General features: G+C 31.6%; 5 protein-coding genes across 14 annotated transcripts; 3 read left to right on the top strand and 2 right to left on the bottom strand.

The window, feature by feature from the left end:
- The first annotated feature begins 5163 nt into the window (after window positions 1-5163).
- Window positions 5164-10674, top strand: LOC102622342 (uncharacterized). Of its 2 annotated transcripts, none has more exons than XM_006493990.4 (6): window positions 5164-5367; window positions 6631-7057; window positions 7962-8272; window positions 8405-8461; window positions 9389-9867; window positions 10043-10674. In XM_006493990.4, exons 2-6 carry the CDS (start codon window positions 6663-6665, stop codon window positions 10361-10363), a joined length of 1563 nt encoding a protein of 520 aa, XP_006494053.2. In that variant the 5' UTR covers window positions 5164-5367; window positions 6631-6662; the 3' UTR covers window positions 10364-10674. The 2 variants fall into 2 exon arrangements, with proteins under 2 accessions (XP_006494053.2, XP_006494052.2); XM_006493989.4 differs by having other exon boundaries at window positions 5165-5367; window positions 6565-7057.
- Window positions 10675-13806: 3132 nt separating this feature from the next.
- Window positions 13807-17861, top strand: LOC102621650 (uncharacterized). 2 transcript variants are annotated; one of them, XM_006493987.4, is made up of 3 exons: window positions 13807-14061; window positions 15825-16429; window positions 17621-17861. In XM_006493987.4, the coding sequence occupies exons 1-2, from the start codon at window positions 14033-14035 to the stop codon at window positions 16414-16416; spliced, it is 621 nt and encodes a 206-aa protein (XP_006494050.2). In that variant the 5' UTR covers window positions 13807-14032; the 3' UTR covers window positions 16417-16429; window positions 17621-17861. The 2 variants fall into 2 exon arrangements, with proteins under 2 accessions (XP_006494050.2, XP_006494049.2); XM_006493986.4 differs by lacking the exon at window positions 17621-17861 and having other exon boundaries at window positions 13808-14061; window positions 15825-16536.
- A 6358-nt stretch (window positions 17862-24219) lies between these two features.
- Window positions 24220-29571, top strand: LOC102621364 (protein IQ-DOMAIN 13). Its single transcript, XM_006493985.4, has 6 exons — window positions 24220-24655; window positions 25630-25727; window positions 26325-26759; window positions 27196-27429; window positions 27910-28041; window positions 28632-29571. Exons 2-6 carry the CDS (start codon window positions 25653-25655, stop codon window positions 29367-29369), a joined length of 1614 nt encoding a protein of 537 aa, XP_006494048.2. The 5' UTR covers window positions 24220-24655; window positions 25630-25652; the 3' UTR covers window positions 29370-29571.
- Window positions 29572-33660: 4089 nt separating this feature from the next.
- Window positions 33661-35979, bottom strand: LOC102620538 (transcription elongation factor TFIIS-like). Of its 8 annotated transcripts, none has more exons than XM_006493981.4 (3): window positions 35772-35979; window positions 35150-35316; window positions 33661-34731 (listed from the first exon to the last, which is right to left on the bottom strand). In XM_006493981.4, the coding sequence occupies exons 2-3, from the start codon at window positions 35303-35305 to the stop codon at window positions 34327-34329; spliced, it is 561 nt and encodes a 186-aa protein (XP_006494044.2). In that variant the 5' UTR covers window positions 35306-35316; window positions 35772-35979; the 3' UTR covers window positions 33661-34326. The 8 variants fall into 8 exon arrangements, with proteins under 8 accessions (XP_006494044.2, XP_006494046.2, XP_024949553.2 ...); XM_006493983.4 differs by having other exon boundaries at window positions 35809-35979; XM_025093785.2 differs by having other exon boundaries at window positions 35150-35307; window positions 35809-35979.
- A 20034-nt stretch (window positions 35980-56013) lies between these two features.
- Window positions 56014-57345, bottom strand: LOC127900790 (uncharacterized). The gene is made up of 4 exons (XM_052436024.1): window positions 57154-57345; window positions 56668-56937; window positions 56430-56576; window positions 56014-56328 (listed from the first exon to the last, which is right to left on the bottom strand). The coding sequence occupies exons 1-4, from the start codon at window positions 57343-57345 to the stop codon at window positions 56014-56016; spliced, it is 924 nt and encodes a 307-aa protein (XP_052291984.1).
- Between the last annotated feature and the right edge of the window lie 3603 nt (window positions 57346-60948).

The raw sequence follows: 60948 nt of genomic DNA, 5'->3' as shown, positions 1-60948 counted from the left end.
ACCTTTTACAAAGGCCTCCTAGACATCATTTGGATTTAATTGTATATTGAAGGCTAGTTTAGTAATGTTATAATTTTTAAAATAATTTTTGTTAGTCATTTTGTATAAATAATCAACTATAAAGAGAATCAGTTAAATATTTAGTAATATTTATTTTTGAAAGTACTATGAGTTATAAAAACAATCGCATGTATTTGGTAAATTTTACTGCTAAACTACTATAAGAATATAAATGACTGAAATTAATATGATAATGAATAAAATTTATTTATATGTTTATAAACTTGTATATATACTATTTTTTATTATGTATATATAACAATTGATAATTAAAATAACCATTTTTAAGATGATTTTGAAAAGCCAAAAGCAAATTTTTAAAAAAATGCACTAACTACTAAAATTAATTTTTAATTTTTTAAAATCACTTTTAGGTCTTCTAAAATAATTCATTTTTCACAAATATGCTTACAGAGTCCTAAAATGTTGTTTTATCCTTACTCCCATATTTATTTGCATTTTTCTTTTAAAGCCTTAGACATCATTTCATTTTTAAATCATTTCAACAAGTTAAAGAGTAATTCTTACAATAGGTTGGCCGCCATATAGTTTTTATTTAATGCACATTTATCCACATCTGTTCGATTTTTGAATCAAAATCCAACACTCATTTTTATGTCATTTTTTTAAGAAGAAAAGATTCATTAACTAACAAAATTGAGAATACAAGCAATGTCAGTTGGGAAGGACTCCACCCAGACATTAGATACTCCACTCCTAGTGGCATATTTAGCAAGCTTATGAGTTGCCTCATTACTAGGTCTATGGACATGCTAGAAAATAGAATTCTGGGAAATCAACACTCATATTTTATTGTTAACAGGTCTGCTGCCTCATGAGAATCTGTCTCAATAATAACCGACGCCAAATTTGCCTATTTGACCACCTGAAGCCCCCATTCTAAAGATGACCAATGGGCTGGATGACACGTGGCACGATACGAGCACGTTTCGGTAGGGCACGCGGTACAGCACGACACGCATGTGGGCCGGACCGGGCTTAAAATTTTTCACACGCGAGCCTTAAAAGCACGGCATGATTAGAGATGGACTAAATACGACACGATAAAAAAACTCGTAATAAGCACGTTTTATTTTTTAATGAAAGTAAACTTAAAATTTTATGATTTTACAAATAACTTGAAATCGAATTTTTTAAATTCATTTAATTCTTAGTTTAAAAAAATAGTATAATTGATTTATATTTATAATTTATTAAATAAATAACTGATATCATGATTTTAATGAATAAAATTATAAATATCATGATTTTATAAATATGTATTAATATTATTGTGAAATATGATTTATAACTCTATATAAGTTCAAGTTAACAATTAAGTTAACCCTTAAAAAAAATTATTATTATTGTTGTTGTTAAGTATTAAAAAAATTCTAATATTATAAGGTCAAACTTAGTAATTAATATTATATTTTCTTACTATTATTAGTTTATTATTATTAAATATAGACTTGAGTTTTGAATTTTCGATTCTATTAAATTTGAATAAAGGTATAGACCTAAGAAAAGTACATAAACTTGAAACACGTACGTCAATAGTTTAATATGCGCTCTTAAAAAATTAAAAAAAAAAGAAGAAAAAAGCTTATTGAGTTTTTTTTTCTTAGGCACGGCACGGCACGGCACGACACAAATAGGCACGGCACGTGTGTTGGGCCGAGCCTAAGCAAAAAAATTTAGGCACGACACGGCACGGCACAGCACAGCACAGCACACATAGTGGGCATGACACGACACGGGCATGAGCATGCATGAGCCTTACTTTGGTGCCGGCCCGGCCCATTGGCCATCTCTACCCCCATTCTGCAGCCTTTGCTTCTGCAAATGACACACCACATCTAAACCTTGAGGGCTTAGTTGCAGCTGTCACAATTCTTCCTTCATCATCTCTGATAACAACTCCTAAACCTACTGCCTTAGCTTCAGCATCCACATTCATTTTAAAGCTTCCATTGGGGGGAGGGGTCCACTGATGTTTCCTCTTATCTTTGGGCATTTCAGCTTGAGTTTTCTCCATTTGCTTTACCCCTTGAAAGGCTTCCACTACTGCTTGGGCTTTTGTAGCTGAGATACTTGGGTTAAATTTCTTCCCTTCAAATATGAGTTAGTTCCTAGCATTCCAAGTAACCCACCAGATGGCCCCCAACAACTCCAGGTCTGTTTTGCAAAGTTTCTTGGACATCTCATACCACACTTCAAGCATATCATTGCCTTCAAGCATCTCAATGCCTTTGTCAGCCAATATTGATTGTTTCCAGATCTTGCAAGCTCCTTTGCACTCCACCAGACATAGGGATGGCAAACAGTGGGCTTGGGCCGGGCTTTTTCAAGCCCAAGTCCAAGCCCACATCAAGTTTTGTGTGAGGGTTTGGGCCATGCCGGGCCCATTGCGGGCCTGGACTGGGCTCGAGCCGAATTTGGGTTTTATTTATTTATTTTTAAATTTTTTAAATTATTATAAATTTAAAATAAATTAATGATCAACAAGTTATTATAATCATAGATGCATAAAAGAAAATGAATATTTCAAAGTAAAATAATAAATAAAGCAAATAAAAGCTCATAATTTTAATTTTCTTTAATACTAGATTCTCTAATTTAAACGCTCTTTTAATTAATTAACACAAAAGAGAGAGTTTAGTATTATAATTTTAGCTTTTTTGAATCATCATTAATTTATAAGTGAAGAATTTAAGTTTTCTTTTTGTATTTTTAAGTTACTTTTCAATTTTAATTATATTATTCTAATTTATAAATTTATTTTTTTAACAAATAGTGGGCTTGGGCTTGGCCCGGGCTTTTTTTCTTGGACCCTTGTCCAGGCCCTCATCTGTGAGGGCTGGACCGAAGCCCCCGGGCCTGACTGGGCTTGGGCCGGCCCGAACTTTTTTGCCCACCCTAATGGGAGATGCTTTCCATACTCCTCCAACAAATTTGACATACAACGGATGCAACCACTTTCTTTTCCACAGGAGTAACTTAGCCATGGCCACAACAGTAATATGATATCTTATAATAGGACCCAAAAAAAAAGAGTATTTTGTTGATGACATAGTTTTATAAACGCTACCCGAAATACTCATTAATAACATACAAAATTGTATTAGCAACGTTTAATTTTATAGTAGTAACATTAAAAATAAGTATTATATAATGCATTGATATTAATGTTCAATCGTTTTTCGTTACAAATGACATGTTATAAATTACAAAGGAAAAAAATAAAAACATTAACACTGGTAAGCTATCTTTGATAAAGTTAATGAAAACATTAAAACACTAGTAAGCTATCTTTGATAAGGTTAAGATTTAGCTCTAGTAATAAAGAGCGAGAAAAATAATATTTGACCCAAAATTTCATTAAACTGAATATATCGAAACTTTTCTTTGTTTTTTGTTTGGACGATGGCCCATCTCACAATCCAACGATGAGCCCATCGCCCAAAAAGAGTGAGCCAACGATGGGCCATCTCTTGATTTTAATTTGATTTTTAATACGAAAAATGTTAATTTTGGTAGTTTTAGTAGAAGAATTTTGAGCCAAATATTAATGTTGAACGAGTAGTCTTTTTAAGATTCAAGTCCTTAATGGGTGCATGAGTTAATGATGATAAATATTAAGGATATTAATATTTGAGTTATAACTAATGTGGCATTTATCTGTTGGATGTTATAATAAAATAATTAATAATTTTATATTCATTATTCAATAAATAAGTGATACATAATATTAACACTTAAGTTAAAACTCAAGTATTAGAATCCCAAACATGATTCATATGTGTAACGTTTAAAATGTATATAAGGTGGATTTGGTTGAGGGATAAAAAATTTAAGATACTTTTATAAATTTTCATACTTGGTGCAAATAAAATGTATTATGATGGTTTATCTTGGGCCTAGACTTAAGAGACAAAAGTTTTATCGATTGAGTAATATTTAAATGAAAATTTAGATATTTAGTTATTTTTTTTATTTAACAAATAATTTTAAGTAGTAAATAATAAAGATTATATTCAATTGGTAATACATAAATTTGTAATTTATTAATTTGTTAATTTTTATTAATTATGCGATGAAGCAAGTTATAAGTTTTTTTACTTCAATATAAGAATCTTATGTTATGTCATTTACGTTTTGAAAACGTAAATATAATGTCATAAACATTATAAGCCTATTACGACATGTCATCTATATAAACAACATACAAATTTTACTCCGGAGTAAAATTTATTTTCAATATATAAATGTCTGGCGGAAAAAAAATTACGAAATATTATTTATGAGATGATTTTATAAATGACCTACCATATGTAAAATTTAAATCAAATTTTTAGATATTAATTTAATATTACAAATAAAATACATTTATATGTCTAATAATTAATATAATTATATTTTTAATTTTCTCCTGAGTTAATTCAATTATCAAAGGAATGATGATGTTTGTATCGAAAAGTATAAAAATTAGCAGAAAATTATAAGAGATAAAAATGTTTGGAGTGATGTTGTGCAATTTTTTTTTTTTTTTTTGTATATCACTACTTAAATAAAGAGTCCATTCATGTACTCCACAAAATTAAAACAATATCGAACATAATTCAATGGAATCTTATCTTATATTATCTTATCTAATTTATTTCAAATTGGGATGCAAAATGTGCCCATGTAGTAAAATTTAGTATGATTTTTCTCCGAACTCAAGAGCAGTTTAAATAATCCATACTTAGAAAAAGCTATATCAATAGACCCTTATAGCAATTGGTTGTGAATACATTTTATAACCAACGGTATGTTAGAATAACAATAAAAGATAATAAGAATTAATGTTTAGTTGGAGATATTTCTTATCCTAATCTAAAGCTTAAAAAGGAAAAAAAAAACTTTAAAAAGTAAAAGAAAAAGGTAAAAAAATGATGTGTAAAAAACTCCTCTAATCGAATGAAATTGGGGTTTTAAATTATCCATATAAATAATCCAAGTTAAATAGTAAAACCCTAAAAAAAAAAAGAATAAAAATCTACCCACAACCAATAAATCCATCCACGTCTCAAGAAAAAAATAATAAAATCAATCAAATGTCAGTTTATTTGTCCTAGGTTGGGATTTCTTCTATTTCTCTCTTTATAACAAAAGCATATTTGCAAAACCCAGCTTTAGGTTTATATTTATTATTATATATATATGCAAGCAACGTTAAACATAACTCAGTTACATTTTTAACTTGTGTCTTCCTCCTCAGCCGCCTGCCTCTTCTTCACTCTCTCTTCACACTCTGACACTCTGGTACTTCACTTCACCTTTCCCACATTTCCTTTTCATCTCTTCGCATTTCTCCAGCTATCTTTATCTCAAGTTTGATTCTTATTGTTTTTTTAATTTTATTTTGCAGCTGCCTTTGTTTGTTCTGTTTGTTACTTTTGTTATTTGTTAAAGTCATTCTTTCATTTTCATGATAGTAATGTCTGTTAATGCTTTCCAAGTATCTAGCTTTAGCATCATTACGTCATTAGTACTGTCTTTATGTTAATGTTATTATCTGTGTTACTTGTTTTTGATATTCATGTCTGTGACTGTATGTATGTATGCATATTCCAGTGCATGCATGGAGGTGTATGAAGTTTTTAGTGAATTGGGTTTTTTTGTTTTCTGCTATTTTGGTGTGTTATGGAGTGAATTCGGATTGTTCATGCAATGTTATTATTGTGTCATCTCTGGTTTTTGCTACGAGAAACCTTTTTGAAATGTCTCATAGTTTAATTTAGTAGAGTGAAGAATTGGGTTTGATTGAATAACAATTCTGCTCCAGTTCAGCTGGTGTGCTCGCATTATATGAGGATAGTTGTTGGCGGGTTTTGTTTCTTGTAAATTGTTGGGCAATGCATTTTGCATTTCAGAATTTGCTAGTCAAACTCTGTTGTCTATAATACAAAAGGGATGTGCAACTGATTTATTGGGGAAATATTGAATTAAGTACATCTTGTTGCAATTATGTAAGTGCTGTACATCTAAGGCTGGGGTGAAACTTGGTGGTTAATTAGCTTAAAGTTGATTTTTATCTTTGAAGTAAAAGATTTATGTAAAGGGATCACAAGAAAGGTTCCTGCTCATTTCTATTCAAGCTGATGAAAGTAACCAGCATGTAGTTTTGAACTGTAAGTCTTTATTGGTTTTCTTTTTGTTACTTATCTAACATTGGCAATTGAAAATTATCATAATGACTAATTGAAGATCGACCCTTTGGTGGTAAATGCAGAATGTATGTTAGGATTAGTTTTTCCTTGTCAACTGGCAACAGAAGGACTTCATTTTTACTGAATTGTTTTGGTCACTTCTGATTTTGTTTATTGATGGTAATACTGATATGTTCCCGGTCGTATTTATTTTGGGACTGAACTTGGAGAGCATTTATTGGATAAATTATCTGACCAAGATAACTAGTTACTTTCTTCACCAATTTAAGTAGGTTCATTTTCTTTTCAGGCCAACTACAAAGGAGTTTCTTTTTGAGTGTTACTGACTAATAAAAGTGAATTTTGCTTGCATAAGATTGCGGTGCATGGTGCCTGCTCATTCATAAGATGGATGTCATTCCAGGCGGTGAACCACGTAAAACCATAAAAGTTGAACCTGATGAAGAAGTCAAATGTGTTTTGGCAAAATCAGAGGAAACAAGTGTGAAATGCTTGAATGACCATAAAGAAAGTAAGGATGTTTTGTCAAATGGACAGACCATGTCTCCTAAAGGCCCTGAGAACGTGGAAGTTGATATAGTCAAATTTACAACTGATGGTGAAATCAGATTGACAGAAGCTGAAGATCCTGATGCAACTGAATATTCAAGCTCATTTGGGAACACTGAACCCGATACTGAGAGGTGCTCTGGATTGAGTGAAGTTGAAGTGGAATCCCAGTATTTTGATGTCAATGGTTTGAGAACCAACTGTGATTCATTTGGTCGCTTGTTTCAAATGAGGTTTGTTGTGGTTCCTTATTCTAACCTATTGTGTAGCATGGTTCATTGTCAAAAATCGTAAGTCGAACAGAACTGTATAATTGTTAGCATTTCTATTTACATTGTTTTCATAAATTAATATGTTTTGTAGATATTACCAAAAATATAATATTTATTGGCAAATCTTGTGGTTGATGTCACAAAAAAGAGGGGGAAAAAATTCTAGCAGTACTATCTACTCTCTTTGGATTATATGTGAGGTTACCATGCATTAAGTAGGAAAGCAACAAGATAAACTGTAGACTGGAAAATAACATATTCAGCATTGCAATTGTAGGAGAATTATCTTTTTCTTTGTCTTAATTAAAAAATATTCTGAGCATTTATGTGAATAATGTGCAACTATAGCCTATATTTTTTTGTTTTCTAGAAATGAATGCTCTTGTTTGCCTATGCTCAGCTTGTAATGTTGACCGGGTAACTGACTATTATTTAGGAAATAGGAAGATACTAAGAAATTACTTTTGGAGGTCATGAAAATTGTTTATTTGAATAAGGGGAGTCTGTCAAATTTCCATTACAAAGTTTTCACTTAGAAACCTCAAATTTAAACATAGATTTGGCTTAGGAGCTTCGTCATTGATTAAAAATCAGTTTATCTGAAGCTCATGCATTGTCAGCAGCACCATCTAAAGAAAATCCAATTTTTAATCGGTTAACCTTATGTTTAGTTTCATTGGTTTATGTTATGTTGAATGTTTCTTTATGCTTACAAACTTTGTTAGTCCCCACTGCCGATAAATCTTCTCAGTCATAATCTAAATATTGCTAGATGGGATCTATACATGCACAGACAATTTTATCCATTAATTCCAACCCGCATTTAGGTGATTTATTTATTGAAACTGCTTGGCTTCCATTATAGGAAGAAGAAGTTGACCAATCACTGGAGGAGCTTTATACGTCCTCTTATGTGGCGTTGCAAATGGGCAGAGCTGAGAATTAATGAGATACAATCTCAAGCACTAAAATATGCCAGAGAACTGGCAGCATATGACCAGAATAAACTATCAAGAGTCAATCAATCTACAGTAGAAGAGTTTGGATCGAAGTCTTTGGCATTTTCTAGTCAGTGGTATAGAAAGAAGGCCATGAAGAGAAGGAAACGGAAAAGAGCTGAAGACACGACTGATTTAGCATCATACATGTCACATCATAGTCTTTTTTCCTATCTCGGTATAAAGCTTGTTCTTTGTAGTTGTACATCATGGTGTGAGTGCTTTGCTTTTATTCCTCCCCCTTTTCCATTCTTATTCATTATCTCCGACTCCTTCCTTCTGATGTCGATGTTGACGTGTGGTTTTGCAGAAAACAAGCGGTCTAATCCAGATGGAAATTCAACAGCTGATGATTTTGGTAATACAGGTAACTATTTATTCTGCATGTTTTCTGCAGCCCTAAAATGTTAACATTACAGAAAAATTCGAAAAACTGTCCTGGATCTGAAAGGTTTCTTCTATATTTAAAACTTTGACCTGGTAATCGGAAATTACTATTATTTGACATATCATTAAGTTTTGTGACTCTTTTAATTTATTTTTTCACTAAGGGAGATAACAGGTCTTATCCAATGGGGTCAGTGCCTGTAGGCCCTTGGTATTTTATATGTAAATAAAATCAACAAGATGTGAAGCTGGATAATTCTTTTAACTATCAATGAAACAGAGCAGCCTTTGGAGGGCATACACTTTATCTCATACCGGCTCTAATTTTTCTCTCCTTTTGCTTTTATTTTACTCCCTTCTATCTTTAATTTTTCCTTTCCATGTTAAAACTATTTGGTCATCCATATAAAGTAATATTTTAAAATGAGCTACTGGCAATGGGTATAGTCAGCCAATTAAATTTTGGTTTCAATCTTCGTTTTTTTGTCAACTTCATAACATCCGTATGTTGGCCTAGCTGGGATTCTGATATGTGTTTCTGATGAATGTATCTGAATTTCCCTGGAAGATGATGGGCTGTTAGTAGTTATAATAATTCACTGACTCAGTTAGTTCGGACAAGCTAAGCTGTATATATCATTCTTAATTTGTATGCATCCTTGGAAAATGCTCTAACTTTGACACCTAGTACTTACAGAAGTGGCGCATCTAGAGTACAAAGAATCTGAATCATGTCTATCCTACCTGTCTTCCCCCGCTAGATTCATTTGAATTTTTTCATTACTTCTGTGTCTGTTGCTCTGACGACGTTGCAATGCTTATTCTGTACTTTTGCGCATTATACATATTTAAAGTTCACAGTGTTTTATATTGCTAAATCTGTCCTCTGTTCTTGTGTTGGGGGCAGTAATCATGGACCAACCAGCTGATTGCAATGACAAATTTGGAAGTAATGAAGATGCATTATTTTTTGAGCTCAAAGATGATGATAGTTCCTTGGAGCAGGTCCTTTTGAAAATTGAAACTGTTCACTCTCGGGTTCACCAGCTGAAAAGTCAACTTGACATTGTCATGGCTAAAAATGCATCAAGGTTCTCTTCCTCAGAGAACTTGAGCCTTCTTGCACCCTGTGATGGACAAACCAGTTCTGCTCCTAGCCCTACATTCTCCGCAGGCAATGCGGACACAACTTCTATCGGAGCCATATATAATCCGACTCAGCACATTTCAGAATATGATATTGGAGATCTTGTTCTGCCCGAAAGTGCTATTTCAAGTTATGCAGAGACCATTCACGTTCCCGATATAATAGAAAGCACAGTGGGATTGCTATCTGCTGCTGATGTTACTTTCCATCAGCCACAAATAGGAGACTCGTGTGAAGATGTGAGCCTTTTAAACATAATTAAATTTGATTTATCTAAGTAATTTGGTTATGTTGACTAGATGTAAAGCCTTTTAAGCATATGTTATTAATTTTACAGTCACAGAATTTCTTAAAATATGTCAAGGATATATAATTCAATAATTATTTGATGCTATAGTTATTTGATATCTGTAGATTTTGGATAACATCCTCATTCAAAATGATGGAGCCGAAGGAGAGCAGCACACTTTCTTAGGAACAAGTAATCAATCCATAGAGAAGCATAATGATCCAGAGAAGGGGGAAGAAGGAGAAAGCACCAACCCTTCTCCAATCCCCGCTTCGGAACCTGATCCTGTGGCAAAATCAGAGGTAGCTCAGGATCAATCGACACTGAAATCGTGTTTAGCATCGGATATCAATTTTCCTAGGAATAAAAGAAAGCGAGGGGAGCGCAAAGCTGGTCCTGGCAGCAGTTGGAGCAAGAAAGGCTCCGGTGAGCCTGATAGCCAGTGAGTTGTGAAATTGCTCTATCTTTACCATTCACTTGATGAAAATGATGATGATGATGAAAGCTTTTAGTAAGTTGATAGACTCTGCCAGTCTGACAAGTAGATTGAGTACATTGAGGGAAGATTGAGAGTTAGCATTTTAATGTCATTGGACATTGAGGATTGCTGTAAGCACAAGTAAAATCATGTTGCTTTAATTGCAGAGAATTGATGTTAGAGCTTGCAGTCTAAGGTACTCTATTCTCATTCCAAATTTTCCATGTAGTGTTTGAACACCATATAACCGTCTCTATACCACGTGCATTTTCCGCTCAACCCAAATGCTTAAACTATTAGATAATAGCTTGAACAGTACTATTAAGATTAAAAAACTGGCCACAGCTTTGAACTAATTGGGGATTGAAATAGAGGTCAGTATATATGAGATTAAGATCATATGTTGGATCATTTCTATGCACAGATCTTATCGATTCTGGATTTAGTAGGATCTGAACTCCAGACCTCTTATTGGCTTAACCTACTTTATACATCTAAAGAGCTTGTTAAATGATTATCTTCTGTCAGTTATCACCTGAAAAACAATAAAAGGGGACCATTTAAACAATTATCTACTGTCTATTTGCAAAGAAAAAAGTTTCATAATCTGAAAGAAAGCAATGTGTATGGCAAAAAAGAAGTAGAAAAAAGCTGAAAATGGAAACAAAGCTGGGAATTTGATTTGTATGAAGTAATAAATTGGTCAATGCAAGCGTTGGCATTGATTGAAATGGGACCAAATGGGCTGTACTAATTGATGATTTTCAGAAGTTGCACGTGTTGATAGCACAATGCCCCTGCCATTGCATTCCTATTTTCACATGATGTGCAAGCAAGCAATGGAAATGTTTTATTTCCTTCTTTTCTTCTCTTTTTTTTTTTTTTTCGGAAGCAAATAAATCAGAAGAGTTTGGCCTTTAAGCAAAACTTTTAGGCAATTTTGACGTTAAAACTCGAAGCCAAAGCCAAAGAAAATTGATCACAAAAGCCCAAAAATTACCAATTTATTGAATTTCAAGTGAAGTCATTATTTTTGCTTTGATTCAATATGAATCCTTTTTCACTTGACCTTAAATTCAGGACTAAAGTTTCAAAGTCTGGCAACTTACTACAACTTTATTTTTCTATAACAGTCTTTTTCTTCTGTTTGTGGGAGCTTTTAATTTCAGTCCAAAGTTGGACAAAATCATTTCTGTGGTCTACGATGTACAAAAAGCTTCAGATGACTCCATAAGCTTGAAAGCACTTTTGACTCAAAAACCCACTTGTCTGTCTATGCATGCCAATACTGATAAGCAATTGCTGTTTTTTAAGTCTTAATGTGAATTTACACACTCTTTTACAGTCAATTGGCACTCAAAAGTGATTAATTCGCAAAATTTGCATCTAAACTCGGGGCCTTGCAGCAACATAAGTTGCCAATGAAGCTATCTGATGCAAAAGTTGTTTATGTAAGAATTCAATTTTAGTATTGGAAGTTGAGTTTGATTAATATTTGACATTAGTTGTTAATGACATTAATTGATCCAAAAGTTAGGTAACAACTCAATACCAAACGAGACTAGGTAGATGTGAATGTATTGATAAAAAAAAAAAGTGTAACATTATTTAAATTTTAATAATTAAATCTAAAAATCTTTTGAAATAACTTGGTTGGTTGACTGTAAATATACTTTACACCCACGATCATCCTAATTCGAATAATAATAGGAAGCAATGTGTTTTGTGGATGACGTTTAAGCCTCTAATCTGAATTCACAATAATCTTCATACCTCATGACAAATTTTGTACCACAGCTGACAGCTTTAATCCTTTTTTTCTTTTTCTTTTTTTTTTCTCCTTTACCTGGCAAAAGTAAATTATAAAGAATACAAGTTGTGTACTGGGGGTAATCTTCAATCCAAGCATCACCAATCATCACATCTTTTTTCCTCTTTTGCGGCAGCTTTTAGGGTTTATGGACATAACATACACATCGCGCACAGATGAAGAATCATGATGCCATCCATTGGCAAATTATTTATAACCAGACTGGATCTCAATACATGCCCACACCCAGAATAATTTTACTCTCCTTTTAAGGCAAATTAAAGAATATGGTTTCTTTCCTTCTAGGTCCAACCTTTCACAATTACATGCATATAAATCTATGTATATTTGCTTAAAAGATCAATGTTTTTATTAGGTTAATGATCAGAACCAAATTCAGCACTTGGTTAATTATTTTATTGGCCTTAAAGTATCCTTTAATAATTAAAAAAAAAGTTAATCCTAGCCCTATCTACTAATTAGCTAGGTATAAGATTCTAAATATATTTAATATCATTTTATATATATAAAGTACTTTCATGCATAAGAAATTTTTTAATATTTGTGAGTGTGATGTAGTATCTCTCTAGTAAAATGTTATCTATGTAGGACATGCTTTTTTGAAACAACCAATCAAGAAAATATAAATACATACATCAAATGACAGTAATTTATTGAATGAATGGATTGATACAAGTAAACTGTCATCCCAAACAACAAAATCATTCAAATTTCTTTACAATAAATGGCAACAAAATCATGCAAGCTTAATCTTACATTCCAGAATTGGCAGCAGAACTGCACTGAAGGATAGCTGTTTTATGTTGACAATTCTAATATCTACAAATTTGGACTACATCCTATGCATGTAATGATTTTGGTTGGAAAGAATGTACATAATTAAGACCAAAAAGCATGACACAAGTCAAAAGTTTTTGCAGTTAGTGTTGTGCTTAATTACTTTGATCGTCTCATGATGATTTCTTCTAACACAAAGGCAGGCCAAGCACGTCTCAAAAATATCAAGAAAGAAAGACATTTTAGTGTTTATATCTCTCTTCGAAATTGTTTTTATCAGTGGAGTGCTGAAAGTTTTTAGTTTTTAATGTATTAAAATAATAATTGAACAACATCTTGTTAAATGGTACATGTGACATTTAGCAAATGAATTAACTAGTGATAATTTGTAAAAGTCTCAAATAATCAATTTGTATGGTAAAATATCAGATAATTTTAACATTAGGGTCGAAATGAAATATTATAAGTTATTAAAAATGTAAGTGATAAAAATAATTTTAAAAAAAGATCAAACTGTCGTTCTTCTAAATGTCACTACCTTAAGCAGAAGAAATTAGGTACCATGTTATTCGTATAACAAGTACATAACATGCATCGTAAGTAGACCTAAATTGCATGCATGGTTGCTCATGATGGTGTTTTACGGTAGCTAATTAAACATGATTGCAAGAGTCCAAATACTTTCCACATTTATTAAAAAAATTACAAAAGTTGAGAGGAGATGGATGGGTACTTTTGTCAATTGCATGAAAAGTAACAATGTTTGCTTTGGCTTTGAAATTTGAAATTCTTTTCAGTTTTCTCTCTCAATAAAAACCAATGGGAATCATGCCTGCCAAAGCAAAAGAGAAGAGGGCTTGTAATAAAGAATGTGAGGTAAAAGAAAAGGAGCTTGCTCATTCACAAATTTGAAGCCTAAATCCTAGCTAGCTCTCTTCCTTCGTCTCCTCCTCCTTCTCCTCCTTTGTCTATAACCCAGATGAAAATTCATTGCTCTTACCATAATTCAGTTAGTTTATTAATTTATTCATGCAAGATCCAAAGAACTCACACTCAAGGTATGCCCAATTTTTTTTTTTTTTTTAAACTTTAATGTTAAGACCTAAGTTTGCTTCGTGCTTTCGTCTAGTTTATACAATTGAAACAACAATGTCATTTTTTCTCCATAGCATTTAGTTTATTTTGTTCAGTTTTTCGGATTTCTTTTTCTTGTTTTAATTTACATGTGCCATCATTATTTCTTTAATTTGCTTTGCTACAATACGAGTACTGTTCATGAATGTTAGCAACATTTTCTCAGTCCAATTCTTACACATCTTTCATAACAATCATTAAAGGGTGTAGTTAGAAATTTGATTATGTAAAATGACTCAAGTACTAAATTGGATTATTATGTGCCATTTCCTGGTTTTCTTAAAGAATTTTTTAAGGATTTGAATACACAGATAAACAATATTAAATGGAATTAATTCTTAATTTTGTCATTGAATGTATTTGTATTGTCAATTGGAAAACGTCGTTGCGAAAATTTGGGGAAAAAAATTCCAATTGATCATGTTGGAGAATCATACTTGCTAGAATTAAAAAAACAAAAAAATTGTAAAGGATGACATTGATATGTTTTATTAATTCTGAATGATTAAGATGATTAGTACAACCCAAAAATTTAAAAGTTTTTATTATATCTCTGAGCATTAGCATTGTTGCCAAGTTTTTGTGTGGGGCCTCCTACAAAATCGGCCACTAGGTAGTGGGCCTAGAGGATTACATAAAATGGGCGAATAGACATTATCTAAGTGGCCCATTAGCTTATCAAATGATGATGCTTCGTAAGTGGCAGGCAAATGTGTTTTTAGATTATTTTAACATATAAATTAAATTTTTAGCTCTCACTCGGTTTCTAGTTTAATAGAATTTGTACATTTTCAAAGAAAATGTAGCTAAGAATCCATACGTATTAGATTAAACTGAATTATTTATTTAATGAGTTTCATAAAATTATATTTAAAGCTTTTGAATGTTCGTGATACACTATATGATTCACTATATATATATATATATATAATTGAATTGCTTAGGTCAATAGTCAATCTGTTGATATTCAATCAAATATTCAAAATTAGTCAGTCAATATGTCTAGAATAATTCTAATTATATGGCCCGTGAATTTTTTAGAAAAACGGACTAGAACTGAAATTTTTGCTAATAATAGGTCATTTATTGAATACTACTACACAAAAATTTCGGATTGTAGGTCATTTATTGAATACTACACAACAATTTCGGATTATTAGTATTGAATGATGTAGAGAAATAGCATAAGAATATTAATCATTCAAAATTCTGATATATTTAGAAATTGACTGAGTAGTCAATATTTGACATCAGATTACGGACTACTAGTTTTTGACCTAGTCCAAAAAATGTTGTAAAATTCACAAAAATTAAGTCATATTCCGTACCACTTGGGTTCATAAATATAATTAATTACATATATTTTCGCAAATTAAACTCAAATTGTTCTTAAAGTTGTCAAAAATATACGGTGTGATCAATTTTTAACCTGTCTAAACTTGGAAGCTAGCTGTAGCACTGTTAACAATTATAGACAAATTTAGTATTTGAATTAATATAAGAAACTCAAAAGTGCTTCTTTTGTTTAATTTGCAAAATAAAATAAAATGACTCTAAACAATTACCAGCGACATTCTTTCTCTGGGATGATTTTTGCCCTAATTTCTTTTATCAATGTAAGGAAGCAATTTCCAAATGTTTCAAATCAAGAAATGATACATGAGATGCAATTTTTGGGAGATTACAGGAAACGTTGGTATCAAAGAGCAATGGAGATGGCAACAACTCAGTGGAAAACACTTTCGAATAGTAATGCAACAACAGCAGCAGCAGCAACAAAAAATTCGAAGCTATGGAAAAATAACATTCCCAAGCCTTCAACAAATAATGGGAAGCTAAGGAAATGTAGCTCCTTGAGCATGGCAAGCTCATTCACTAGGGTTTGTTTATGTGCACCAATTTCTTCATACAATGAAGTATTTAGAGGTGATCATCACCAATATGTTCCACCAAGAAGAAGCAATAGTTACCCGAGATCGAAGCCGTTTCCGGCAACTACTCATCATCAAAGGATGATAAACCCTAATACTATCAACAATATTCCTGCTAGGGTTAGCACTGAAGGGAGAGGGAGAAGGGTGTTTAGAGGAAAATCGTTGACTGATGATGTGTTGATGAGAAGATTTGTTGTGGAAGAAGAAGCAATGATGCAAATGAGGAGGAGGAATCAAATGGAAGTTATAAGAAGGAGAAGTGTAATGAGAAGGAAGAAGCTTGGCCCTAGTCCTTTGAGCAGAATGGCTGTGGCTGAGGAACATGAGATGCTACACTTTTCTTGATTGGGACAAAAAGGTTTTTGATTAAGAACTGTTTTAGTTTCCCTTTTTCTACTATCAATTTCATTTTGTGATCATTTAATATTGGGGTTAATTAATTAATGGTTTGTACTTTTTGCCCAATTTTCTTTCATTTTCGATGAAAACACACCCAAAATCTAACCTGCAGGTAGATTGAGCCAGCTGATCATTAGATGAGCATGCATGGTTTCTATGAAAACAAACCCAAAATCTAACTTGCAGTAGATTGAATCAGCTGATCATTCGATGAGCATGCATGGTTTCTAACATCTGGTTTTTGATTGAGGAGAATGTCTCTTTTCTCTAAAGTTATATCTCCAGCTACAATTTCTATAATAATCAGTGATTCCTTGATGTCAAACTTTTAACATGAAAAAAGTTTCACTTCATGACCAGGATGAGTTTATTCTATGAAAATTTTGACATTAGATGTCTTAGTATATTATAAAAACCGTACAAAATAAGTGGTAAAAGAAAAACTGAAAATTCTAAAAGCACTAATAATATTTTAGTTAAATATTATTTTTCATAGTATCAAAAACACTTTCAGTCACTAAGAGTATATTAGGACAAAATTGCTAGTTGATATCTGGTTGAGAAATCACCAACATGACCAAACTTATTCTTTACACCATTCCAACAATTTTTTAAAACCACCAACAACACCACTCTCTCTTTTTTGGCTTTCTATTTTCTTTGAAATTTCTATATACGTTCCAAAAGCATAATGGAGTTTTGGTTAGCAACCTTTGCTCACTTAACCCTAAATGTAGCTTGAATCAATGGGTTTGCTTATACTCCACTCTAATTAAAAAAAAAATTGACTTGAGGATCAAGCTTGTTAGTAGTTACTTAATCCATATCATGATTTTCCTAGTTAGGTCATTATTTTTCTGGATATTTATTTCAGCTCACTCCAAAATTTTATTTTTTCCATTCCTTCTTTGCTTTCACACCAAAACAGCTTTATTCTTTTTGTTGGCTTAATTAAGTCATTTATCCAATGTTAGGCATATGAATTTTCATTTAAGTTTCTTCTGTTAGGCATATGATTTTTCAATTAAGTTTCTTCTATTGTAGAAAGTATTTTAATTTCAATGCTAATGGAATTACAACTTTTTTTTCTTATTTTTGTTAATTGTGCAATTTTTATTTATTTATTTAGTTTTTTTTTTTTTTTTGACAGGGCAGAGATAAAATATTATTGACCAAGACCCAAAAATGGGACTCCCAATGAGAGAGCGGGGCCAGAATAAATGAGATGATGATCAATGAAGTGACCAAAATTAATCCTACATCACATGGTTACAAAAGATCACCGAGCCAAAACATAAACAATTACAAAACCTTTGGAGTGGAACTTGAAGAACAAAATCACACAAGCTCGATATGTTGCATTTTTCAAATTCTTTTATTCTTTTTATTTATTTACTTTTTTCAGTTTGAATTTCTTTGTTTCATATTAATTGTACTCATGAATTTTTCTGTGTTGATAAATAATAATTCATTCTTTGAATTTGAATTGCTCGCAATCTATTGATAGCAATTCTCGACTTGTCATTGTGGTGGCTTTCATTTCTTTTTTAAAAAGGTCACTTTTGAAGCTTATTATGGCATATAAGGCTTTATAGTTTTTTTTTTCAACTTAAAAAAGGATTATTTTATGTATTTTATCACATCTAATATTAATATTTTTAAATGAAGGGTAAAACTGATAAGATAATTTTCCCATCAAAACCTGTAAGTGATAATGGATTTGCGATTGAATATGATTTTTTATAAGGGAAAAAGCTCTTTTCATCCATAGAGTTTAATGCAATAGCCAATTTCACCCATACTTTTCAAACAATAGCTTAAAATATACTTTTGTTAACTCACCATTAGTGTAAAACCGTTAACTAGTAATTCATTAAGGGCAAAATATAATTTTTCATTAAAATGATACAAACTGTATTAAAATAATTTTTTTACACAATTAAATAACACTACAGGGTATGCAAAATTCATTAACTTTTTCTTTAATGAAATCAATGATGATATAGTTTGATATAGCCATTGAATAGTTGTCATAAGTAACAAACTGTAATTAATACAATATCTTTAAATCATTAGAAGAAAAACTCAAAAATACTACCAATTTTTACGTGCTTGCATGTGTTGAATATTTTTTTTTATCTTCAACTCAATTCAAGTCATTTTACAGTGCAATTAGAGAGTATACTTATACGAATAAAAAATTATGATATTTTTGGTACTTAGATCTAGAGTTTATAGGGCTTTCATGCCGCAAAAAAAAAAAAAAAAAGATGTGAAAAAAGAATTGCTTGAAATAGAAAATTTTCGTCTTTTTCGGTATTTTCTATTTAGTGGGATTAGATAAAATTATTTTTAGTTATATGTTAACTTTTATTTATTTTTCTAATTTTCTCTTTGATGGAAAATCATTTTTTACCCTTAATGAATTAATACAAATGATATTCAACTAATGGTGAGTTAATGAATGGATGTTTTGGGCTATTGTTTAAAAAATAAAGATGAAATGGACTATTATATGAAACTCTAGGAATAAGAAGATTTTTTTCCCTTTTTATAATGATCATAAATAATAATAAAAGTTTTTAAAATAAATGTTAGTAAGTCTTTGTCAAAAAATACGCTATCAGTTTCGTATGGCAAAATTGGATTCTACCAAAACAAGTTTTTGCAACATCCACGTTTGTTCCACTAATGATATCACCATTAATGATGAAAAATTGACTACTACTAACCAAAGTTCTATCTAATTCACAGATTTCGTGTGTTAATTAATTAATAAATTGGTTAAAAGACAGCGCAACCCAATTCATATTTGACAAAATAGTTACGGAGACTTCTTCATTTTCAGAAATGATCATGTACATTTCTTTTAGGACATAAACTCATTTTATTATACAGATATTAGGGTTTATATGACTATTTCTGAACGTAAAAATAAAGCTTTTGTATTTTAAAAAAAAAAAATACTATCATTTCTGAAAATAAGTGGACCTCTCTGATTATTTCACCAAATCACGAAATATCCTTTATATTATTTTTTTTTTCTTCTAATTAATTTTAAACATTATAGATGCTTCAAGAACCACTTTGGTAAGCCATGGATTATTCAACGCATGCATAACATTTTTAATATTTAGTGGCCTGATCAAGTTTATCCTTTTGACCTGTACATTTTTATATGTGGCAAAACGTTTAAACCACTCAAAAAGGATGTTTCTCATTCTATTCTCATTCCGAAAACAACTAAATTAGAATAGCGATTATGACCCACGATCCAAATCCATTTATTATTATTATTTTTTTAATTTTACTTAAAACACGACAATATTTTTGTGAATTAGATTAATACATATAAAATTTTAACAATTAAAATTAAATTATTTCAGAAGGGAATGACTGGAAGCTGGGAGATTTTTCTTCAGATAATTCAAATTTAAATACTTTCAAATTGATAATAATATAAGCATGACTTATAATTTGCAGGAAATGTAATTAAAATGTTAGGCGTATAGGATAAAACATAAAATTTTGCAACATCAATCGGGTGTAAAATTATTAACTCCAAATTATTCTATGTTATGAGAAAATATTAAATAATTTTTGACAGATTCACATTGTACAATAGCTATTGATACACACTCGATACAATAATTTGATTCACGAATGTACAATCTACAAATTAGACATAATTTTTGTTCTTTTAAAAAAGTTTTTAAAAAAATTAAAAACTAGTTCTATCAACCTCAGTTTCAGCGATCGATTTTAGAACTTTCAAAGAAACTTTATCATAGGGTACCAAACTTTATCTCAATGTCTATTTTCTTGATTGCATCTACCAAATCTTGCTGAACAAATTTTTTGTTGACCAAAAACCTGAGATAAGAATTGACAAAAAAAAAAAAGAAAAAAGAAAAAAAGATAATTGACCAACCCAAAACTTTCTAAAGGTAGAATTATTTGTTCCCTTGCGACAATATTAATGTAAAGTTTGGCTAAATTGATTTAAAACATATTCAAGTAAATTACTCGGAAATGTATTGTAATTCCCTTACAACTTTCATTATTAAATTAAACTTGTAACTAGAGACGTTAACTTTTGTAATATTTTATATATCTCCATATGTTTAATAGTCTGCATACGTAATGACATTCTATTTTTAATTAATAACATAAACTATTTTGATAACTCTAAATATATATTCTCAAACATAGTTTAGGTCATGTTATGATAAATTAATAAGCTCATTTAGTAACTATAGTTTAATATCTTGTTGTCATTTGGTTGGACATGTTACATTTAGGGCGCATGCCCTAAATTAGAGGATTAATTAGACCCTTTCATCTTTTAGAAAGGAACTTTATCATATTTTTTTTTTCTTAATTGATGAATTGGTGCCCACAATTTGTTGAACAACAATTTTCTGGTGATGTAAAAGGAATCTATCTTCGTCAATACAAGCTAGTGGAGATTCCAGTTTCGTCAAAATCATGATGAAATTAACGCACTTTACCATAATGCTTTATTTTATTAATTGCTTAATTATAATATATATGCTCCATTGTAAGATTGAAAAATGTAAAGACAGAAAATAAAACTAACTCAAGTTGATACATAATAATTATAAATATGATTTCTTTTGTTAGATTCAAAAATCTTGCAAAAGTTTTTAGGGAATGATTGAGTCTTATTTTATAAATCAACTTAGTTATGATAACTAGGATGCATGATGATATATATACTTTACTATCTCGGCAAGCTTCAAGTACTAATGGAATTTTTACGTTTTTAGCATATACCCACTAATTAGTGGTGAAGTGAATAAAGAATTAACATGCAAATTATTTTTTATGGAATAATTAAATTCACCAGCACGTTGGTTGATAATCTGCCAAATCTAATGGTTTCGATTTGGGAGATTAATTTTTTATGCAAATTATATATGTATTAATCCATTCTACTGTTTGATAAATAAATGTCATTATTTTAATTCAGTATCATAACTGTATACGTTTTTAGTGATGTTAAGGTTCGGCCACGTGGATTTTTTCGAGTCTGGACTTGAACCAGAAAAATATCTGTACGCGTTTTCTTCATTCCATTTATCCAAAACGAGCGCTACACGTGGACAAACAAGGGCCGTGGATGACGTCATGTTTACTTTGAAACATTTGGTGTCAAAGTCTCACGTGCGTAGACAGAGGAGTGATAATGCTACATCAACGACTACGAATTTATTTGGAGAACAGCGGAAACACAATCATGAATCATGCTTCGGCTTCCTCAATCCTGCAAACTTTTCAGAGCCTTTGTGCAGATCCAATGGCTCAGATCACATGCATCCACTTGATTGCCCCTGGCCGACATTTCCATCTGATGAGGACCACCTCAGATTATCAATTTTTTTTTTTAAAACTCAAATGGATTATTTGGTTGGCAGCCAGCCAATATTTCTCGAATGTCTTTATACAGTGATTATCCGCCACTTGCAATTGCAAGCAAGTGTCCTACACGCTCCAAACTTGAAATCAACCGGAGGCAAAAACAACCCCGACCATTGTTAACAGTTTTTTTTTTTTCAGTTAATTCTAATTATTTTTCAAATATAATTTTTTTTAACTGTCCTCTAGTATATGTAGTTTGTTTGTTTTAATTTTTATTTTCTAAACCCCGTATGTCTAAAAATAAAAAAAGAAAGGAACTTTATATTAGCAATGATTCTTTTATATAAACATGGTTATATTTTTGGCTTAAGAACTCAATTGAATAAATTTTTTTAATAATTTTATAGGACTGGCCACTCGAATTTAAATCATGAGACAGGTAGGGGTTAAAAAATTAATTTGAAATTAGTCCACCCCTCTACCACCATTTCTTTTAATATGAATAAAAGTATATTCTAAATTTTTATTTTTATTCTTTTAAATCCTTTTGAAAAAAAAATCAATCTCATAAGACAAATAATTTGATGACGTCAAAATAATTAGGGTCGTATTAAACTTGGGAACACACAATCCTTCTTAAGTTGAAAGTGAGATTGATAGTCATATGTGAGTTGATAATTGATAATTATATATATGTACTTGCAAGTAACTCAATCATCAATTATGTTTGATATAGAGCATTAATTTTTTTTTTTCATAAAACAAATAAAATGATCAAATGTATCTAAACCAATGAAATCTATGACTTTCCATATAGTACAACACTAGCTTGACCTGCAAATTGATATGATTGTACCCTTTTGTTTTTAATTTACATATTTATATATTTTTTATTTTCAAGATTAGGACTTGGACTTAGACCTAAGCTTGAAATCTGGTTAAGAAATTTTCAGATAATAGTTCAAGAACTTGTGTTGAGGTTCAAGAATAATACTTTGCCTAAACTTCAAATTTGGTGGGTTGTATTTTAGTATTTTATAATACTTGGTCAAATAGCAATGAAAGTTTCAACTCAAGTCCTCTCATATAGGGTCAAAAAGAGAGAAACAAAATTCAATTTTTTGTTGGCTAGCTATAGCCATTTTTAGACCACAAAGGACAATTGATTGATTTTTGAAACAAAAATAACATTCTTTTTTCCAACCAAAATTTTTCGGTGTTGGCCAGACCAATCAGATACGAACAAATAAACCAGATGCAATAGATAGTTACTTATCAAACACATGGACTGTTCCTATTAGTTTCTACTTTCTACTCTTCTATCATATTGTTTTCTCCTTTAGAATACACATTGCAAACTAAATCTTTGATGTGAAAAAGATTCAAAGTCCTATACATTTTGTACACCTGAAACAGTTTATTAATTAGGCCCATTAGCACTCAAGATTATTAGCAAATGAATTTGATTTTAAATTAGAAAACTAAATAATTTAGGTTATCGCTATAAAACGTTATTTTAAATTTAATTTATATTTTATTCTTTTAAATATTGAAGGAAACTTTCTATGATGTGCAGTACGAGTAATCCTGAGGGTGCTTCGTAATCTGACCCAAATTTTTAATAATCTTTCTTAACATAGATTGATCATAGATCCCTGTAGTTTTGAATTTTATTTCCAAATTTTTGTTAATTTTGTCTATTTTAAGAAAAGTTCATAAATCTGATTTAAAATTGCCGGAGAGCTCTCCTAAAGCAGCATTATAAATTGATTAAAAACCCTTTTTTTTTGGAATAAAATATATTTTTAGAAATCAAGAGAAATCACCAGATTAAGCCAAATGTTTTTCTAGATGAATATCAGGTGATGGTCTCCCAAATACAAAAGAAGGGAAATAATAACACAAACAAATTGAAAGTGCCTGCTCATGAAACACATTGGAAGTTTCCATTGGAGCGTGCAATACACTCGCCAATGAGAAAAGGTGAACATAGAACTAGCATCTACCTTAAATTATAAACCATTGAAAAAAAACCTCAAGAGTCAAGATTACCATCTGACTAATGCAATGCAATAATGGTGATGGTCTACATCACAATAATAATAATAATAATAATAATAATAATGAAAATAAATAATTTAAAAATAAAAAAAATAAAAATTGAAACAAGAGTACCAAACCTAACCGTTTTAACCAGTAGACAGACATAGTTGCTGTCCAAATTGTCTTTCCATTGAAGTAAAGTTAGTTGAAGTTGGCTACATTGAGTGACAAAGTGGCCATCCCCCCCTCTCTCTCTCTTAATGATTATGATTAAATTTTTTCTTTAATTTTTTAATTAAAATATCACATAAACAAAATTATAAATCCAAAAAGGTGGCAAGCGGAATGAAAAGAAAGTATTTCACAACTCAATTCATACAAGCAACAGCGGAATCCCATATTCAAAGAGTGAGAATGAGAGAGATATAAAAAAAAAAGAAAAAAAGTAAATGTAATAAAATAAGCAAAAACAAAAACTATTTATGTGGTAAAAGGTGCTCATCAAATCAAAGGGTGAAAAGAAGAAAGAAAAATAAAAAAAAGAAGAAGAAGAAGAAGAAGAAGAATTGGGAGCTATGTTGTATTACGAAGTAGAGGATGCCTAAAGAAACAGAGAAAGCAAAATAAAGAAACAGTCTTCTTTGGCAGGCTGGTTTGCTGGCTTGCTCTTTCTGCTTTTTGCTTATTAACAGCTTTTTGAAAGCTTTGATTTTCTTTTTTTTTTCTTTTTTTTCCTGAAGAACTGGGAGCTTCCCATGAGGTAACTCATTTCTGGCTTTGTTTTGGTTGGTTTCCTTGTTTATGATGATGATTCATATTATTATCGTTATTATTGTTATTATTTTTTGGGGTGGTGTCAGGAGAATTAGTATTAAATTGTTCTGTGGCATTGGTTGCTTTTTGTCTTGTCAGATGATATTTCCTTGGAGAATTTGTCTTTTAAACTCTTGATTCTGAGAATAATTAACTCTTTTTGGACCAAAACATGGAGAATACCGAGATAGTACATGCTTTGTCTCTAATCTTGATGATAACTGATAAACTATTTTGTTTGATATTTTTTTTTCCTTTTTCCTAGTACCGAGGAGGTGTATAAAGCTTGTGCAGGATTTGCTTAATTTATATTTTAATTATTAAAAATTTTGGAATTTCTCTATCAATGGTGTTTAACTAGAATAATTTTGCTTTGGCTGTATTTGTTTGCGTAGATTATATAAGCAAGTTGAAAATTTAGCCCCACAGAGTAAATTTCATCTTGTCGAACCACGGCTGATTCTGTTGGTTCTTAATACAAACTCTGGATCCAATTAGAAGATTCCTCTGTGTTCGTCTTGTCTTTCTTTATTTTATTCTCTTTGGTGGAGTTTTGCTTTCCATTCAGTTGCAATTCATCGTCCTTGCTGATTTGTTTCTTAAAAATATTTCAAAGAGTTGCTCGTGGGAATCAATTGTTGGGTGTTTCATATTTCTGTGATTTTTTATTGAGTAAGACGATGTGGATCATAAGTGCTTAAAAAACAATAAGAAGCTGGATCATAAGAGCTTAAAAAACAATAAGAAGCATGTGCGTACTTTTTCATCTCTCCGCTTACAACATGTTAAGGCTCGAGATCCTTTGGGCAATAACTCGCTTTAATTACTGTTGACAGTTTCATTGCACTGGCCGGTACTTCCACTCATTTGTGTTTCTTGGAGCTGCATATGCTCAACTGTTGTGTTTAATTTCTTATGCAGGCCGAGACAGTAATGCTCAAAATATGGGAAAGAAAGGGAGTTGGTTTTCGGCAATTAAGAGGGTTTTTACACCCCATTCCAAAGAAAAACTAGCCAATGTAAGTGATCTTGTGGCTATGGTGTTTGTCGGAAGCTATTGAAAGGAAAAATGAAACTTCTTTGCTGTTGAATAATATATTTGCTTTTTCAGATTTTCCTTTCTGCTAGTTTCTTTAAAACAAAGGAAGAAGAAAGAAACAGTTGTAGTTGGCCTTATGTGTAACTGAAATTGAGTACTGAAAACCTGATGATTCCTGATGGATTGGTAGTGCTTCTGGTTTCAAAACACATAAATGATCAAACTTACTAATATGCTATTTGGAAAAGCTGTAAAATTGTCAGATAGAATAAGTTCTGAATATATATGATGGGCACGTAAATCGCTTGGGATGCACAATTTTGAATTCTTTTGCAGAATAAAGGCTACAAAGTCTCGATTTCGGTTTTGAAGTTGTGTCCCTGCTCTTGTCAACTGTTGAAATTCGTATGTCTCTGTTCTCTAGACAAAGACAACGAAATTGTCTAGGGAAAAATAGTTCATGAATTTTACATATTTTCACTTCACGATTACTTTGCCTTGATGGAAAAGCATTGTATACTGTGCTTATATATGAGCAGCAATGATTTCTCTTAGCTAATTCTTGATCATATTGCAGGAATCAGATAAGAAAAGCACCAAAGAAAAGAAAAAGAAAGGGCTAGGGAAACTAAGGCATGGAGAGACTAATTCATTCATTCCCCTCTTTAGAGGGCCGAGCAGTATTGAGAAAATTTTGGGGGAAGCTGAAAGAGAGCAGAAATTAGTATTCAGGCCTCCAACTCCTCCCGAGCAACCCACAACACCACCTTTTGTTGCTCAGAGAGTTGCTTCTCCAAGGGTTCCTTCTCAAAGGATTACCTCTCCAAGGGTTGCTTCTCCAAGGGTTGCCTCTCCAAGGCCAGTGTCTCCAAGGGCAGCTTCTCCAAGGGCTGCTTCTCCAAGAGCTGCTTCTCCTCGAATTGTTCAACATCGTAGGGAAAGACCAGAACCAACTCTAAGATATCGTCATGCTTCAGCTACTAAGATCCAAGCAGCCTACCGAGGCTATATGGTAAGCTTGCGTTTTGAATTATCTTGTGATGATTTTAAAGGTAATCATTTTAGGGCTGCCCGTATTCATGATACATGCTATGAGAGAACTTGAAAGCAGCATGTTAGAACTAATGTAAGAACTGTTAGCCATGAATTATTTTTTCCTCCAAAATTGTTGTTCATATTGGATAGATTTTGGAGAAAAGCTCATCCATAAATTATTTGCTGCATTCACATGGCCATTATTTAACTTACTTGTAAGGTTCTATCCAGAATATGCTCAATAAATTTGGATTTTAGTTGAGCCATATAAAATTCTTTTGTAGATACATTGAGATCAGGTTCTTAATCCACTCAGATCTTTTTGCTGCTACATCCATTGTATGACAGCAGCATGCTCTGTTTCAATTCCGGAATTTAACTCAAATTCGGTAACGGTGAACTTTGTTTTATAGGCAAGGAGGAGCTTCAGAGCTCTGAAGGGACTGGTGAGGCTTCAAGGAGTGGTGAGGGGACAGAATGTAAAGCGCCAAACAACAAATGCCATGAAATACATGCAGCTCTTGGTACGTGTCCAATCTCAGATTCAGTCTAGGAGGATCCAGATGTTAGAGAACCAAGCACGGCGTCAGGCACAACACAAGAATGATAAGGAAGCAGAAAGTACCTTAGGCAAATGGACATTTGGAGTAAGTTCTGATTTTCTCTGTTCCCAATTTTTTTTATTGATAGTTTTTGGGTTGAGAGCTCAAAACACTTTTAAACACAGACTTGTGTTCCAAAAACATGTCTCACATGGACCACTAAAGATTTGCTTGCTCAATCAAAAGCACAACAATTGAATGCCTTTAATTGGAGTTGCAGATTTGAGGGACCAATGTATACCTTGATATTAATTTGATAGTTTGATGAAATTCAAATCATCTGATGCTTACTTCATGCTTCTAATCAAACATTAACCTCTTCCTATCAGAATTGTATCTACTAAGTGAGTTGGAACTTCCAACCCTAAGCTAAAAAATTATCCTCTTCTGTAAGTATTCAGAGAGTATAAGTATTTTATAAACTCTATTCCATTGTTGTTGTTGTTTTTTTTTGGTTATTTTTATATTGTTTTCAATCTTTTATGTAAGATAAATCAAACTTAATTGTTTAAAATCCTGGTATAGTCTGAGGCAGGAAATCATGAAGACTGGGATGCCAGCTTGCTTACAAAAGAAGAGATGGAGGCAAGAATGCAGAGAAAGGTAGAGGCAATGATCAAGAGAGAAAGAGCCATGGCCTATGCATACTCCCACCAGGTACTTTATTTTAACTTTTGATGAGCCAGCTTCTGCATCAAGATTCTCCTTAGAGAGCCGGTTTCCTTTACATTTGGTTAATCTGGGACGAAAAATGTTCCCGATTATATGGGCCTGACCTTCATCTTTGTCTTAAACATTTCAACTTACCTTTTTCAAGTCTCCAATACTATATATTACTGCATTCTCATAATGATTGTTCACTGTTTCATAATAATTATGTCTAAGGTTTAGAGTCACATAAACGTTCTTATCCCAAATGACAATCCAACACTGTTGCACATTATGATTACATCAATCAATTCACTGTCCATGGAATCTGTAACATTGCATAATTTTATTTCTTAATGTCCAAAATCAATCAGTTTGAGTCTCATAACTAGCTGTTTAAATCCATACGCTTATTCTCATAATTGATATCACTTGATGCATGTGCATCGGCACATATTCTCCAGGCACAAGCCATAAACACACAAAGGAATTATTTTTAAACCTAGGTCTTACATCTTGGCAGGCTATCCCTATGCAGTGTTTAACATCTGTTTTTATCATTGTTTCTTTTCTGCTCTTTTTTGTTTTTGGGCCAACAGTTGTGGAAATCCACTCCAAAATCAGCTCAGACATCTCTTGCGGATATCAGATCAGGAGGATTCCCGTGGTGGTGGAACTGGTTAGAACGTCAACTGCCTGGGGCTAATACTCCTGAAACTTCAGCCATGAAGAATTTCCAACTTACCCCACCAAGGCCAAATTCTGAGATCAAGCCTAGCCCACGCGTACAAGCTAGCACTCACAAGCAACATAATTTCGAGTTCAGTAACATGGATACTCCCACACCAAAATCTGCAAAATCAACCATACTCACAGCAACACGACCTGTTCGAAGTCCATCCTCAAGTAAGATCCCACAAGGCAGTCCAAGCCTGTCAAAATACTCGAGAGCAAGAGTTAGTGGAGCTGCTTCTCCTTTTGACGTACCATTGAGGGACGATGACAGCCTCATGAGCTGCCCGCCATTTTCTGTTCCAAACTATATGACACCGACCGTTTCGGCAAAAGCAAAAGTGAGACCTAATAGTAATCCTAAGGAGAGGTTCCCAGGAACTCCAAGCAGTGAATCACAAAGAAGGCTTTCTTTCCCTTTAACACAAGGCATTGGCTCTTTCAAGTGGAAAAAAGGTTCATTGCTCTCTACTAGCAAGGATTCCAGCTCTCAAAGGGTTTTAGACAAGAATCAATCTCTACAATCTATAGGAAATTTGAGTGTGGATTCAACTGTTTCCATGCCGGCTACTGTCGGTCGGAAGCCGTTTAACCGATTCGTGTGATTTTTTTTTCCCATAATTTTTTAACTTTTTTCTTTGATTTCTTGGTGTTATTTGATTGAGTGTATGATTATATATATTTGGGTTTTTTTTCCCCTTATAAAAGATACTGATGTAAGACAATAAACATAGGAAATGATGTATTGGGTGTAACGGGATTGGTGTTTCTTTTGAAGATATCATAATACTTAATTTTTTTCTTTTATTTTTATTGGCTTGGTTATGTAGATCTCAGTTGGGCTAACCTCAGCCCAAAACAATTCACAGAAACTTTTGGATTTGGGTTAGTACTGAAATTGATTGAAAAGAGGAACTCTTTGATTATAGAGAAATTTACGATCGTTCATTTGTTTGTTTTATTTTTTATTTTTTAAATACAAACACTTTTTTTATTTCAGCACGCGAAGTTTGTTTTTCGTTGCATTCATCTACTTCCGTTTAATTTTCGTTAGTGGATTTAATGGAAACGAAATGATCTTTTTACTCTTTAAAATTATAATTTAACCCAAAATAAATGGAAATTAGAGATAAATTAGATGGATTTAATTTTTTTCAAAGGTGGATGCTAGAAATTAGAGGAAAATAGTATTTGTTGCTTGTTAAATTTAGAAAATTTGTATTTATTTTTTTGAAAGAGAAAAAATAAATACAAAATTTCTAAATCTAGCAAGCAACAAACACTATTTTACTCCAAAAAAATAAATACAAATTTTTTAAATTTAGTAACAAACACTATTTTCCTCCAATTTTTAGCATCCACCTTTGAAAAAAATTAAATCCATCCAATTTATCTCCAATTTCTATTTATTTTGGGTTAAATTATAATTTTGAGGGGTAAAAAGGTCATTCCGTTAAATTCGCTAATGGAAATTAGACGGAAGTGGAAGAATGCAATAAAAGGCAAACTTCAAGCGGTGCACTGAAAAAAAAAGTGTTTGTGTATTTTTGAAAAAGACAAAACAAACAGGTGGACGGTTGTAAATTTCCCTTGATTATGATTGTCAAGATAAATAATAATAATAATAATAATAATTCATCACATTCTTCAGTTTAGCAACATCATAGCTTCAGCTACCAAAAGCCAAGCAGCCTATAGAGGCTATATGGTAAGCTTTGTTGTATTCTTCATTCTCTTTGGGTCAAAAATGAGCTTTAGAGCTCTTAAAGATTTGAGGGACCAAATGTCACTCTTGATGTAATATTAGAGCACAATCATATATGAAATTATCTGATACTTCCTTGCTTTAATAGTACATCAAACATTAACCTATTCCTATTAGCAGTGCAGTATACTAATTAAGTGAATTTAAGGGTACACTTGGTATTATTTTTTTTAAATGGTGTTTTCAAATTTCGTTTAGAAAATAAAAATGATTAATTTTTAGTGAAAATAAAAATGTACTCGATAATTTATATTGAAACTAACATTTGAAAATAAAAAAAAGTAAAATATGCTTACTGGTTTGTCTTAAAAAATGCAAAGAGTAAAAATATATTTGGTAAAATTTTATATAAAATTATTTTGCAATGGTTACATTATATATATAACATTTTAAAATCATCTTTCTGTCTTTTTAGAAATTTTTCAAAAATTAAGTAAACAAGTAAAATAAATGGTGATAAATTTTACAGTGCTGATGTTTGTCCCGGGTCAAACCCCGAAACTGACTAACACGACGCCGTTTCGTCATTAATTTTTTTTTTTGTTTTTATTTGCTATGAAACGATGACGTTTGGCTTTAGATAAATCGCAAAAGCATCAACAGAAGTTACAGAACCAAGTTGCTTCTTCGTCTTCGTTCTCCTCATTTCAGATTAAAAGCAAACAAACAGATTAAAGGGAAGTAGCTCAAGCATAAAAAGCGGCCAAATTAAAGTAGAAAGAAAATTCCAGATTCTTTTTTCAATTGTTCTTTATTCTGTGTGGCTACTGTAAAATAGTGAAAATGAATCTTTGCATGCATTTTTTAAATTATTGGCATAAAAAGAATGGAATGAAAAGTATATAGAGCTTGAATGATAATTGTAAGCCACTGAAGAATCAAATCACAAACGCCCACAAATTAGGAAGTACAATCAACCCATCATAAGAATCCAAAACTTTAAACCACCACAATTTCCTCACCTTATCTGCTACAAGCATAGCATGAAGATGAACAAAACAGATTCTGCAGCTACTCATATCAGTCAGATATACATGCACAAGTGCGTGGGTGCGTAATCTTTATGAATGAGAGGGAGGGAGGAGGGTTTTTTGCAGAGTGTTGCACCAGTTTGTGCAGTAATCTTTGAAGGTAAGTGTTTGCGATTTCTTGCGGGAGAAAAGAGAAGCAAAGGATCTTGGCATCTTTGAAGAAGATGATGATTTGAACTTGATGTGAGCAAATTTGTTGTTTCTTCATAAGCAGCCAGAGAAAAGGATACAGGAAAGAGTTAAGTGAAAGATGGGAAACGAAGAAGTAAAGGGGAAATAGGCAAGTGAAACGCGCCGTTTCTTGGCTTTAGTGAAACCGAGCGTTTTGAGTTTTCGGGATTTGGGCAAACATCATTTTCTTAAATTTTAATATAAAATTATTAGTAGTTATTTGTTTTATCTTAATATTTTGTATTTTACAAAGTCTTATTAAATAAAAAATTATATTATAATTTACTAAACATGTACAACTATTTTCAAATAAAAAATAATAATTATTTTATTTCAACATTTATTAGCAAAAAGTTAAGGCGTTGGTATGACAAAATCTACCGTGTATAATTTATTTATTATGTAAATTTATGTTTATATTGTATTTGAGATCCTCCTATCTTACATTTAATGTAATATACATCTTCATACATAAATAATATGTAAGACACACACATACACTGTTAATATGTGACGGTGCATCTTACATTTCATATAATATATGTATTTCCTGATATTTGATATCTTTTTCGGGCCCACTATTTTCTTAATGATAAAAGTGACAAAAGTCACAAAAGTATGGCCCCCATACAATGTCTGCGGGACGAGAAACAAAACTTAGTACAATTATTAAGAAAAGTTAGAGAGTGGAAAAATCCATAGTTTCCCATTATAGGCTTTATAGCTGGGAGAAGTCCATACCAAATGTATTTTTCATTTTCTTGTTTTTATAAAACAAAAAATGCCCAGTAAAATATTACACCAAACGCACCCTAAAACTTTCACCATTTGCTAAATTTTTTTGTTTTTCACTGATTTGTGTACATAAGAGAAAGAAAAATAGAGATGAAGAAATGAGGAAATAGACGAGAATTAGGGTATAAAATTAGAAGGATAAACCTCTAATAAATTTGGTCGCAATTTTGTAATAACTTAAGGAGAGGCTGGGTTGGCGATGGGCACTGCTTGTGTGGGTTTGCCCTTATTAAACCTACACCCGAAAAAATTTAAATTATCAAATCCGCATGCAACCCGTAACGTGTTTTTATTTTTTTAAAAAAAGTTAACTGGGAATTTTAACAATTACCAAACCCAACTTAATATTTATAAGATGACATTTTATTTAATATTTATTTGATCATTTATGTTTGCTGCAAATACTATTTTTTAATGGCTATTGTATATCTAAGTAGATGATTTACAGACATAACCGAAGTCGGGTATACTCAACTTTTTACCCAACTTAATTAAAAAGGAAATTTTCATTTCAATTTAAGTCGATACTAGTTACTAGATTTTCATGAAAGTCGAGAATTTTTGCTGAATGAATACTTGGACAAGGTTAAATTGAGGTCAAGTATTCTCAACTCTTTACCCGACTTAATTAAAGGAAATTTTAATTTCAATTAAATCGAGTATTCTCGACTAGTTACCAGACTTTCATGAAAAGTCAAGAATTTTTGTTAAATGAATACTCTGGCAAGGTTAAATTGAGATTGAGTATCCTAGATTCTTTCACCTGACTTAATTAAAAGAGAATTTTTCATTTCAATTTAAGTTAAGTATTTTCAACTAGTTATTAGACTTTCATGAAAAATCAAAAATTTTTGCTTAATGAATACCCGAGTAAGGTTAAATTACGGTTGAGTATCCTTAATAGGTAATTTTTTTTTAAAATTATGTTATGAGAGAATGAAATAAGATTGTCAAATAAATAAAGAAATTTGAGAAATTTTAATAATTTTTTAAAAAAATCAACCTCTACTCTAAAAAAAAAATTGTAGTAAAGGAAAAATAACTTATTTAATCTTCAAAAATTTTATTAAAAAAACAGTAACAAAAAATTTAAAAAGAACTTATAAACTTAAATAAGCATTTATGACCATTAGATAAGTTATACCAAATATACATTAAATAGATTTCCATTCTATTCCAAATCTTTTAAGTGTGCTTGCCCTTTTGTGGCAGTATGTGGATATTCTTCAACTGAAATTCTGAAAAACTAAATTAAAATTACATATTTGAAGCCGAAAGTATATTGTGAAGTATAAACCGAATAAATTAGAGAAAACAGGATACTAATTGCTCTGCCATTAAGCTCAGTCACCACATTAAGGATAACTGCTTCATAGCTGGCCTTCGAATGCTTTTTACAAACTAAATCGGAAGCACTCCAAAACTAAGATTGGTTGACACCCAATATTGATTGCAGTTCAAGCATGTTACATGTCTTGTCAAATTGTAATCATCCAATATTGACGAGTGTTGGTAGCTGATCTTATTATGTCCACATCGACCGCATTCATAAATGTCAGACACTATTATTTCCCTTGATAAACCTACAGGAAAAATATGACCTGTGACTAGAGCTCCATCTTTGTCCAGATGATGATTCCAGAGTTGGATTTTGTCACTAGCCATTTCTTTTGCAGACATATTGATGATTGTCTCTGGCTTAACATGCCCAAGCAGAACGTTTCTTCGGAAATCTTGATTTTCTGGATCGCTGATGTTAAATAGTAGGCACCTGTACTTAAACTTATACATGCCATTAGATCAGCCCCACTTTTCATACATTGCAGACTCCATCAATATAGCGACTTGAATTGGATCGCATGCCTTCACTAGATCAATTGTTACTTTGTCGGCAGCCTCGTCAGAAACCTTGGACAATGCATCGTAAAGTTTTTCCCTTACGATCTCCCTAATACAGTCATTGCATTTAATCATACAACTGATCAACTTCTTGGGCACATTGCCAGAATCATGCCGTCTCTCTTCTCCATTAGTTACTTCTTCAACTTTGACATTCTCCACCAACTTGGCTTTCTTTGTCACAGCAACATACTCAACATCTTCAACATCCCAGCACATGTCTCTCCACGAAGAAATCAGATCATATGCTAACTTCTGGATTTTCTGACTGGGATGTTTTAGCATAGGTAGAAGATGTCTTATAACCTAAGTGATTATGAAATTTCATTAATTACCAGAATCAAATGCATTCAGTCTATGCAGATGGATACGGTTTGAACTTCGAAGAGATGGTTAAAGTAACACACTGATCTTAGAGCATGATATAAAGAAAGAAACAGCAAATTTTAAATAACAGAAATTACAAATTTGAAAGATTTCATACCCGAAATACATGAAAAGTAAAAGTTAAAACTCTTAATAGTTACTACACATCACATGTAGCAGTTCTCAATGGCAGTCGCCCCATATTTTAAAATGCCGAATTGAGGTTATATAAGGTTGCCTAGCTACAATTTCGAACGTAATCGTAATTAAAACAAGGCTGTAGCCTCAATCCACATGTTATAAAGTGTCTATGTTTACTTCTGATCTTACAGATGGAGTGATAATTAATAATAAGTACCTGAGTAGAAACAAGAAGTTGATAAGTGATTGAAGAGTTCTTGATCTGATCCAAAGCATCAATGCACCGTGCTTCCTCCACCACTCCCTCCTTCCATACTGCTGCCACTGCCGCTCTTTTCGCGGCTTCACACAGGTCCATCACTTTTTTCTCCATCACTATTAGTACTAAGAAAAACAATAAAAACAAATTAAGTCAAGTTCAATAAAAATTTCTTATAACTAGATAAACAAACAAAACTTGGTTCTACCCCACAAAATAAAATGCAAGACATGAGACTTTCAGAATTGTTAATAAACATAAAAGGGTGAGTTTCGGAGTTGCTCCTATCCTAAAGCAAATATAGCGTACCAAAAATTTAAAAATTGATTCCAAATTCTAATTATTACCAGCAGCATGAAGAACTGAAGAAAAGCAATTAACTTGAATAATCAAACATTGCAAACAAAACAAAACCCCGATCAAAAGAAGAAATTTTGAGCCAGAGGATTCGATCAATAACAAAAAGTTCCGATCTTCAATTCAAGACGTAGCATAACAAAACCCTAACTAATAGATAACTTAAGAATTTAAGTTTACGAAAAAAAAACAGACAATTAATATTTATGAACAGTGAGAGTACTGAAAGCGATATATGGATGATCAAACTGAAATTTCACCACCACGTTAATTTCGACTTGATATCGATGATCCAACTGAACGGCGATCAAAGGAAGTAATTTCTTGTAAATTAAGAATGTTAAAAAGATTTTATTTAATTTCTATTAGGTTAGCTTATTTTAACCGTATTTGCGGTTATTTTAATAGTGCAGTAGACAGTGCTTGTAGCCAGATGACAGAATATAAGTGCGAGTCCGGTCAGTCGAAGGAGAAGTATTATTGGGCTATGAAACCGAATTAGTTAGGGAATGTGAAAAAAATTATATCACTCTATAAATCTCTTAAAATAGCAGAAATTAAATTCACATTTAAAGTTGAACACAAGTACTACAAGCCCATTTATGATCTCTCTTTCTCCATCTCTTTTGTTTCACAAGTATACGATATGCCTTTGTATTTTTTTTAATCATCAATCTATTTTCTTGATTTTTTTTTTAAATTTTTTACTCTTTATCTTTTCAATTGATTTGCAAAATTTTGGAATAATCCATTTCTCTTTTTATTTATTTTTTAAGATTAATTATATTAAGTTCTAGGATGTAAGTGTCTTTGAGTTTTCCATATAAAGAAAATTTGAAGAGAAGAAAAAATATAACAAAAGTTCAAAAAAAATTATCATCCGTATAGTTATTTATATGAATAGTGAGATAAGAAGACTACAAAAGAATTATTTTTTTTTCGCCAGCTAAAAAAAAAAATTAAGAGCCAGGAAACCACCCAAAAAGCCTTTTGGGGTGCGTTTGGTGTGCCACACTGTATCGGACTGTACTGGATTGTAATGAAATATATTGTATTGGAATGTATTAAATAATACAGTACCATGTTTGGTAGAGTATGAATTGTATTATGTATTTTTATTATTTAAGAATATTAAATAATAATAAATAGTTATTATTTATTTATATTTTTAAATAAATATTATATGAATTTAATAAATAATTTTAATATTTAAGTTAATTTATTATTTAGATTTATTAATAAAAATATAATTATCTATCGTAGATTTCAACATCTTTTCTTATTTATCAGTTAAACATAAATTAATATATTAAAGAAATATAATATTTGATTTGTATTGAATCTAATAGTTAATATTAAATAATAGTTAAAATAGAAAAAGACATGTGCAATTTAGACACGCAGGGGGAGGCGGGTCTTATTTGGACATTGATTGCCGCACAATTTTTTCAAACCAGTATAATTATTTTTTTGCAGCCAAACGTGGGTCTGAATTATATTACAATACAGACCCTTATAGACCTGCCCGCCAAACATACCCTTGTTGGTCAAGGGTGGTCATTTCACATTCCTTAAAAGCTCATCATTCACATCTTTCCTAAATGATGTGGGTTATCGTATACTTTCTCAGTCTTGGTTTAAAAACAATGAAAAAAAAACAGCAAATAATATGTATAACATGTGTTGTATAAGGAGTTTTTAACAAAAACGAATGTATTTCATTTTTTTTAAAATATGTGTATTTAACATGTGAGTTAAATTAAATATTTTGTCTATCCTTGAATGTAATTTCAATTATAGCTAAAATTGTAAGTATTAAGGACAAACTAAATGACAAGAAAGCAGAAACTTTAGTTCATTAAACTATAAAAAAACATTAGAGCATCTTCAAAAGTCTTTATAAATTTCACTCTTCAAATATTTATTTGTTCACCTTTGTGGCAAATAGAAGAGTAAAAAAAAAATATTATTCTCCAAAAAACTCTTTAAATAGAAATAAGTTAATATTATTTTAATCAAATAATTATTTTTTTTTTAAAAAGTCAATAGCAATTAAAGCACTTCTCTCTCTCTCTTTAGTAAAAAGTAATAAAATATAAATTAAAGAGGGGGAAATCAACTTTCCAAATTTGAAGAGAGATAATAATTTTTTATTTGAAGAATTTTAATTGAAATTTCTTTTGGAGCCTTAAATATTGATATGACTCTTCGAATAAGTAAAAAAACTTATTTGAAGAACCTTTTGGTGATGCTCTTACAATGGAGTATGTGTTTCTATTTTCTTTTAGTTTAGTCCTTATTTATAAAAATAAAAAATCCCTCATTAAAATTTTATTATTATTATTTTAAAACAGATAGGGTACACAAATCCAAATAATTTTTTTTAACCCTTTCCTCTCTTAAGATTCAAATTCGAATTGTCACAAAAAAAAAAAAGAATGCTGCTTGAAAGTTGGAAACCACTTGGGCAAAATTGGGATTGCGATAGCTGATGAAATAAATTACTTCTATTATGCAGATGAAATTAAGGATGGTAAAATCTAAATATGGATTTGGATCTGGATGTAGGTGCATGTGGATCCGAATTTGCATAGTTATTTTTGTATCCGGATTCGGATATGCAAAAAAATATGAAGATCTAGATGCCGGTAATATCCGCACGGTTTGAAAGCAAATATTATGGATATCCAAATCCGCATAAATTAAAATTTAAAAATTTAAAATTCAACAATTTACCTAATAATATTAAATAAAATCCAATCATAATTAACAATCAACAATTCAATACCTAGAATAACATACAACACCATAAATTTACAGACAAAAATATCACAACATAGATCAAATATCAATAATAACATAAATCTAAATCTAACACTATCACAAATCCACAAATAAAATTATAAAAACACTACAAATCCACATAAAATAATGTGGAACCCATTTTTTTTTTTTACTTTATCTCCACTTATATTATTTTTTTCATTTAACTTATATATTTTTCATTTAATGTTAATTTAATAAATAATTTTGATTAAAAAATTATGCGGATCCGGATATTTGATTTTCGAGATGCATTTGCATCCGGATTTGGATCTGGATCCGCACGAATTCTACAAGTTAGCATCCGAACTGTATTTTTTAATATGTGAGATCTTACCCAGATCTTTTTGTCATCCCTAGATGAAATAAGCTACTAATAAAAAAAAGTAGGTGAACGTTTGGTAAATTGTGTTGCTACATTTGTTGTGAGTTTAAAAAGTAGTGTACATACGTTTGGTAAATTTTATTATAAAATTGATGTTTTATTATATATTGACTAGAATAAATATAAGTTTAAATTGCTTTTAATTTGGGGTAAAAGCTTGTTTAGTCCCTATATTATGAGGTTAGTGTCCATTTAGTCCCTGTATTTTTAAAAACACCTCAAAACATCCCTGCTACTAAATATTGACACGTATGCCATTATTTTTTATTATTTTAAACTTGCTTTTACAATATTACATTTTTACAATAATGTTTCTTTTTTGGATATTAATAAAAAATTAAATTATCAAATTAAACTCAAAAATAAAATAAAAACAAAAAAGGTATATATTAATTTTTGTGGAAGCTCACGTATGTCTAAAAAATTAATATCGTAAAAAATTACATTATCAATTTTTTTAGAAAAATTAATATTTTAACTCAAGAGTGTGTTCCACAAAAATTAATATATATATTTTTATTTTATTTTATTTTTTGGTGTTAAACTGGTAATTTATTTTTTTCTTTTTAATAATTTCTAAAAAAGTTATTATAATAGGGTTATTTTTTTCTTTTTAATAATGTCTAAAAAATTATTATAATAGAGCAATATTATAAAAATAAGTTAAAAGGAACAAAAGATAATGGCAAAAGTGTCAATAATTTAATGGTAGGGATGATTTGAGGTATTTTTAAAAATATAGGGACTAAACGGATACTAACTTCAAAATATAGGGACTAAACGAGCTTTTACCCTTTAATTTGTATATTAAGGTTTATGAAAAAATAAAATGTAATTATCTTCTTGTTAGCATATTAAGATTATAATAGGAACTTTAAAAAAGTATGTGGTTATTTAATAAGTTGTTTATAAAAAGCCACTTCTACCTGTTTTTAAAAGTTATGTCAATATAAAAAAATTTATGAAATGAGCAACATTTAAAAAAATTACCAAATACTATTTTTTTTATTATCAAAACTTATGAAATAAGCTACTTATAACATTTTAAACTCAAACCCAAACCTAATCTAACTCTTGGGAGTATTATAATAATCGATTAAGATCCTCTCCTCTCTTGATTTGAACTTCTCTTGAGCAGAAATTCACGTGTAAATTATTAGTGGTTAATAAATAAAAAAATAAAAAAAATTAAATTCTATCCATACATTATTACTCCATGACACAAGATATAAGATTACAAAAGTTCAGGAAAGCTGAAAAAAATCCTAATCCGATAATAATTACCACAACTATGGTTGTTATTATTATTATTTTATTATTGTCCACACAAATACACACACACACGTGCATTTATATATTATTTTTTTAATATTTTAATCCTTGAGATCCTTTCAGCAAATAGAGGAGGCCGGAGCCCGGTGATCAAATTCATGTCCTTAATTAATTAGCGACTAAACGAAACAATTACATTCTTTAGCCAGCCGGGCAGCTAGCCTGGGACGTGAGTTTGAGTTGATAATATAACTCATTATCCACCCTTCTTTCTAAGAAAGCCGATTAGGGATGTCAAAAATTCCCACCGGGACGGGTACTCTCGGGGATTTTTCCCAATCAGGGAGGGTACGGGGATAATTTTATACCTAATTTTTTATTCGGAGAGGGGACGGGGATGAGGTGGAATCCCCATCCTTTACCCATTTCCCCATTTTAATTTTTAATTTTATTTTTATTTTTAAAATTACTAATAAATAAATAACAAAATTATAAATATTGTTAAAAATAATAAATATCAAAATAGTTGTATGTTGGGAAAGTGGTCACCCTTTGCCGGGAATTAGTTGAAGAGTATTAATTGAAGTTTTCACCAACTGTTTATTGCTTTGATTATACTGGTAGTAGTTCTTCTACTAGATCTACATGGGATTCTTATAAGAAAGCAACCAAATGGATGACAGGTTTTGATGATTATGTAAACAATGGAGATTGTGCAGTTGTTGCAGATGAATTAGATTCATATTTGTATGAGAAAGTTATACCCCGGATGGAAGATTTTAATATTTTGAGTTGGTGGAAGACAAATGCTAATAGGTATCCTACATTAGCTCGAATTGCTAGAGATATTTTGGCAATTCCAATTACAACAGTTGCTTCTGAATCAGCTTTTAGCACCAATGGTAGAGTTGTGAGCCCATACCGTAACAAACTTCATCCAAGCACATTGGAGGCCTTAATGTGCTGTCAAAGTTGGTTACGAGCTTACAATAGCAGTATGAGTTTATTTTACATTGTAATTATATTATACATTTATTAATATTTGCACTTATAAGTTACGCTACTTATATCATTTTCATTGTTTTAGGTTTGAAATCTGAGGCTATCTCTCAATTTGCCACATTTCTCGAGGAAGAACAGGAGGAGCAGGACGAGCAGGAGGTAAATAGTTTTATTAAAAATATTAATTAAGTATCTACATTTATTTTATTTATTTTATTACCGATATAAAAATAATTTTTTTTCTTTTTATTGTAGGATTATGAAGATTGAGTCATTGATAAAGATAATTATTTTAATAATTTATATTTTGAATGTGACTTTGTAATGGATCAATATTAATGTAAGATATATTTTGAACTTTATTTTTATCTGAATTTTTTATTTTAATATGATTAATTTAAAATCGAAAATAAAAAAATGTATTAGACTATTAGTTATTCGGGGACTGGGGACCCTCGGGGATCCCCTGTTATTATTCGGGGAGGGGATGAGGATTCTCTCAAGCAATTCTGACGGGGACGAGGACATAACCAAAATATCGGGGATGGGTATGGAGAGATTGGTCCCCTCCCCATTGCCATCCCTAAACCTACAGAGACGCTAACGAATATCAATATGCTAGAAAGCGTGCTATTGAGTTGGCTAGAAAATTACCTCAATAGAAATTTTTTATATCATAACTTATCATCAAATATTGTCTCTGTTAGAATAAGCTATTTGATGTGGTATTGTCAAGTTAAAATTGAGCTAAGTTCAACGGAAGTTTGCTGTGGTTAATTACTCCTGGGTGACAGATTTTTTTACAAATTTCAAAAAGGTGAAACATTTTTTAAAAATAGGTGAGCAGGTGACAATCCGTTAACTTTTTCATTAACTTTAACGGGAACAGTAAATTAATTACAAAATAACATTTTTACCCCTAGAATTAATTACAAAATGACGATATGCCCTTATAATAGCCACAAAATGACATTTTTATCCCTAAAATTAATTGCAAAATATATTTTTGGCTATACTCAATTATTTTTTTTATTTTTTTATGTAGAAACAATTATAAAAAAATGACATCTAAGTGCAATTAACGGGCTTTTTTTTAAATCATAATTTTTTTTCAAATATTCTTGTTGAATCAAACAATTTTTTTTTTATAAATTTTACGGCAAAGTTTGATTCAACTAGAATTTTTTTTAAAAAAAATTGTATGATTCAACTAAAAAGGCTTGTTAATTATATTTAGATGTAATTTTTTATAATTTTTTCTATTTGAAAAATAAAAAATAATTGAGTATGGGCAAAAATATATTTTGTAACTAATTTTAAGGATAGAAATGTCATTTTGTGGCTATTATAGGGGCAAAAAGTCATTTTGTAATTAATTCTAGGGGCAAAAATGTTATTTTATAATTAATTTACTGTTCTCGTTAAAGTTAACGAAAAAATTAACGGATTGTCACCTGCTCGCCTATTTTTAAAAAACGCTTCACTTTTTTGAAGTTTGTCAAAAAATCTGTCACCCAAAGGTAATTAACCCGTTTGCTGTGACGGTTAGATTTGTGTGACTATAGGTTGAATTGATCATTAAAAGAGGAATTAGGCCAAAAATCACAGGACAAATGCTAGATATGTTTAATTTTATACCATCAAATTTCTTTTTTCTTTTTAATTAGAACCTCGACTGGGGGATAATATTATTAATAAAAATGAAAAGTAACAAGAAGACAAGAGGCAAGAGGCTAGCGGTACCTCTTACAGAAAGAAAGAAAAACATATCTTACAAACCATGAGATGAAAAACAAGAAAAGCATAAACTCCAATACAAAAGAGTTAAGATCGCGTCTTTAGAAAGAAAAGGCAAAATAAAAGAAGGGGGCTCCTCTCACCACACAAATTGAGGTGCATCGAAATTTGCCAAAGCATCTGCTGCACCATTTCCTTTTGTCTAAACATGAGAAAAATGAACAGGCATACTAGCTAGACATGAGAGCTAAACATGTTGAAGTTTTGATTAGAATTTAATCTAATCTTGACCCCAAGAACAATGCTACCCACTGATATCTCGATCAAGAATGATTAACTAGCTAATTAGAGAATAAAACAATCTAAAAACAGAGATTAAACAATGAAACAACACAGAAGAGATTTATAGAGGTTCAGCCATGACGGCCTACATCCTCTTGAGAAACAGGGCTATGATTCTTTCCATTAATGCAAAATTAAGGTGCAAGCTTTTTCATAGGATTACAGAGAATTCAATTAGCTTTTTCATAGGATTACAGAGAATTCAATCACTCAAATTACAGTCATTAGGACCTTTAAATACAAGCTTGGAAGCACCTAGAAAGTCAGCTCTGAAGCCAGACTTGCATTGTTGCAACAAACCCAGAAAATTCCCGCTTCGTTTAACTGATTATAACAGACTCCCCACGTGCAGAACATGTGCAGACATTAAGTAGCTTAAACGACATACAAAGCTTGCCGTTCTGTAGTGATAGGCTGTTAAGTGGTCACTTGCAAAACACATGCTTCACTTAACAAACCTTGTCTGACATGGGATTACTGTCATAGATCCAATATGAGCTTCCATGCTACATGTGTCTCAAACAGATACTTGTAATCGATAATGTCGTTTTTCCTTGTATTTTGAATTCTGAATCACTCTCAACAAAACAGTTAATCCATCCGTGAAGGAGCTGCCAAGGAGGGGCTAGACAACGATTTTTCAAGTGAAGATTAGAGAGCATAAAGTCACTCTCAATCCACAAGTTAACCCAAACCATGATCAAAAGCCTATTGCACTGCTATTATAACAGCTATAATTTCTACATAAAAGAAGTTTGCACCCGCAAGGGGTGAAAAAAACAGCCAATGAAACTACCAAGTGAATTTCGAAAAACACCTGCACTAGCAGCCAGCCAAACCCGAATTACCTGTAGACATGCCACCAGTATTAACTTTCAACCAAGATAAAGGGGATGGAGTCAACGTGATAGGTCCCAGTCAGAATTAGCGGAAACAACAAGCAAATAATTTGTTCTTCTTAGGGTGAGAACTACCGCAATTGTTAATTGAATTAGATAAAAGTCTGATACATTTTTATTGAAATATTCGGGTCTATTTATAGAACAAAATTAATGAAATAAAGTAGTTAAAATCAATTAAACCACTTAGCTATAATTTCGAAGTAAATAGTAATCTTAAAGGAAGCATGATTAAATTTGAATTCTTCATCAATACGGCTTGACGTAGTAAGCTTTCCGTTGATTTTTTGAAGAGTCCTTGAAGGAACGTGATGCCCACCTCATGCATGGCTTGCATGGTTACTTGCATGTGCCCATGCATTTTCGTTATTGGCTTGCATGGTTGCTTGCATGTGCCCATGCATATTCGTCATATTTGCTGTTGGGTTTTGCTTCTCATTCGGACTTGCGTATGCTCTTATCATTACCCCCTCCTTGAAGAGAACCCTTGTCCCCAAGGGTTAGTGAAGGAAACCACTGATGGATCATTGCTGTGTCTTCCCCTGTTTCACTCAGAAGTTTTGTCGTTGCTGCAGATTCTTCATGTATGTTCCCTTCGTCTTCGGCTTCAAGGATTAACAACTGTGGTTTTGTGCACTTATGACCGCAGTGAATTTATCATTACAATTAAAGCACAAGCCTTGAGCTCTTCGCCTTTGCATCTCCTCCCAAGGAAGCTTTTTAATTGGTATTGTTGGTGAAGCGCGGTTGTTGACGATTTGTGGTGGCGGTGAACGGCTGAAACCCAGTGATCTCACCAGCCTCTTCTGTCGCTGCAATTGTTCATCTCTCATTCTTGCCAAACTGATCGCTTCCTTAAGAGTTCTCGGTCTGAACAGCCGGATTTCCTCAGATATCTCGGGTTTCAATCCTCCCATGAATGTGCCGACAAGAGCCTTTTGAGTCCACCCTTGAACCCGGTTGCCAAGCCTCTCAAATTCTTTCTGGTAATCTCGAAGCGTGTTGGTTTGCTTGACCCTAGATAGCGACTCGTCGAAGTCCTCGCAATCGGTTGGCCCAAACCTCGCCCATAGCTCCTCCATGAAGATTTCCCAAGTAACGTCTCGTCCTTCCTCTTGATAAGATTTCCTAAGCCACTGCCACCATTGGTTAGCTTCTCCCTCCAAGTGGAATGTAGCCAAGACAACTTTTTGGTCTTCTGTTGACCCTTGGTATTCGAAGAATTGATCGACGCGGTTGAACCACTCAGTGGGGTCGTTGCCGGCATAACGTGGGAACTCCAGTTTTGCCACTCTTGATTGAAATTGCTGCCGTCTGCCATCCTTGTCTTCTCGGTTTGGTCGCGATGTTGCTATGTTGTTGTTGATGCTAGGTGTGTCTTTGGATGTATGGAAAGACTCTGCAAGTTTGCTCAAGGTTTCTTCAATGTGAGCCAACTTGTTGTTAACTCCTAACTCCATGCGCTGCATCTTATCTTGCATCTCCCCGAGCTTCGTTTCTATCCGTTCGATGCGTTCCTTGTTGGTTGTCATCCTTGCCTAGCTCTGATACCAATTGATAGGTCCCAGTCAGAATTAGCGGAATCAACAAGCAAATAATTTGTTTTTCTTAGGGTGAGAACTACCGCAATTGCTAATTGAATTAGATAAAAGTCTAATACCTTTTTATTGAAATATTCGAGTCTATTTATAGAACAAAATTAATGAAATAAAGTAGTTAAAATCAATTAAACCACTTAGCTATAATTTCGAAGTAAATAATAATCTTAAAGGAAACATCATTAAATTTGAATTCTTCATCAATACGGCTTGACGTAGTAAGCTTTCCGTTGATTTTTTGAAGAGTCGTTGAAGGAACGTGATGCCCACCTCATGCATGGTTACTTGCATGTGCCCATGTATTTTCGTTATTGGCTTGCATGGTTGCTTGCATGGTTGCTTGCATGTGCCCATGCATATTCGTCATATTTGCTGTTGGGTTTTGCTTCTCATTCGGACTTGCGTATGCTCTTATCAGAACGCATAATTATGACCTAAAATTATCATCCGTATGAAGCCGATTAAAATAAACACGCCAAAGGTAGAAGAGAATTCCTTGGAGAAATATGAGGACCCCACAAGCATTTGTACCTAGTATCATGCAAGCTCGTATATATACCTAATGATGTCATAATGTTGCGGACCGCCCAATTCGCTAGCCCAATTGCCCACAATTTCGGGCTAGAGAGCCAACACAAGGCCAAGAGTGCTAGCTTGGCGCAATTCCGGAAAGTTCTAGGCAACTCTAGCACATGTGAGTTTGTAAATACTCTAGAATTCTCTTTACATTTCCAGCACATGTAAATTCTAGATAGTTGGTAGATTTCTCTAGAATTTCTAGAGCTTGGCAAGCCTCCCCTATAAATATGGGATGGCATTAGGCATTTGCATTCAACAAACACAACAACAAGAATTATAAGCAACTCAAGCATTGTAATCTCTCTTTTGTGCAATACAAGTTTTCTTATTCGGCTCCATTACTCTCTTCTCTACTTAGCAACATTCGGCAAAGTTGTCTAAGTGCCGCATGGGTTTGCTGCGCAAAATACTCATCCCGTGACAATAAGCTGTCTTAATAGAGAAACAAGCATCAAATGAATTTTCTAAAAATTAACTTAATTATTCTTTAATGAATTTTACACTATCAACTTAATTATTCTCTCTCCCTTTTAGTTTCGGTGTTTGCTGTAGCCTTATTTTTATTCTCATGAACATCGTGGGTTCCCTTTTAATGTTTATCCACTTCTACTTCAGTCGTTCATCAGGAACAAGCACTTCATCAGGGCGGAACATGAAAGCTTTAGTTGTAGTGAAATGACCTGCCCTGAACTCCACAAGGTAAGTCTAACTGATGTCATCTAACTTGATTGATAATAATCTAATTAGTAAGGATTCTCTTGAAAATTCGGCAGAGTCGCCTATATAAATATAACATTTCCAAAACCTACGAATTTATAAAAACAAGCACTCCAAAAAATAATGCAATATACAGCCCACTTCATCAATCAACCTTCTCAACTAATATATCTAATCTAAAAAAAAACATTAGATTATCCTTAATCATCAAAATGTAACAAAATTATACAATCCACAATATCTTAACTATAACACCTATGACTCCTAGCACCATCATGTAGCCAAAATTCAAAATAATTACAATCGCTAGGCCGACTGGTGTACCTACAACCTCATGGGAAAAAAATCTAATAAAATGGTTTGAGTATAAAACTCAGCGAGTGGAAATTTTTTTTTTGAAAATAAACTTACTTTAAAATAAGTATATATTTTCAATATACCATTTTCAAGATACTATAAGTAAGAACATAGTTAAATTATTCACACTTTAAATTGAACAACTGTCATTAAAAGCATACATTATATTGTACGTATACTCTTGGAAATCATATTAAAATATAACATAAAATATTTGATTCTTAAAATGCCACTAAACAAGTACCAAGGAAATAATCTTGTCATAAGGGGACCTCTACGGATAGTGCAATGACGTACTATCTGGGTAACATCGTGTTCAGAGCTAATATTGTATTATCTCATATAACTCATCATATATCTGCATGCATAAAATAATCCCAAAAGGACAAAATGTATCTTTGTGTATACTCAGACAAGCCCCAAAGGCCTCTATCTCAACTGTATCTTTGTAACTAAATCTATGTTATCATTATACTGTATGCATAAGCCCTCAAAAGAAAAAAAACGCCTAAACACACAGTCTAAAGCCTTTCTATGTGTTCAGACAGGTCCTAAAAACCTTTCATCTAATTTGTATCATTATAACTAAAGGGGAAGGGTACTACCTATTGATTTTAAAAATAATTTTTTATATACATGTACGAACACTTTTAATCATACTTTAACTCTTGTTTCCTTTTCATTAATGTACTTTAAATCTACTTTTCTTTTCTTAAAAATACTCCCATGTGTTACTCAAAATCGATAGGGAAAACCAATAATCATACACTTTATAATAATATATCAATTTGTAAATCCATTTCTAGAAAATCATTAAATCGAAGCATTTAACACTTGTTTCATAAACATGTTTTACTATCCTTTAAAATCATAATAAACCATAAAGATAGATTTAGTATAATCCACTCACAATGACGATGCTCAAACTCGGCTATCGTCATCATTCGCAGATTGGTTCTCATTCTCAGATCCTTCTAAATCAAGGAAACAACATAATTACTATCAATAAATGTGAAATAAAACTCACTTTACGTGATATAGCTCAAAGCAAATATCTATCTATAATGTACAATTCCCATGTTCATAAAATTACCAAAATACCCACACATCTGTTAACAATTAAAATACTCTAAAATCATAAATTATCAAATTACCCTTAAAAAATCCTTAATTTTAGAAATTATTAAAATAACCAAAAAAATTAAAAATTACAAAATTACCCTCAAAGTATGAAATTACCAAAATGTCCTTGCCAGTCAACGGTGACAAAAAATCAAGCGATAGTGGTCGGAATGGTTGGGTTAGATACTTCAAACTGAGCTAAGTCCAATGGTGGAGGCAGTGAGCTCCAACGCATCGTGGCGACGGATTAAGCTTTCACAGCCGTGGGAACTTTGACGAGGCGATCGATTTCAAATTGGTGTTTTGGTAATAGTTTATTGTTGAAAATTGAAGAAGGTGTCATGGGGAAAAAAAACAGCCTGTGGCATCGCCGAAATCCAGTGGAAACAATGTCAATCCTGGAGGGTTTACCATAGAAAATCGTGGCCTCATTCAACGTTCTTCTAGTTATTTTATCGCGATGATGATGTTGAGGAAATGACCAGCTTCGTCTGGGGGTTCGATTGATTCCTTTGTTGCCGATGAGGTGGCTAAAGCTAAGCTCAGGCGGTTGGTCGAGTTTCGAGTCGAGTTTGACCTGGTTCGGTTTTTCGCACTGCCCATTTCTCTCCTATTTAATTTCTCTCTATCTTTCTCAATCTATAATAAGCTTTTTTTTTTATAAGCTTAATACAAATTAAGTTAATATGGTCTTGATTGTTATAATAAACACAGGTAACACAGAGCATTGGATCATGTTCGTGTTGTCTCGATTTCGTGTTATGACAAGTTTAAACTAATCTGAACACGACCTATTTAATGAACGTGTCAAATTTAACAACCTACACCCATTCATTCATTTATTTGTATCGAGTTATCGAGTCGCGTCAAATTTTACGAGTGACAATTTGTAATAAGTCCAACAAATTTAATAATTTTATGTTAAAGGGAAAAATAATACACTTAGTTAGAAAATAAAATGCATATGTTACATGCAGGGACTGCATATGTATGTATGTATGTATGTATGTATATGTATAATCATTTTTAGATGCGGTTACCCTTATTTTTTTTAATACGAACACAATCTTAAACTATGCAGTTTAAAAAAGTTAAAAATCAACTCTCTTAAACCCCATGGTCTAAAAGCATGTCCGCATGAAAAAAAATGAAGGTACCCACATTAAAGAATGACTATATAGATAAAAGAGAAAGAGAGAGAGAGAGAGAGAGAGAGAGAGAGAGCAAAATATTAGGGAAAATTATAGATGTATCCTTATAGTTCAAGAATCACATAAACCTTTTATGTTATGGGACATTAAGACCCCTTACCTTTATTGTTTACCGATAGTTTGAATGGGAAAAAGGAAATTTTGCTTTGTGTTAACATGACCTAACATGCTAGATGCATCATGACGCACCGTGTATCATATCAACATAAGTTGTCAATTTAATTGGCCAAAAATTAATTCGCAACCAACAACAATTAAAACACATTTCATGCTAATTACTGTTTTAGACAAATTTTGGGTGCAAAGGAAAGAGAAAAACCTATCTAGAACAATATATTTATTTTTTTGGGTAATCAAGGTACCACACTTGGTCATTGTGTGCAATATTTTTAGAATCCAAAGGCGGTAATGAGAATGGAAGGGTGATGATGGCATCGAAAGGTCGAAATTTGGAAAGGAGGTCTTTTGAGATGAGTTTTTAACCTGCAAAACAATGAAAAAGAGGTTAGAGATGGAGTCGAGGTGGCCTGGAGTCCAAAACGCCGACTCTCAAGTTAGTTACTCAAGTTTTTTTTATGGTGGTGAGAGCTTGCCAGCCCTCTGAAATAGTGGCTTAAGGTTCAAGAAGACCTTAGCTTTTTTTTTTTTTTGTGGTGTGTGTGTATGTGATGTTTAATGATGAAAATAGAACTTGGACGCCTTTACATATGAAATACCCAAGCTGTCACATGGCGCATTTCTAATAGTTATTAGCTTTCTTTTTCCAAGCTTTTTATATCCTTTTACCTTTTTTATGATTTTTGGGCCGTTAAGAGCATACTTGGGGAGCAAAAACGCATTCATGATGTAATTTATCCTTTTAGACATGTGGTGTTTGCTGGTGGTTGGTTCAGGATACCTCAGCAAAGGTTGTTTGGCAAGGCTGCTAAGGACCATTGTCCTTGGTACAACGTCCTTCACTTTTTTGCAGGAGTGACAGTCAAATGTGCTACTTTTTCAGCAAGATATTTTAATATTTAAATTTTAGAAAATCAAATATTATCTTTTAGCTGATAGAGAGGTCTCTCATGATTGACTTTTTAGAGACTTTTCCTTGACCATTTCGCATTTGATCTGTGGTAACCCTCGTACCTTCTTAATCTCCAAGTGTAGCTGGTGTATGTCGGGTACCTCGGGTATCCAATTTATTGGTGTAGGTAAGGTACCTTAGGTACTTGAGTTTATGGTATAGGTCAGGTACCTCAGGTATCCACATTTATAGTGTAGGTCAGGTACCTCGGGTGTCCACACTTATAGTGTAGGTCAGGTACCTCAAGTATCCGAATTTGTGGTATAGGTCAAGTACCTTTGGTATCTAAACTTGTGGAGTAAGGCAGGTGCCTCGAGTGCGTATGGTGATCACTTAAAGCCATGGCACCCCCTCATCGACATGTGGCGTTTTATTACAATTTTACTGTTTCTCCCCAAACAATTACTATTCTTCATCTTCTTGACTATACTTTAAACAAAACAAAGAAAACCTAACCCATTCCTCAAAATCTTCTTTTCTTGTAATCAAATCTGGAATGAGAATAGTCCGTTTAAGGGAGGATTTTACAACGACCAGTGAACTATTGATGGATCTTAATGGAAGTTGATAGTTTTATTTGGGTGTTTTTGGATTTTGATGGAGGTTATTTCAGTTGATGGAGTTCATGTTGATGGAAATTCAAAGACTAATGTGTTTGTGTCTCTCTCTCCCTATATACATACATACATACATACATACATACATACAGGGATTTGTCACAAATAATAAGTATATGCTATTTTCATTTTTCAAGAGCAAGTATGTGCTATTTTCAGATGAAGATTAAATTATATTTCCGCACATGGGATTGTGATTTCTATTATGTTATTATGGATTCATTAGGGCACAACGTTAAATTAATATTTCCCATCCAAACAAACACTAAAAGATAATAAAAGGGGTCTTTAGTAATCTTATTAAAAATTTGAGGGTTTGTATGATTATTTTCTTAAATTAAGGCGGTGTAATTGTTATTTTCTTAAAGAAATTCAGATAAGTTGTGATTTAAATAACAATTTATCAATAACATGAATGAAAAAAGTAATTCAGAAACCTATAGATATGTTTATCTTCTATGAAATTGTTTAAGTTGAATTAGACTTAGACATATAGCCCAAGGAAGATAAGTTGTAATAAAATTACAATAAATTTTTAGGGTTTTTAAAAGGTATTGTGTTATGAATGATTAGATTATCTATAATAGAAGTTAAGATACAAAGAATTAAAACTATATATATATATATATCATGAAAATTTAGTAATAACAGTTGGTCGGTTATGTCACAAAAACAGTAGGTTTTCCAGCTATTCTACACGTTCAAAAACAATTAAGTAAAATTTTTGACAATTTGAAACGAATAATATTAGGTTTACAAATTAATTCTTAACAAATTATTATTTACAAATGATGTGTCATAAAGTATTTGTTGGATAAATAAACAGAAGTCATCATTAATACGTCTGTAATCCAAATCCGAGCAATTAGTTAGATTAAAAAAAAAGAAGAATGTTTTGGCATACACAAGGACCTAATTATTATTATTCTTTTGTTCATTTCACATCAGATATATCTGATTCAGTGTTGAACTCAATGCACTTCTCCCCCTCCGATCGATCTACCTACGATCACAAACAGCAATAAAAGTCCACGGTAAGAAATTAAATTATCAAGTTGATAAATAAATTAGAAAAATACATCATTTCAAATAATAATTATTTTCATTAAAAAAGAAGCAAACGATAATAATAAAGAAAAAGTTAAACAGTACTTATGCAGTCCAATTCAGGGCAAATAGTCTAGTATCTTCAAAAGTAAGAATGACTGACATATGTAGTACGTACTCATGAACCTAATTATTAATTTCTTTTTTATTTCATACAAAAAATATAGGATGTTGCTTTAGGTTTGTTTTTTATGAACAACTAATATTTGTTGGGTCAAAGTTACAATTTCTGAATGGTCAAATTTAACCATTTGTTTGTCACCCCATTTCACAAGTTAAGAATAATAATAATCATTATTATTATTATTAAAAAAAATTGTGATGCATTGAGATATACACATGATGCTAACAAATTATAATGTACAAAGTTATTTTCAGCTTCACTAATTCAAACCCAAAATCATTCCGAGAAGCGGCTTCAATCATAAAAGAAGCTCTGCAGGCTCGTTTTCCGAACGGAGTATTACCAGGATCGAGTCTGAGTGTGATTTCAGAGCTTGGCCGGTTCTTCGCCGGCTCGGCTTAAACGCTTTACACTCAATTATAGGGAAGCGTACTGGTGGGCTGAGAAGGTACTGGATTAACGACGGGAAGTTCGGGTCATGTGCCTAGGTAACCGCGATGAAGCAGTTGCTAAGTATACTCCGCTACCTCTTGCTTCCAGCAAGGGACTCACGAGGACTTACAATTCAACGGTATTCGGGCCAACACGTGATTAGCAGTCGATGAGGTGTTTACGGAAGTTGACGTGAACTATTGGGTGCATATACGACGGCTTAGGGAACCAATTTCAATGGATCTGCCATTCCAACCTACGTTGTCTGCTCAAATGAAACCTAGCTAGCTAGCTAGCTATATATAATGCATTTGATCACCGATGATATCTGTTTGCTGGTTAATTTTATTATATGAGAACTGCAACGTCCAGGAAATAATCCAGCTTTTTAAATCAATAAAAATCAAGATTTTCTTTCTTTGCGTTTGATTTTAACGAGTGGTGATCTTTTACCCTCATTATATCTCACAACTCTCTACATTTTAGTTAACCCTATTAAAAATTTTAAATTAATATTTATTTTTTAACACATCCCACCTAATTCCAGACTAGGGATGGCAATGGGGAGGGGACCAATCTCCCCATACCCATCCCCGATATTTTGCATATGTCCCCATCCCCTCCCCGTCCCCGTCAGAATTGCTTGAGAGAATCCTCATCCCCTCCCCGAATAATAACAGGGGATCTCCGAGGGTCCCCGGTCCCCGAATAACTAATAGTCTAATACATTTTTTTATTTTCGATTTTAAATTAATCATATTAAAATAAAAAATTCAGATAAAAATAAAGTTCAAAATATATCTTACATTAATATTGATCCATTACAAAGTCACATTCAAAATATAAATTATTAAAATAATTATCTTTATCAATGACCCAATCTTTATAATCCTACAATAAAAAGAAAAAAAATTATTTTTATATCGGTAATAAAATAAATGAAATAAATGTAGATACTTAATTAATATTTTTAATAAAACTATTTACCTCCTGCTCGTCCTGTTCTTCCTCGAGAAATGTGGCAAATTGAGAGATAGCCTTAGATTTCAAACCTAAAACAATGAAAATGATATAAGTAACGTAACTTATAAGTGCAAATATTAATAAATGTATAATATAATTACAATGTAAAATAAACTCATACTGCTATTGTAAGCTCGTAACCAACTTTGACAGCACATTAAGGCTTCCAATGTGCTTGGATGAAGTTTGTTACGGTATGGGCTCACAACTCTACCATTGGTGCTAAAAGCTGATTCAGAAGCAACTGTTGTAATTGGAATTGTCAAAATATCTCTAGCAATTCGAGCTAATGTAGGATACCTATTAGCATTTGTCTTCCACCAACTCAAAATATTAAAATCTTCCATCCGGGGTATAACTTTCTCATCCAAATATGAATCTAATTCATCTGCAACAACTGCACAATCTCCATTGTTTACATAATCATCAAAACCTGTCATCCATTTGGTTGCTTTCTTATAAGAATCCCCTGTAGATCTAGTAGAAGAACTACTCCCAGTATAATCAAAGCAATAAACAGTTGGTGAAAACTTCAATTAATACTCTTCAACTAATTCCCGGCAAAGGGTGACCACTTTCCCAACATACAACTATTTTGATATTTATTATTTTTAACAATATTTATAATTTTGTTATTTATTTATTAGTAATTTTAAAAATAAAAATAAAATTAAAAATTAAAATGGGGAAATGGGTAGAGGATGGGGATTCCACCTCATCCCCGTCCCCTCCCCGAATAAAAAATTGGGTAAAAAATTTTCCCCGTCCCCTCCTCGAATAAAAAATTGGGTATAAAATTATCCCCGTACCCTCCCCGATTGGGGAAAATCCCCGAGGGTACCCGTCCCCGTGGGGATTTTTGCCATCCCTATTCCAGACTTACCCATCTTATAATTTTTTATTTTTTTTCCAAGTAGCAGCCGCCCATAGTATAATATTTATAAAATCTATTTTAAGAAGAAAAAAAAAACTTTCATAATCAGTATAATCTCTCTATTTTGTTTTAAAGGTTTCATCCACCATTACTATAACCATTAAAAAAAAAATTGATACTTCTTCATCATCCTCTATTGAATATTGTAAATTAATTTCTTCTATGATTACAAAGTAGAGTATACAATATTTGTAGAGAGTTAATAATTTAAAAAGCTAAAAGAAATTAGGGTTTAAGAAATCAGATTAGCTAAATTATATATTTATAAAAATTGTCATGTGGGTGCACTTAAACACTATTTACCTTTTAAGTCATTTCATATAAAGATAAAATATGTATTAGCATGAAAGTGATTAATAGGGGCTGATGAGATATAATAAGGGATCAAATATCACAACTCTTTTAACATTCTTGCCCAAGATTGGTCCAACCTGGTCTACAACAAGTCCCACCCGGGCTGTGCCAAGCAGTGTGTCGTGCTTCAGCAAAAGGCCATTTAAAATTTCAGTGGAAAATTAAAGGCAACTTGGTCTCATACCTATAATTTTAATGTTACAACTTGGAATATTATTGGCAAAACACCAACAAATTTTTCATAATTCTACTTAGTGCCTGTTTGGTATGACTTATTTAATGGTCATAATTACTTATTTAATCTCATAAGCTCTTATCATAATTTTTATTGTTGTTTGACTGTTTTTCTAATAGGGCTTTCAAAACTTAAATAAGTTATTTACCGCTACTAGGAAAAGATCAAATTTGGGGCTTTTAGAAGTAGAGGTTGAATAGCTTTTTTTAAGTATTAAAATATATAAAATATCCACTACCTAATTGACAATTTAATAAAAGCTCTTATTGAAAATATTTTAATTATTAAAATATATAGAAGCTCAAACTTTTAATAAAAGTTGTTATTGACAATCAAACAACTAAATTTTTTTTTAATAAAAGCTCTATTTATAAAAGCTTTACTTGAATAAACTCTACTTGAAAAACTGTATCAAACAGAGTCTTAACATATAAACTCAAATGAAAACTTTAGTTTATCTTTTTCAAAATTTTCTCAACAGAAACACAGCAAATTGTTCTATCAAACAACCAATACAGATAATAATTCATGGTATTACAAAGTCCAACTGAGGATAGTTTGCTGCAAACTCAACAGCACGCTTTCTAATAGACTGATACTCCTTGGTGTCTCTATGGCACAATTCTATTGGCTTTCCAAGGAAGAATGGTGGACAAGGATAATGAGTTACTTTGTCCAACTGCTTGGCATTCTCAATCAAACAAATCAAAAACTCGGTATCAGTTGAAAGCCCCATGAATCCAATCAATTCCACCTCCCTAATGCTTAAATCTCGGAGGCTTACGTATGGATGATCCTTAACGGTTCGTACAAACCCAGATGAAGGCTCCACCTTGAATAACTGCATGAAACAGGAAAAAAGAACGAAAAATTTTTATAAATAGTTATATGCATAGAGAAAATGCAGTCTAGAAATACAAATAGAGCTCCGAAAATATCTACCTTGAGCGTAAGTCTATGCAATGAAGGAGATGCTTTCAAGAAAGCAGCACAAGGAAGAAAGCAATCATCATCGTTGACTTTAATTGTCAACTCCAAATGCTTAAGATCAAATACTATTGGAATATTGTATGGGACCGCCTCAGGAACCTGAAACAATTTGATAAAGATACTACTAGTGTTACATACAAATAAATTAAAGAATAATAGTTGTTAAAAATTAAAGATCGAACATGCAAACCTTAACAGATTGAAGTTCCAACTTAAGGGTTCGTAGTTGCGACAGGAAACTTGAAAACTGGTTAAGGTTATGCATGAAGTACTGGGAATAAGTGCACGCAATGTGTACCTCAGCAAGATTTGGGACATTTACAAAAGAAACAGTGGTCTCATAAGCGAAAAATTCAAATGATATGAGATTTGCAGCATCAATTTCAAGATCCACGAAACCTGACAAATACTTCAGCTCTAAACGCCTCAACTTGAGAGATGCGCCCGAAACTTTGAGACTCTTAAAGCAATTCTAATTGTTAACACTCAAAACCTCAAGAAGGGGACAATTAGATAATAAATTTTCAACAGCCTCTCCAGTTATATCTAAGCATGTCAAGCGTAGGGATGTGAGAGACCTAAAGTTGGAATAACTATCAAGATGGGAGGTGAAATTGTATTGTCGAATCCGTGAGCCAAATTGAACTTTTGTAAAATCCAACTCTAATTTTTGAACTCTCCTTTCTGTAGCAAAATTAATCCAGTTAGCAATATCATCATCACAGACAACATCGAAACATATTCTTAACCCTTCTATAGTTCGACATTGAAGTGACCTCAAGACAAAATTGACCCAACTTGTAAACTTGTTTCTTTCTACATCAAGTGCCTCCGTTCCCATACCCAAATCGTATTTCAAATCCGCCATTGTTAGCGGATCATCAAAGTCCAAACAACCAGAAAAAAATTTCCACAAATATCTCCATGTAATTGAGAGGACGCTGGCCAGTACTGCTTCTTTCATAGTCAATCGAGATAACACATTTATAAGAATTTCATTGGGTAATTCGCTAATGCTGTCATCCATATAATTTTCTTTTCTTCCCTGATATTTTATGGGTAAAATACAGGTATAATATTCATCCAAATTGTCTGTTTTTCTTATCTTATCGTTGATCAGAAGCGAAATCCGGTCCATACCATTATTGCCTCTCTTGGCACACTAACCACGGCAGGAAAAAAAAAATCAAATATTATTCTTTCAGCTTAAAAGCAAATAGCAACATGAAAAACATAATAATGACGAGGATTTCTAAAAAAAAAAAAAAGAAAGTGAATATGTCAGAGAATATTATAATTTTGTTCTGTTTAAGCTTTCAAAGTTAAAGTTAAAGCTTTAAGAAATAAATACGATGAAAGAATAGTAAAAATTACCTTATTGAATGACTCCCCTTCTGCCATCGTGATTTGCCTTGACAAAATTTAAAAAAGTCTTTGTTTCGCTTCGGCAGATTGTTGTGTTACGATGAGTTTTCTGAAGGTTTAAGGTTTTAAATAAGGTGGCTTTTGCGTAACTTATGGTTCTGTAGTCTTTACGCAGACGGATTGGATAAATTTGCTAAGTTTTCTTTTTTGAATTATAATAACAACAATATTACTAAAATTGTAAATCTCCAATAATTTTCTTTTCTTGTGGGAGGTTGAGGTGGTGCTGAAATTCGCTCTCTATCATTATTCTTTTATTATGAAATCAATTACATTGTGGCGAGACCCAAATTGCTATTACCTACTTTCAAGAGGAAACTATTTCCATTCTTTTTAAGAAAGAAGCTACTTCCCTTTAAGGAAAAATTTAATGCGAGGGTCGGTGGCGTTTTTTAAGACAAATTTGATCACCATTAAATATGGGTAGAATTAATATATTTTTTTCTATGTTTTTATTATCAAATCAATTAATTTTTTTTCTAATTTTTTTTTCTTTAAAGCAGGTGTATAGTGTTGATAAACAAACTTGTGCCAAATTTTACCGACTGTCATGAATTAAAGTTCAAATCTCATGAAGTCAACTGATCCCAATATATATATATATAAAATTCAACTCAAATAGATTAAGAAAGTTTCAATTTTTTATTAGCAAATTATTTGATGTTAAAAGTTTTTAAAACCTGTTTAGATTAATGGAAATTTTGATTTGCTTTATTTTTTAGAGCACTGGATAAATTAATAGTACCTTATAATTCATTTACAAACAAATGCCAATAAACCATTTTAAAAAATAATAAATTAAACACGCCTAAATCATAATCATAAATGTTGTTATTATACTGTTAGATTTTCATAATGCCATACATTAGTCATAATAAACATTGAAAAATTATTTTGATTAAGTTCTGAAAAATTGAAGAATTATATTGATGTTTAAAAGAGGATGATACTCGTTAAAAAAAATGTTGTTAGCAAATTATAATTATTTAAATGATAAATCAGCATAAATGTGAACAAAGGTCAAAATCTCAAGTATAAATGATCAAAATTCATGATCAAATCTCCTGAAGTGTTGAATAATGATTTCATTCAAAAAATGATATTTCAACACCTAAGTTTTGTAACTTACAGAAATCAATTGTATAATCAAAATGTTAATGACATCTTAGTAATCTAAAAGAGTGCCAAAAATAGCGTAGGACATATATACATTCTTATTATATTTAACTATAAATCCCATGAGGTATGATATTAATAATAATAATTGTAGTAATAGTTAATATAAATAATCATAGTAGAAGAAATACAAAAAAAAAATTACTTATAATAACATGAATTTTTTATTGAAGCAATGAGAAATTAAAGAAACTATTTTGAAAAGAAAATAGAGTGGTAAAAATTTTATACAAATCAAGTATTTTTTATTAACTTATACCATCGTATCTTTAGAAGCAAAACAATTGCAATCATTCTTACATGATATTTATTTATTTACCTTTGAAATTAATGAAAAACTAACACAATTAATTTGAAAAGTAAAGAGAAAGATGAAAATAAATGCATAAATTTATTTTAAATACAACTAAATACTATTAATTAAAATGATTAAATGAGAATAGGTATGTATAAAAATTAAAAGCTCAAGTATACATACAATCAAGTTCAAAAGATCTCGTGAAGTAATGAAGATGAGGGAAAAAAAGGACTTAGATTATGCACTCAAAATGTTGAAAATGATAAAGGGTTGCAATAAAAAATTCTTAGTATTATGTGGTAAATTGATATTTGTTAAAATAGTAAGGGGTCAACCATAATTCACCTTATTGATATTATTGTCATTATTGTTAGTTAAAAAGTTAATTTATTATTAGTTAAAAAAGGACTTGGAACATGTATTTATAGTGTTGGAATATAATGAAAATAATAGAAATTCTAAACCCTTATAAGGAATAAAATATTAGTTTATATTAAATTTCCAGAAAATGATTGCATAAGGAAATTACGAAAGAATTAAAGATCATACATGGTATAACCTCTGTGTATGCGTTTTGTTAACTAATATAATAAAGGTAGTTTATTAACAGGCATTGTTAGAGTAGTTTGGTCGTATTTGTACTTCTGAAGAGTTCTTAAAATTAAAGTCTCATGTTCTGCCTTTTTTCATTTGTTTCCTAAACTAAATGCAGCTGTAATATTGATTTAATACCAATTTTATTTCTTTCCAGTATTTCATGCTAGAAAAATAGAGAAAAAGCTACAATTATTGATATTTTTGCCGGTTATTTTTACGTGCTTAATTTCTGTTGTAATTTTTGAGTTTTTCATATTAGATGCTATTTGATTATTTATATTATTCATGCAATCAATTTTGTTCTTATTCATTGTAGATGTATTCTTCATTTAGCTTCCAAAGATCACTTTGTCGTTAAATTGAAATTGACATAAAGGTTGCATAGAACAAGTATGCTAGTCCGAGAATAAATTTTATGTTTTAATATTGCTATTAAAAAAATTATTTAAAAAATATGATGGTAAAAATGTGTATACAATTTTGTATTTATTTGGTATTAAAGCCTAATTTTTTTCTTATTGCAAATAAAACTTATTTGATCCTACCTAAGAAGTTAGGACATGCATTGGAAATTCTGAATATTATTTATTTTTGCCCTACCTTCTTTTCTAATAACAAAAATATGATAAAGTTTAACAATTAGTCGAGATCTAAAAAATGAACTTGAAATATCCAAGCAAAATGTTAGAATTCAATGAAAAGAGTTGGATTATAGAACTAAAAAGTGGTGGGAGTAAGAATGGAAGAAGTTAACATAAAAGTTGAAATAATATACCAAGAATTTGATAAATTCAAACACAAAGTAAGAATTTAAAAAGAAAATTTGACATATTTACCCAAAATGTTGGAATTCAATAAAAAGAGCAAAAATATTGAACCCAAAAAGTGGTGGAAAAATAAGGTGGACCAACTTAGCAATAACTAGATAAAGTCTAACAGAATATAGAAATATAAAAAATAAACTTGAAATATCAA

The sequence above is a fragment of the Citrus sinensis genome, chromosome 3, assembly GCF_022201045.2.
Source record: "Citrus sinensis cultivar Valencia sweet orange chromosome 3, DVS_A1.0, whole genome shotgun sequence".
In the NCBI taxonomy this organism is placed as follows: Eukaryota; Viridiplantae; Streptophyta; class Magnoliopsida; order Sapindales; family Rutaceae; genus Citrus; species Citrus sinensis.
This window is presented reverse-complemented; position numbering and strand designations above follow the sequence as displayed.

What these genes read in the sequence shown, in the direction of transcription:
- LOC102622342 (XM_006493990.4), top strand. Translation starts at nt 6,663, where the DNA reads ATGGATGTCATTCCAGGCGGTGAACCACGTAAAACCATAAAAGTTGAA. An exon ending in TAGTCTTTTTTCCTATCTCG is followed by an intron (nt 8,273 to 8,404) that starts GTATAAAGCTTG and finishes GTGGTTTTGCAG; the next exon opens with AAAACAAGCGGTCTAATCCA. An exon ending in TAGGAGACTCGTGTGAAGAT is followed by an intron (nt 9,868 to 10,042) that starts GTGAGCCTTTTA and finishes TGATATCTGTAG; the next exon opens with ATTTTGGATAACATCCTCAT.
- LOC102621650 (XM_006493987.4), top strand. Translation starts at nt 14,033, where the DNA reads ATGCAAGATCCAAAGAACTCACACTCAAG. An exon ending in CCAAAGAACTCACACTCAAG is followed by an intron (nt 14,062 to 15,824) that starts GTATGCCCAATT and finishes GGGAGATTACAG; the next exon opens with GAAACGTTGGTATCAAAGAG.
- LOC102621364 (XM_006493985.4), top strand. Translation starts at nt 25,653, where the DNA reads ATGGGAAAGAAAGGGAGTTGGTTTTCGGCAATTAAGAGGGTTTTTACA. An exon ending in CAGCCTACCGAGGCTATATG is followed by an intron (nt 26,760 to 27,195) that starts GTAAGCTTGCGT and finishes TTTGTTTTATAG; the next exon opens with GCAAGGAGGAGCTTCAGAGC. An exon ending in TAGGCAAATGGACATTTGGA is followed by an intron (nt 27,430 to 27,909) that starts GTAAGTTCTGAT and finishes ATCCTGGTATAG; the next exon opens with TCTGAGGCAGGAAATCATGA.
- LOC102620538 (XM_052439068.1), bottom strand. An exon ending in AACTTCTTGTTTCTACTCAG is followed by an intron (nt 34,732 to 35,149) that starts GTACTTATTATT and finishes ATAATCACTTAG; the next exon opens with GTTATAAGACATCTTCTACC.
- LOC127900790 (XM_052436024.1), bottom strand. Translation starts at nt 57,345, where the DNA reads ATGGCGGATTTGAAATACGATTTGGGTATGGGAACGGAGGCACTTGAT. An exon ending in TGGAACTTCAATCTGTTAAG is followed by an intron (nt 56,577 to 56,667) that starts GTTTGCATGTTC and finishes AAATTGTTTCAG; the next exon opens with GTTCCTGAGGCGGTCCCATA. An exon ending in TGCATAGACTTACGCTCAAG is followed by an intron (nt 56,329 to 56,429) that starts GTAGATATTTTC and finishes TGTTTCATGCAG; the next exon opens with TTATTCAAGGTGGAGCCTTC.